Source organism: Henckelia pumila, chromosome 2 (genome assembly GCF_033568475.1).
Source record: "Henckelia pumila isolate YLH828 chromosome 2, ASM3356847v2, whole genome shotgun sequence".
NCBI classification, from domain to species: Eukaryota; Viridiplantae; Streptophyta; class Magnoliopsida; order Lamiales; family Gesneriaceae; genus Henckelia; species Henckelia pumila.
This window is the reverse complement of record NC_133121.1, coordinates 79957866-80029954: the sequence shown is the minus strand read 5'-3', so window position 1 is coordinate 80029954 and position 72089 is coordinate 79957866. Positions and strand designations below refer to the sequence as shown.

General features: G+C 40.4%; 1 protein-coding gene and 1 non-coding gene across 2 annotated transcripts; one reads left to right on the top strand and one right to left on the bottom strand.

Annotated features, from left to right (window-relative positions):
• Positions 1-13891: 13891 nt before the first annotated feature.
• On the bottom strand, positions 13892-13998 carry LOC140885819 (small nucleolar RNA R71). The gene has a single exon (XR_012151234.1). It is a non-coding gene; the product is annotated as a small nucleolar RNA R71 (small nucleolar RNA).
• A 43484-nt stretch (positions 13999-57482) lies between these two features.
• LOC140877781 (uncharacterized) lies at positions 57483-58076 on the top strand. The gene is made up of 2 exons (XM_073281359.1): positions 57483-57869; positions 57972-58076. The coding sequence occupies exons 1-2, from the start codon at positions 57483-57485 to the stop codon at positions 58074-58076; spliced, it is 492 nt and encodes a 163-aa protein (XP_073137460.1).
• The last annotated feature ends 14013 nt before the right edge of the window (positions 58077-72089 follow it).

Genomic DNA, 72089 nt, shown 5'->3' with positions numbered 1-72089 from the left:
TCCTCGCAAGCGTACGAGTGTCAAGTTTTAATATAGTGATAAAATCAAGTATCGATCCCTCAGGGAGTAAAATGAAAATAATAGTGCTTGTAATTAGAATAGTCCAAACTTTATCTAGAAAATCAATAATCAAGAATTTTGCAATTAAAATAAATAATTAAGAGATTTAAAAACACGCACACAACTTTTAGATTAAAAATAAATCAGAGAAAATGGTCTAGAGGTATAGATTTCACCTGGTTTCAACAACAATCAATCCTAATTAATTAATCTTCATAAATTTCAAAGAATTAATAGCCAAGAACACTTACGTGTATTATTCCCTCTCCCGAGTGCCGAATAAAATATATCAACTACAATTGAATTCCAATATCCCTATTAAGAATCTACTTGCAGTGATCAATTCAAAACTATGTTCTCTTTAAAAGCTCTGTTAAAGTTATAAGCTCTCCCGAGTCAGATAAACAATTAACAGTGTATTTTCCAATGGTCCTATTCAAATTCTCCTCTCCCGAGTGCCAGATTTCAAATAAATATTACAAATCAATTATTGATCAGATAATTGAAAAGACAATCAATTCTAGAAAAAACAATTAATCTAGAAGAAATCCAATTCAATAAAATCAAAAATTCAAGAAAGTGTCTACACCAGGTTCCATCCGACCTCTAGACTATAAAAATTAGTTCATAATAAAATTTTGAATAAAACAATAATCCATAAATTCAAACATATTCAGAATAAAATAAAATATAAAATAAACAAATCCGTCGTCGACGCCGTGTCCGGTCGATCAAACTCCGTCTTTGTTCTTCAATTAAGCTCCAGAAATTCCTTCCCAAAAGTTCTCGATCAAATCTCTGATTCCTCTTCTGTACGTGTGTGGCGGCTCTCTTCCCTTAGTCTGATGAAAAATTATGCCTTTTATATCGTCTCCCAAAGCCCACTCAAAAGCCCACAAAATATAGAAGTTTCCTTCCGATAAAATATTTCCAAGTTCAGAAATTGGCGACAAGCGCACACTCCATAATTCACGCGCCCGCGTATAACTCTCTGTTCTCAATTTTCTCGCCTCCCAAAAACTTGAGCGATAGCTCTTCTTTGAGCGCTAAAGGGAAGCGCTGATCTAAGGCCCAATAGAAGCCCATTACTATTCCTTTCTTTGTCTGTTCGTTTCTTTCTTTCTTTCTTCTTCTTTTCTTTCAAATCTCATTTTTCTCCTTTTCCACATAAATTCCATATTTTCCTACAAACACAAAACCAACAACATACCCACATAAATCTGCTCGAAATAAGCAATTAACAATTAAAAGCATATATAAATTAAGTGTATAAAATACACTTATCAATAATGTATACACCTAATTGAAGTTTATATTTTCAAGGGACATCGCAATCAAATTTAAATTTCAAAAATAAAATAAAATCGAAAGACTTCACATTCAATTATGTATGTGATGCCCCTAAAAATATATGGATCTGATCCGACCCGAACTCAATTATCCATGTTCTGGAAAGGGTACTTTGGAGCCCATCCAATCTTATTTTATGAGAAGCCCAGGCTGAAATAGCCCAGTTAGGGTAAAAGGCAATACAAATCCCATTCGATCATGTCCCGTGTACCAATACAAGCTAGATGGGCCTAGTTAAGGCAGAGGGAAGAGCCCTTGACCTAAGCCCTAATTTCAAAACTCATTGGGCCGAGCCCATCTGGGTTTGGTAGAGGCCTGACCCGGGCCCAATGTCTAGAAGGTTCGATTGGTGGAAATATATGAGGATCTTCAACAGATAAAGATAAAACCTGGTCGATCTATGATTTGATATGGTTTGTAAGTCGGTTCAATACTTTTGGTTGCTAGGGTAACTAAGTTCTACTTGATCAAGGCTCCTATCTTGAGTAGAGTTTCACCCTAACACCAATTCTACCTTAACAAGGTAACTTACCCCTCCAACCCCTATAAATACAAGTACCTCTTATATTTTTACACATTCACTTTTCTATTCACTTCTTGTTTACGCATTCACGCTCGCATATTCTCTTGTTCTTCTTTTTTGTCACGCTCTTTGTCATTCGAGCACTGACTTAGGCATCGGAGGGGTCACGCCGTAAACACCTTCGGCGTCCCTTAACGAGGTTTTTGTCTGTGCAGTGCACGTGAAACCCGACCCGACCTGCTTCGTGGGAGATTTGGAGATCCGCTCTACCAGACCAAACCCGAGGTAAATTTTTGTTATCATCAATTGGTGTCATCTGTGGGAATTTGAAGACAAAAGAGTTGAGATGGCTAACGCGAATGGAGTAGACACGCAGATGCAACAACTTATTGCCGCTGCTGTTGAAAGAGCTCTCGCTGCAAGGGGGTAAGGCCATCCTCCTCTCCCTGATCCGAATGCTCAGATAGAAGAAATCAAAAGATTGAAGGAGGAGATGGAACTCTTGAAGAAAAAGCAGTTCGAGTACCTAGTGACGCCGATTCGGAACGTTCCTTTCTCCGCCGAAATACTGGAGTCGGAACTACCCAAGAATTTCAAGTTCCCATGCGTTGGGGAATACGATGGAAAGGGAGATCCGGAAGAGCACCTGTACCGTTTTGAGAACGCACCCCTACTGCACAAATATTCCGACCCGATCAAATGTCGGGTCTTTCTCACCACTTTAGTAGGGCCAGCACAACAATGGTTCAACCTACTGCGGCACGAAGATATGAATGAGTCCAAAGATTTTAGCAAAGCCTTTTTGCACCATTTTGCTAGTATCAAAAGGCATCCCACAACTACTTTCAGTCTTTTTGCTATCAAACAACAAATCAAGAAGACTTGCGGACGTATATTCGCAGATTTAGTGCCTTGGCCCTCGAGGTACCTGCAGCTACAATGTAGTAGCCCGTAACCAAAATCAGTAATTAAGGAATTAATCATAATTACTTGGGTAGAGTTCGGAAGCTCCGAAGGTGAGATCGGAAGCTCCGATCAGGATCGGATGCTCCGATCGATATTACGTCAGGCATGACGTGTGGCAAGATCGGAAGCTCCGATCAGAACCGGAAGCTCCGATCACCCCTATCCGGAGTCAACAAGTGATATTTTGACACGTGGCAGATCAGGATCTTCGGAAGCTCCGATGGCAGGATCGGACGTTCCGATCGAGGTTCGGACGTTCCGATCAAGGATCGGAAGTTCCGATCGTTGTCTATAAATAGAAGGTCGAGGCTTCACTTTCATTTGCCAATTCCGAGTTCTCCTTTCCTTTCTAGTCCTTTTGGAGCTGTTCTAGTATTCTTAGGCTTGGTCCGGAGGTCGGCGAGGCATTCGGTAGTCGTAGCGGAGTTGTGCCCAAGTTCTGGAGGCATCGACATCAAAGGGCTAACGACAGACGAAGGTATAGCTTTTGCTTCCTATAAATATTTAGGAGTATGCAATAGCTTAGTTAAGGCTTTTAGAGCAATTTAATGATAGTAATATCATTTGGCAGTGTAGAGCAGACTATAGGCATGGACCTAGAGTTGGTAGAGCTTGCACTATTTTGAGGTACGAAAGTACTGTTCGAGATATCCTGACTGAGTATGCATGTATTATGTGACTGCATGATTTATATGCCATGATATTATGCTGCATTCATTTGCATCTTGCTGTATCTCTTTCGAGATGTCTGTTAGTAGGGTTGTACCCTATCCTGTTAGTGGATGGACTTCCATCGATTTGGGTCCGGCGTATCCACGGTTATCTCGGTATGGGAGCCACCTCCTGAAGCGACGGCACAGCGTGCTACATACCAGGGCCCGGTCTGTCTCTGTTATCTGATCCTTGACCTCGAGTCTATAGGGAGTTCACTTTGCATGCATGTATACTCATACTCTCGCACTGAGCGTTTTATGCTCACGTCTCGTACTCTGTATTTTCTGGACACCCTATTCCATGGGGCAAGTTTGCGATTGGACGAGGAGGGTGGATCCAGGAGGGGCTAGTCAGCGGTTGGCCGGCTGGAGCTTCGCTTAGGTTTTATTACTGTTGTTTTGGGTTTATATAGCTATTCGATTTGGTTGTATATTACTGGATAAATTACAGATTCCTTTACTTAGGATTGTATAATGTTTATGGTTTCCGCAGTTTTATTCTGATATCTGTTTTATTAAGTTAATTGCATGCCTAAGTTCTGTTTAGTAGGTGATCTGGGTAAGGGTCACTACATTTATGGTATCAGAGCATGCAAAAAAATTCTTGGGATTTAGTCTCATCTTGAGGTATTTTTGTAGATGTCAAATCGTGACGACCAGAGTTCTCATGGCAGTGTTGGTGGGCATTGGGGTGATGCCAACCGAGAGTCTCGTCGAGAACGGCGTCATCGTCACCATGACGATGAGCGTTTCACTGTGCGATGATTCTTAGCTATGGGTCCTAAGCCCTTAGTTTGAGGTGAGTCTCCGGCGGATGCGGAGAACTGGTTAGACCGCATGGAGATGACTTTTCAGACTTTCCAATGCACCGAGGAGCAGAAGGTGGAGACCCTTGGCTATCTTCTGGATGGGCGTGCACGCAGGTGGTGGAGGTTTACTTCTGCACCTTTTGTTACGGCGAGAGGAGTGGCCACCTGGGCCGAGTTCCGCACAGCTTTCCAAAAGCGGTATTTTCCTCCGGCACTCCGTCAGTCGAAGACAGGCGAGCTACTGAGTCTGCGACAGGGAGCCATGTCTATTGATGAGTATCAGCAGAGGTTCTTTGATCTACTATCCTATTGCCCCGAGATTGCTGATAGCTCAGAGATGAAGTATAATCTGTTTCTTCAGGGCCTTAACCCTGAGATCCATGACCGTGTGGCGGTTGGTGACGACATGTCCTACGAGGGTTTGGTGAGCCGTTGTCACCAGGCGGAGGACAACATTCGGCGGAACAGGTCTTTCTCTCAGTCGAGACCTGCTAGTTCTTTGGGTCCCCGTGCCCAAACTTTCAAGAAGTCTAGATCTTCTTCTTCCTCTGGTTCTGGAGGTGTCGTTCGTTACGGTAAGAAGGACAAGTGTGACCACTGTGGGAAGAACCATCCATCCGACAAGTGCCGCAGAGCTTCTGGAGCTTGTTTCCATTGTGGAGAGACTGGTCATATCCGGAGAGATTGTCCACTGTCTGGGGGAGGTGGTTCTGGATCTGGTTCTGGTCCTGGATCGGGTTCTCAGGCCACCGTACAGCAGAGGTCGCAGGGACAGTCTGCTGGGAGTTCTCATTTGAGGCCACGAGCTTCTGGCCAGGTGTTTGCCCTGAGACATGATCAGGCTGTGGAGGAGAATGAGAAAGTCATCGCAGGTACATTTTTGATTTATGGTATACCTGCTCTTGTACTTATTGACACTGGTGCATCTCATTCCTTCATTTCTGCACGTTTTGTTAAGAGGCATAAGTTACCATGCATTGCACTAGACGTAGTGATGTCTATTTCTACTCCGACGGGCCAATATGCTTTGGCTAAGCGTCTAGTGATGGGTTGCCCTTTAGAGTTCGAAGGGAACATTCTGTTAGCGAATCTCATGGTCCTGGCGATGGACGACTTTGATTGCATTCTGGGAATAGATATGTTGACTACCTATCGAGCTTCAGTGGACTGCTATCAGAGATTAGTACGCTTTCATCCGGAGGGGAGTGAGAGCTGGTTTTTCTATGGTGAGGGAGCGCAACCCCCGATGCCTTTGGTATCAGCTTTGAGAGCCTGTCGAGCTCTAGAGTCTGGCGGGGAAGGCTACCTTATCTATGCAGTTGATTTGTCCGCTGAGAGTATTGGGATAGAGAGCATTCCTGTTGTGGATGAATTTCCAGATGTGTTTCCTGATGAGATTCTGGGTTTTCCTCCTGCTAGGGAAGTCGAGTTTGGCATAGAGTTGATGCCGGGTACTTCGCCTATTTCTAGAGCACCGTATCATCTGGCTCCGTCAGAGATGCGTGAGTTGAAGAATCAACTACAGGATCTTTTGGACAAGGGGTACATTCATCCTAGTGTATCTCCTTGGGGAGCTCCTGTTCTCTTCGTGAAGAAGAAGGATGGGTCGATGCGGCTGTGCATTGACTATCGGCAGCTGAATCGAGTCACTGTGAAGAACAGGTATCCGTTGCCTCGTATTGATGACTTGTTTGATCAGCTGCAGGGCACGTCAGTTTACTCCAAGATTGACTTGAAATCTGGGTATCATCAGTTGAGAGTCCGTGATCAGGACGTAGCCAAAACTGCATTCCGTACTCGCTATGGGCATTACGAGTTTCTAGTGATGCCATTTGGTTTGACTAATGCGCCGGCTATATTCATGGATTTGATGAACCGTGTCTTCAGGGAGTTTTTGGACAAGTTTGTCGTGGTCTTCATTGACGACATCTTGGTGTATTCGCATAATACGGAAGAGCATGTTTCTCACTTGCGGTTGGTACTACAGACTCTTCGAGATGAGCAGTTGTACGCCAAGCTGAGCAAGTGTGAGTTCTGGATGGATAGAGTGGTCTTTCTTGGCCATATCATATCCAGGGAAGGGATTTCTGTTGATCCAAGCAAGATTGAAGCGGTACTTAATTGGTCGCGTCCGACGACGGTTGCTGAGATCCGTAGTTTTCTGGGTATAGCAGGGTATTATCGTCGCTTCATTCTGAACTTCTCTCAGTTAGCTCGACCGTTGACGCAGCTTACCCGCAAGGGTGTGGATTTTGAGTGGTCCTCCGAGTGTGAGGAGAATTTCCGTGAGCTTCGACGGCGGTTGACTTCTGCGCCGGTGTTGGCATTACCGTCAGGATCTGGAGGGTATGTAGTTTACACGGATGCTTCTCTTCAGGGGTTAGGTTGTGTCCTGACTCAGAATGGGAATGTGATCGCATACGCTTCTAGACAGCTGAAGCTTCACGAGGACAACTACCCAGTCCATGATTTGGAGTTAGCAGCCATTGTGTTCGTTTTGAAGATTTGGCGTCATTATCTGTATGGCGAGAAATTTGAGATCTTCACCGACCATAAGAGTCTCAAGTATTTGTTCACTCAGGCGGAGTTGAACATGAGGCAGAGACGTTGGATGGACTTGCTTAAGGACTATGATTGCGAGATTAAGTACCATCCGGGGGCTGCTAATCTCACCGCTGATGCTTTGAGTCGCAAGGTGCGACTATCCGCACTTCAGACTTGTTTGATGTCTAGTGCGATCAGTGACTGTTGTACTTCAGGTTATACCTTCAAGCATAAGAAAGGTATGCAGAGTATCCAGATGTTTGCGATATTATCTGAGCCAGCCTTGTATTCGCAGATCCGAGATGCTCAGATGTCTGATTCGAAGACCCAGCATTTAGCTCGTCTAGCTAACGAGGGTAGCTCGTCTGGATTTCATTATCAGTCAGATGGCTTTCTGTGTTTGTCTGGTAGGCTTGTGATTCCTCAGGATGAAGAGTTGCGAGAGGAGATTTTGGCTCAGGCGCATCGCACTAAGTTGAGTATTCATCCTGGGAGAAACAAGATGTACAAGGATCTACATACTCGTTTCTGGTGGAAGGGAATGAAACACAGTGTTTATCAGTTTGTTTCGAGATGTTTGGTGTGTCAACAGGTCAAGGCAGAGCACCGACGACCTGGAGGATTGCTTCACAATCTGCCTATTCCGGAATGGAAATGGGAGTTTATCACAATGGACTTTGTGACCCATTTGCCGGTATCCCCGAAGAACTGTGATGCTATCTGGGTTGTGGTGGACCGACTCACCAAGTCAGCGCATTTCATTGCCTATAGCCGAGAGTACTCTGTGGATCGCATGGCACGGATGTACATTCAGGAGATCGTCCGACTTCATGGAGTGCCTGTGAGCATTGTCAGCGATCGGGACCCCAGGTTTACTTCTAGATTCTGGGGGAGTGTTCAGCGTGCGATGGGTACTACTCTCAGTCTGAGTATAGCCTATCATCCGGAGACTGATGGCCAGTCAGAGCGCACTATCCGTACGTCAGAGGATATGCTTAGAGCGTGCGTCATGGATTTTGGTTCAGCCTGGCAGGATCATTTGCCGTTGATCGAGTTCTCTTACAACAACAGCTATCATACTAGTATTGGGATGGCACCTTTTGAGGCGTTGTACGGGCGACGTTGTCGTACTCCACTCTTCTGGGAAGAAGTGGGGGAGAGACAGGCTGAGGGACCGGAGTTTATCCAGCAGGCGATAGATATTGTTGATTAGATCAAGAAACGGATTAAGACTGCACAGGATCGTCAGGCCAGCTATGCTAATATCAAGCGTAGACCCTTGCAGTTCGAGGTCGGGGAGAAAGTGTTTCTGAGAGTGTCACCTTTCCGCAAGATTCTCAGATTTGGCCTTAAAGGCAAGTTGTCTCCCAGATTTATCGGTCCGTTTGAGATCTTGGAGAGCATTGGCGATTTGGCTTATCGACTAGCTTTGCCACCGCATCTATCCAGTATTCACGACGTTTTCCACGTATCTCTATTGCGGCGGTATGTGGCGGATGAATCTCATATTCTGCAGCGGTCTGAGGTTCGGGTAGACAAGGATTTGACTTATGTTGAGAAAACTCTTTGTATCCTGGATTATAAGGATAAGGTTTTACGGAACAAAGTCATTCCTTTGGTTTTAGTTCAGTGGCAGCGCCGAGGCACTGAGGAAGCTACTTGGGAGCTTGAGGACAGGATGCGTAAAGACCATCCTGAGTTGTTTTGATTTCATTCTTAAGTTGTATTCAGTTGCAAACTCTGTAAACGTTTGATTTGAATAAAGAATGTTCTGATTTCTGTATTTGCATTCGGTACTTAAGATCTGATTTCGAGGACGAAATATCTTAAGTGGGGGAGAATGTAGTAGCCCGTAACCAAAATCAGTAATTAAGGAATTAATCATAATTACTTGGGTAGAGTTCGAAAGCTCCGAAGGTGAGATCGGAAGCTCCGATCAGGATCGGAAGCTCCGAACAGGATCGGAAGCTCCGATCGATATTACGTCAGGCATGACGTGTGGCAAGATCGGAAGCTCCAATCAGAACCGGAAGCTCCGATCACCCCTATCCGGAGTTAACAAGTGATATTTTGACACGTGGCAGATCAGGATCTTCGGAAGCTCCGATGGCAGGATCGAACGTTCCGATCGAGGTTCGGACGTTCCGATCAAGGATCGGAAGTTCCGATCGTTGTCTATAAATAGAAGGCCAAGGCTTCACTTTCATTTGCCAATTCCGAGTTCTCCTTTCCTTTCTAGTCCTTTTGGAGCTGTTCTAGTCTTCTTAGGCTTGGTTCGGAGGTCGGCGAGGCGTTCGGTAGTCGTAGCGGAGTTGTGCCCAAGTTCTGGAGGCATCGACATTAAAGGGCTAACGACGGACGAAGGTATAGCTTTTGCTTCCTATAAATATTTAGGAGTATGCAATAGCATAGTTAAGGCTTTTAGAGCACTTTAATGATAGTAATATCATTTGGCAGTGTAGAACAGACTATAGGCGTGGACCTAGAGTTGGTAGAGCTTGCACTGTTTTGAGGTACGAAAGTACTGTTCGAGATATCCTGACTGAGTATGCATGTATTATGTGACTGCATGATTTATATGCCATGATATTATGCTGCATTCATTTGCATCTTGCTGTATCTCTTTCGAGATGTCTGTTAGTAGGGTTGTACCCTATCCTGTTAGTGGATGGACTTCCATCGATTTGGGTCCGGCGTATCCACGGTTATCTCGGTATGGGAGCCACCTCCTGAAGCGACGGCACAGCGTGCTACATACCAGGGCCCGGTCTGTCTCTGTTATCTGATCCTTGACCTCGAGTCTATAGGGAGTTCACTTTGCATGCATGTATACTCATACTCTCGCACTGAGCGTTTTATGCTCACGTCTCGTACTCTGTATTTTCTGGACACCCTATTCCATGGGGCAGGTTTGCGATTGGACGAGGAGGGTGGATCCAGGAGGGGCTAGTCAGCGGTTGGCCGGCTGGAGCTTCGCTTAGGTTTTATTACTGTTGTTTTGGGTTTATACAGCTATTCGATTTGGTTGTATATTACTGGATAAATTACAGATTCCTTTACTTGGGATTGTATAATGTTTATGGTTTCCGCAGTTTTATTCTGATATCTGTTTTATTAAGTTAATTGCATGCCTAAGTTCTGTTTAGTAGGTGATCTGGGTAAGGGTCACTACATACAACTGATTTGCTTATCAGTGCTTTCATCCAAGGGCTTGCCACCGGAGATTTTCTCAAATCATTGATCAAAAAACCACCTTCCACGTACGATGAATTACTAGCTCGATGATAAGAGTCATTTTTCGGTGTTTTATTGTTTGTTTTATTGGTATTTTGCATTCGTTCTTTGTCGTCTTGTTAGTTTTTATCAAATATTGTTTGCATTTAGTGTAATGTTGTGTGTTTTGTTTACTCCAATTTATTTATGGTTAAATTGGCAGGAAAACGAGAAAAAAATAATTTCAGGCTTCATCAGGGGGTGCACTGGGTCTGCAGAAAAGAGCAGACCGAGCACTGGCATTATTTAGGCAGGCAGAGAGTTGAAGGATTTTGAGCGCTCGGTCGGAGAAAAAGAGTAGACCGAGCGCTTTCTGAATAAAAACGAGCAGAAGGTTGGCCAATTTCCAGTGCTCGGTCGGTAAAAATCAGCAGATCAAGCGCAAGCGCGAGATTTTGGAAAACTTTATTTCGGGAGTTTTATATGGAAAGGACTCTGAGGGTAATATATATATAATCTTTTCAGACGTTTTGAGGGTTTAAAAAACATAGCAAATCAAGGGGGAGGCGGCTCTGAGGATCGAAGTTTCTTCTTCTCGTTGGGAGTTCTTCTTCTTCACGATTTCTGAATTCTTATGTTAAAAACTTGATTAGATTGAATTTTATTATGAGTTGTAGTAGCTAAACTTTATTATGTTGGAATTTAGGGGATCCTAACCCCGAAACATGTTTTTGTGATTGAATCTTTGGACGAATTGATTTAAGTTTTATACAAGTATTTTATTTTATCATGGTTCATTATTCTATTGTAGCGACCCAACCCGGATCCACTACCTAATCAGAGTTAAGAGCATAGTTAAGCATGCATTAAAATAAATTGATGCGGAAGACTTAAATAAAATCAGACCGGCAGAATACAACCGGTTAAACAAATTCGATTATACAACCCAATCGAATGAATGATCCAAATGGCAAAACCTACAGCTAATCCTGCTGTCTTCACTGGTCACTGTCTACTCCAAGCTCCTGGTGCTCAATCCTACACCTACACCTGCCCCGTCGAATAGGGTGTCCAGATACACAAAAAAGAATGGACGTGAGCTCTAAGCTCAATACGAAAGTAATGATATATAAAATATATGCAGCACATAAGTGTATTTAAAACGAGAGTAAAATAGTACTCAGAGGCTCCATGAATATACTGGGCAATCTCGGGTAGCAAATCCGTGGTGCCGCTCCTATATTCACCTATCAACTATAGCGTCTCCTCCACCGTCGTGGTCGCTCCTAGTGATAGCAAAACCAAGGGCTGCGTGTCCCCAAACATGAATCCACAGGAAGTAACGCCTCACTGATGGAAACTGCCAATGACTCACATCATACCAGATGCAGTCAACCGTAAAAACATGCATGTGCTAAAGCCGAAAAACATGGTAAAACAAGTAGCACATACTCATGTAACATATATAATATATATCATGCTGGCCATCTCAGTCAGTACTTACGTACCTTATTACAGGCAGTCCTAGCAGTCCCACTCTAGGTTCCAAGCATATCATCAACTCTACAATGCAATTACCCATGCATCATTAATTAAGCTCTAAAAGCCTTAACTAAGCTATTGCATACTCCTAAATATTTTAAGGAGACCATAGCTATACCTACGTCTGTCGTCAGCCCTCTGATGGAGACTATCCTGCAACTAGGGGCACACCTCTGCTGCAGCTCCACAGCCTTGAGCACGGCTCCACTACACGAGCACTGCTCCGCTACTATGTCAGACACTGTCTGACTATGCTAGAATATTTTCCCTACTCCAACTCTAAAATAAGAGTACCCAAAGCCCTAAAATAGAGCCACGTGGGCGAAGGAGAGGATTTCAGAATTTGCACGAATGAGGAGCTCGGACCTCATATTTATAGAACACGTTCGGATCATCCGAACTATCCTTTGGAGTGTTCGAACTGCTTCGGGCCATCCGATCGTCTCATAGGATTGTCCGATCTCTGCCACGTGTCAATCCAATCGCATGAAACCATGCACCTGTCCCGAACACTGTTCGGATGGTCCGAACTGCCTCTTCGGATCGTCCGAAGTCACCCCAATGACATCACCGATGACATAATATTTCAGGACAGCTGGCTGGGCTATAGTTCGGGTCGTCCAAACCCACTTCGGATCGTCCAAAGTCTTCAGAGCCTCCGAAGCCTGGCTCCGTCCATGTTCGGATCCTCCGAACTCAGGTTCGGAGCATCCGAACCCTTCGAACCTTACCCACCATTTCCGAGTGTCCTGAATCCATTTCTGGACTCCATTAATCCATTTGGAATTTCTTTAATCATTTTTTACTTAACCTAAACATGATTACACGATTAATTATGCATTAATCATTAATTTTAGATACGTGTTACTACATATATGTTGAGGAGTAGCTAACTTTAACATAGATTCGTAAGTTGTGAATTAATGTCGAGAGATAGATTCATGATTAGGACGAGTATTAATAAAATCCATGGACTTAAAATATACATAGAGATATGATATTTAGTACATGTGGATAACCATAGACCACCAGGTTGAAAGTTGTAGGAATTCAATGAACGCAAATCAGTCAGTAATGATAAACACTTAAAGAGATTTAATTGTTTCATTAACTAAATTAGATTGGCATAAACTCTAGAGAGAGTGTCGATATATCAGGAATTCTTGTCAAATTTATGAGTGTAAAATTAGATTTCAATTGTCCAAATTCAATTAGGGAAAAGGTGAACCGAGATTCCAACAAAATTTCCTCATATTATATTTTTTTGTGCTAAGCATTGATGTGGTTTATTTTATTTTCATTCAAGTATTTTCAAATTGAATTTTTTACTTTATAATTTTAGAATAATCAAAAATCAAATTTTTGTTACTTTGGGGTATAGAAATTAAATAATTGAATTATTGTGACGTAGTTCTTGAGGATGATACTCGTACTCAGTACACTTTTCTATAACTTGAGTCATGCACTTGCGATAATTTTGAGCAGAAAAGAGAGATAATTATATTGAATTTAAGTGTTAGTATTTGCTCGATCAAGTTTTTGGCGCCGTTGCCGGGGACTATTGATTAATTTGATTTTTCTTATTTAATTTTCTCTACTTCAATTTTAATCACTATTTTCATCTGTGAACTGCAGGATTTTCTTGCAGTGCATGCAACATTCACCCGAAGCAGAATTCTTGCCTTTTGATCCAGAAATTGAAAGAACTTTTCGCAGAAGGTGAAGGCAACAAAAAGAAGCAATGGCAGAAACAAGAACGACTATGTGGAGATGGAGAAGCAGAGAATAATGCACCACCTATCTACAGATCCATGATGGATAGCGCTTTGCCATCCATTGAAAATGCCAGACCAAGCATCATCAGGCCAACCATAGCAGCAAATCAGTTTGAAATAAATCCTGCGATCATTCAGATGGTGCAAAACACAATCCAGTTTGGTGGGATGACAATCGATGATCCATATGCTCACCTGACAAATTTTCTAGAAATCTGTGACACTTTTAAGAAGCAGGGAGTTTCTGATGACGCTATTCGTTTGCGTTTATTCCCTTTTTCTGTAAGAGATAAAGCCAAAGCATGGCTAACAAATCTACCTTCAGGTTCCATCACTACTTGGGATGATCTCGCTAAGGCTTTCCTGACTAAATACTTTCCACCGTCCAAATAAATGAAACTCAAATATGACATCACAACATTTGTTCAAGGCGAACAGGAAACACTCTATGAAGCATGGGAGCGCTACAAAGATCTATTGAGGAGATGTCCACATCACCAACTACCAGATGGTCTTGTCGTACAAACTTTTTATTATGGTCTTCCTCACTCTAATCGCACCATGTTAGATGCAGCTGCAGGTGGAAATCTGTTACGAAAATCACCAGAGGACAGATATGAGTTAATTGAGGAGATGGCATCCAGTAGCTATCACCCTCAATCTGACAGGAATGCAGCCAGGAGACCCGCAGGAATGCATCAAGTTGATGCATTCACCTTAGTAGCTGCTCAGCTTGAAGTCATGAATAAGATGATTGAAGAACTAACTCTAGGGCAGTCTGCGATGCGTATTCAAGAAGTGTGGTGTGAGAAATGTGGTGCTGAAAACTTCACAAAATATTGTCAGACAGGCAATCCATCACATCAGCCAGAGGGAGGAATGGTGAACCATGTAGGGAATCAAAACCACCCTAGGAATGATCCATTCTCAAATACATATAATCCAGGGTGGAAACAACATCCGAACTTTTCGTGGGGAGGACAGAACAATTGGCCATATGGGAATCAGAATTATGGAAAACAACATCAGGAGGAGAAGTCAAGCATGGAACAGATGATGCATAAGTTCATATCATCCATTGAGACCCGTTGCAGAATTAGGATGCATCGATTAAGAACTTCGAAAATCAAATAGGTCAGTTAGCTAAAGCGATGTCCAGCAGAGAGCTGGGCACTTTGCCAAGTGACACGGAAAAAAATCCAAAAGAGCAGGTCAAAGCAGTTGAATTGCGAAGTGGGAAGATAATTGAGGGTGAGAAACGAGGCGAGAAAGAATCAGAACCAGCTATACCTAGGAAACCTGCAGGTAAGTCTTCTGATTTTACACAACCACCCACATCACAGTCAAATATTGTTATTCCACCACCTTTTCCTGCAGCTCTCAAGAAGGCCAAACTAGATTCTCAATTTGCGAAATTCCTAGAAGTATTCAAAAAATTGAATATAAACATCCCCTTCGCTGATGCATTGATGCAAATGCCCAGTTACGCTAAATTTTTGAAGGAGATTCTCTCCAACAATAGAAAATTGGAGGACCATGCAATGATCAGCCTAACAGAAAATTGCTTTGCGCTAGTTCAGAACAAGATTCCACCAAAGAAAAAAGATCCAGGGAGTTTTCTATTCCTTGTATTATTAATGATGTGCAATTTCATAAAGCTTTGTGTGATTTGGGAGCTAGCATAAACTTAATGTCATATTCTGTTTTCAGGAAACTGAACTTGGGAGAGCCGAAATCCACCCGGATGTCGTTGCAACTGGCGGACAGGTCTATCAAATATCCCAGGGGGATAATAGAGGATGTGCTGGTGAAAGTTGATAAGTTCATATTTTCGGTGGATTTTGTGGTGCTTGATATGGAAGAGGACTTGGACATGCCACTTATTTTGGGAAGACCTTTCCTGGAAACAGGAAAAGCATTAATCAATTTCCAAAAGGGGGAGCTACATCTGAGAGTAGGAGGGAGAAAATTTCCTTTGATGTGTTTAATGCACTGAAATTTTCACAAAGTAATGAAGAGTGTTTTCAAATTGATAATGTGGACTCACTTTTATATGATTATGTGCAGGATACATTTTAGGAACCATTAGAAGCTGCACTCATATCTCCTCCTGTGATGATCTAGTCAATGTAGAGATAGAAGAGATGACGACTTACTTGAATGATAACCAGTCATAAAGGTGGCAAGCTCAGACTCGAGGATCTTGGTGACCAAAAGGATTTAGTCCTCCAGAAACCAAGTCTTGAAGAACCACCAACTGTGGAATTGAAACCATTACCTACCCATCTCAAATATGTATTTTTAGGCGAGAATGAAAATTTACCTGTCATAATTTCTTCTTCTTTGACAGGTGAGATGGAGACCAGACTGCTGGATGTTCTCAAAACTCATAAGAGTGTGTTTGCCTGGAAGGTCGCATATATCAAAGACATTAATCCATCTATCTGCATGCACAATATATTAATGAAAGAGAACATCAACCCCTTGGTCTAACAACAGAGGAGATTGAATCCCAAGATGCAAGAAGTAGAAAAGGCTGAAACGATAAGACTTCTGGATGCAGGTATCATTTATCCTATTTCTGATAGTGCATGGGTGAGTCCGGTTCAATGTGTACCGAAAAAAGGGGGGATAACTATCATTAAGAATGAGCAGAATTAGTTGGTACCTACTAGGACAGTTACAGGGTGGCGTGTGTGTATAGACTATAGAAAATTGAATGACGCAACCCGTAAAGACCATTTTCCCCTCCCCTTCATTGACCAAATGCTAGAAAGGCTTGCTGGGTATGAATTTTATTGCTTTTTAGATGGGTATTCTGAAAGAGTGGGTGCCCGGTGAGCCAACTTGTGGCTAAGGGCTTTTATGACTCTATGTATAAACAATCTTTTGTTTAATATAATTTACACTTTTATAATGGCGTTACTTTATCTTTTATCATATTATTATGTTGTGACATACTATAAGATGTTTATATGAAGACCTTGAATATACTATAGTGTATGTAATATGTGGTAGCACATGGGGATGGCTATCATGAAACACATCTTATAGTCACTGTATATTCTAAATAGTTCCTAGTCGATTGAGCCGTCCGTTAATAAGGAAAAGGATCGCTCGAGATTGAGACTAGCATTTGCGATGCCGAGTACCACGTTTCATTGGTATGGAACATAGAGATGTTCAAAGCATGCAAATGGATATTCATATGATGAATGATCGAACAACCCTATCCGGACTTTCCAAGTGGTTATCACTTATCGAGTGGATAAAGTCCGCGGTTTTGGTTGTACACCATTAGTCCTTACTACTTGAAACATCATTGAGACTCTATATGCTAGTACTGTACTTTGACTCATTTACCGACTCTATTGGGGTCATCAGGTGTCGGGATTGGGTACAGTTACGACACATATAGGAGTCGATGCTTTGTTGTCAAGGATTCACCACATACTTGTGAATGTGGATATCCTATGTGATATGAGGAGATATTAGTGTGACGAATCTCTGGCCAGAGTACATGATGTGTTTTAGGTTACTCGGTGTTCCTACTAACACATGCGATGTCACTATTTGATCTTCAAGATGCATTGCATAGTTATCGAATCTCGAACGACTCTCGATTTACCAATGGTTGTTGATTCGATCGGGATATATGGATGAAGGGACCGTACTGTATGCTAACCAAAATCTATTGGTTCTTGCAGGCACTATCAGTGATACCTAGGGAATCATGGGGCGATGTTGCTAGGCGCTCTTACCATGATTCGATGGGCAAGTCGGAAATTGTTGTTCCGAGTCACAAGGAGTTGTGAGCCCACGGCTAGCTGTATCCCTGAACCATTGAGGGTCACACAAGTAATGGATTTCTAATCTCCGTTGAGATAATTAAATTTAAAGAGTTAAATTTAGTGAATAAAGAAGTGGGACTTCTTATTTAATAGTAGAGGGAGTAAGATTTCCTAAAATAACATAGTGATGGACATTTTTGGAAATCACTGAATTCGGATTCAGAAAATTTATCTTGACTTTAAAAGATGCAGAAATGGTTTCTGTGCACATTGGTGAAATTGGTTTATCAATCTGAGTCACGATGAATTTTATATTAATTTCTGAACATGCGGGCTTTGCTTGTCATGCTTGAACTTATGACTAATGGGTCCTAAGCTGTTAGCAGCCCACATTATAAATAAGTTATTGCAGTGCAGAAATTAAAGAACATAGGTCACAAAATTTTCGAAAACCCTAGTTTTTCTCTCTAGGTGTGGCCGCCCCCTCTCCTCTCTCTGTTCGAAAAATCCAGCCTGTGAATTTCGAATTTGCCGTCTGGTTTAACGGATCAAATCTGTTATTTCTCTTCGTAGAAACTTCTGATAGACTTTCTAGTGCAGTCTATCAGAGGGATTAAATTTCCGTTCGTGGACCTGATTGAAGAAACGTTCGTTCATCAGTTCCTGTGATATACAACAAGAGCAGATTAATCTGTTGGTGTCCATAATCTCGCTTCGAGATTTTAAGGTAAATTTTATATTGTTTAAATTTTATGTTATTAATTTTAATCGTAGGAATTTGATACCCATATGGAATCGTTCCATATAAAATTTTAAAACTTCCGCTGCACCGGGTATCACCTTCTTTTTCGATCCGGAGAACGACCGTGTTCCAACAGTGGTATCAGAGCTAGGTTGTTCTCGGATTTTACGATTAAAATTTTATCGATTATACAAAGCCTCGATTTTTCAGAAAAATAAAACGGAAAGGAAAAGAAAAAAAAATTATTTTCGGGGCTGCCCGCTGCCCGAAGGCAGCGAGCAGCGCCGCGCGCAGCCCTGCGCCCAGATGGGCTGCACGCAGCAGCCCTGCGCGAGCTAGGGCAAGCTTTGCCCTAGCCCGCGCAGCTGGGCTGGACGAGTCCAGCACAGCGACGGGCGGGCAGCCCGGGATTGTCTCGGGCTGCCCAGAAATTTTTTTATTAAAAATAAATTTTTCCTTGAATTATGAATTCTAGCCCAAAATGGTTTTGGGCCCAGTTTTTGGCCCGATTGAAAATTGTTTCAGTTGGTCTACGAGGCAATGGGTCAAAATTGTTTGAGCCCAAAATTTTTTAAGAAAAATTAATTTTTGGATAAATTTGGAATTTTGGAAATTTATAAATTTAATCCAATAAATTAAATCTTTAATTATTAATTTTGGTACAATTGATAATAAAATATGATTTTATGTATAAAATTGGATTTTATATGTAAAATATGATTTTATGGATAAACTAGATAAAATATGATTTTATATATAAAATAAGATTTTATGTATGAAATATGATTTTATCTATTTATATTTATTGTCATTGCATGATATCCAATAAATTAATTTTTGAATTAAAATTATTGGATAAGGATGATCGATTGCCATGACCAATATTATAGGTGTATGTTAGGTTGTTTACATTTGGTTTTAATTATTGTTGTTGGATTTATTAATGGGCCTGGTTTATGGCCCAATATGAATTGTCATATGTAATAAAAGTGGGTCTGGTTTATGGCCCGTTCACACCCCTATAATGTATCCCTTTATTTGTCATAGTAATTTATTGTAAATTCACTAGAAATAGTGGGAGATTTTGAAGATGGATGTGGGCCCAGCAAGCAATGATAAAGACTGAAGAAATGTAAATTGGAAGCACAATGTAATAGGATTGCATTGCATAATTGCATATTACCTAGGATTGGACTTAGACTCGTGATTGGCAACCACGGGTCGATTAGTAATGGAATCGATCATCCTAAAATAATATATGATATTATTGTTGTATGCATGTTTAGACTAAATTGTATGAATCCCGCAAGCATACAAATTTTAAATAATGAGACAAATTTTCGAAATTAAAATCCCTTATTTTAAATATGATTTAAAATTTATATCAAGATAAACAAAAGGGCATTTAAATATTGTTTAAATGTTCCTACCTTCCATCAACGATCAATGTATGAGATGCTACCCGCGAATACGGTCCGGCTCATATTATTGGGGGGGGCCCGTTCGTCGAAAAGTTGTACATTGGATCGACACATGTTGTAAGTTGGATGGAACTCCCATGGGATTGGCTCATATTATTGGGGATCCACATGGCGACCGTCCATCACAACTTAATATTGATGGGTCATCTTGACGTGTCACAATAAACGGCGTCATATTATTGGGCCCTTATTGGACATGAGGTAAAAAAACATGGAGGTTGCTTTGGAAGCAATTGGGCTCTACCATTTGAAAATTATGGTTGGCTGATATTATTCGGGACTATAGTTTGTCAATTGGACTCTATGTTCCCACTAAAGAAAATGTTTCTCGTTTTCACTAGAGGGTAGTGAAATCGTTAAAATAGTGGGAGAGAGATTCATAAAATAAATTTTGCCTTATTTTATGTCTTAGTAAATTAATTAAACAATCACTGATTATTGTCTGTTTCTTTTCAGTATTTCTTTAAGATGAATTCGCGCAATCCACTATTCTCTATTCTCGAACAAAACAAACTGAGTGGCGCAAACTATACGGAATGGTTCCGTAAGTTGAAGATTGTCTTGACCTCAGAGAAGATGTTCTACGTGTTAGAAAAATCTCCTCCGAAGGAAGCACCAGCTGATATAACTCCGAAAGAGTTGGCCAAACTTGATAAATGGTGGGACCATGATATCAAGGCCAAATGCTATATGCAAGCTTCGATGTCTGATGAACTCCAGAGGCAATTTGAGGATACCGTGAATGCTGCTGACATTCACGCACAACTCAAGGAACTTTTTGGGGCTCAATCGAGAGCTAAAGGTTCGCTACTGTAAAAGAGTTAATGACATGTCGCATGCGTGAAGGGACTTCGGTCCGTGATCATGGGGTACGCGTGATTTGGCTCATTCAGAAGTTGGTAATGCTTGAATTGGTATTGGAGCATGAACTCAATGTGGACTTATTACTTCTCTCTCTTCCTTCATCGTTTGACGGTTTTGTGGTGAATTTCAATATGAACAAGATAGAGGCCTCCCTTGAAGAGATGGCCAATATGCTTGTAACTTATGAAGCCACTTTAAAGAAGGATAAACCGGTTCTCTTGGTGGGCTCCTCTTCTTCTGCTAAGACGGGGCCAAGTACAAAGGGTAAGAAACGTTCTGCCCCATCCAAGAAAACCGGACCCGAGAAGAAGAACAAGACAAAGGCTTCAAACATGGAAAAATCCAAGGATGTTTGCCATCACTGCAAGAAACCCGGTCATTGGAAACATAACTGCAAGGAATATCTCGAGCAGTTGCGAACTGCAAAGGGTATGTTTTATATTGAAATAAATGTTTCACTTAATACTACTTCTTGGGTATTGGATACCGGATGTGGATCTCACATTTGCAATGATTTGCAGGTGATGACAAGAAGTCGCAAGCTTAGGATGGGTGAGACCCAGCTGAGGCTCGGAAATGGTTCTCGAGTTGAAGCCAAAGCTGTGGGAGACATTTGTTTAATTTTGCAGAATGATTTTAAGTTATTTTTGAGAGATGTTTTATATGTGCCAGATTTGGTTAAAAACATTATTTCTATTTCTATGCTTGATAGAGATGGTTTTTCTTACAATTTTGTGAATGAGATTTGCAATATTTACAAGAATGAATGTTTAATTGGATGTGGACAACTTGAAAACGATCTATATAACTTAAAATTAAAAGACGTTCCAATTAATTATGTTGATAAACCGGTAACAACAAATAAAAGGAAAATTGATAATCAAAACCCGGCAAACCTTTGGCATGCTAGGCTAGGTCATATTTCTTCAAGGAGGATGAACAAGCTAGTGGGAGAGGGCATGTTTGATATGTCTGATATTAACTCTCTACCTACTTGTGAGTCCTGCCTCAAAGGAAAAATGACTAAATCTCCTTTCAAAGGGAAGCCAAAGCGTAGTCAAAATCTATTGGATTTGATCCATACAGATGTTTGCGGACCATTTAGTATTGGTACAAAATTTGGTCACACCTACTTTATTACCTTTACTGATGATTATTCTAGGTATGGGTACTTATATTTGATGAAATATAAGTCTTAATCATTTGAAAAGTTCAAAGAATTCAAGGCTGAAGTAGAAAACAAACTAGGTAAGAGTATTAAAGCACTTCGATCAGATCGAGGTGGAGAATACTTAAGTACCGAGTTCTTGGATTATCTAAAAGAGAATGTGATTCTCTCTCAGTGGACTCCTCCTATGACACCTCAGCTGAATGGTGTTTCGGAGCGTCCCAATCGAACCTTGTTGGACATGGTTCGATCTATGATGAGCTTCACTGAGCTCCCACCTTCGTTTTGGGGCTATGCTCTTGAAACGGCGGTATTGTTGTTGAACAACGTCCACAATAAAGCAGTGGACAAAACACCGTACGAGTTATGGAATGGCAAAGCTCCTAAGTATTCGTACTTGAGGATTTGGGGATGTCCTGCTTACGTGAAGCAGACAGTGAGAGATAAGTTGGATAGTCGATCCACCTTATGTTATTTTGTAGGGTATCCGAAGAATTCAATCGGATATTATTTCGATCATCCTACTGAAGCAAAAGTGTTTGTTTCAAGTAATGCCACCTTCTTGGAGAAGGAGTTCTTATTGGATAAGAAAGGCAAGATGATGGAACTCGAAGAAATTCGAGAAGAACCCGAGATACAAAATAACGATCCTATACCTCAAGAATCATCACAAGACACGCCTATTACTAGAAGATCCGAGAGGACTTCTTGAAGGGGATCAAAGTGAACCCGACATTGGATGTGATCCAAGAAAATTCAAGGAAGCAATTTCTGATGCGGATTTGAATTTATGGCTTGAAGCTATGCAGTCGGAAATAGATTCGATGCATACAAACCAAGTTTGGTCTTTAGTAGATCCTCCCGATGGAATTGTTCCAATAGGGTGTAAATGGATCTACAAGAGAAAACTTGGGCCTGATGGAAAGGTACTGACCTACAAGGCACGATTGGTGGCAAAAGGTTATACTCAAAGACAAGGTGTTGACTATGATGAAACTTTTTCACCAGTCGCAATGTTCAAGTCCATAAGAATCCTTATTGCCATAGCAGCATGGTATGACTATGAGATATGGCAAATGGATGTGAAGACTGCATTTCTTAATGGAAACATTAAGGAAGAAATCTATATGATGCAGCCCGAGGGATTCACATCCATGGGAAGCGAGCATAAGCTATGCAAGCTTCAGAGATCGATCTATGGTCTCAAACAAGCATCAAGAAGTTGGAACCAGAAATTTGATGAAACAATAAAGGATTTTGGTTTCATCAAGAACCCGGAGGAACAGTGCGTGTACAAGAAAGTAGTTAAGGATGCTGTGACATTCTTAGTACTTTATGTTGATGACATCTTACTCATTGGGAATGATGTAGGGATGTTGCAGTCAACAAAGATATGGTTATCAGGTAGATTCTCGATGAAGGATTTGGGTGAGGCGTCCTATATTCTAGGGATACAGATCTATAGAGATAGATCTAAGAAAATGATAGGACTTACTCAAGCTACCTACATCGACACTATATTGAAAAGGTTTTCAATGGATGAGTCCAAGAGAGGACATCTACCTATGTGTCATGGAGTCTCTCTATCCAAGTCTATGTGTCCCAAGACTGACGAAGAGATAGAGAAAATGACACACATACCATATGCGTCAGCCATAGGGAGTATCATGTATGGGATGATATCTACCAGACCGGATGTGGCATTTGCTCTGAGTGTCACGAGCAGATATCAAGCCAATCCCGGTCAAATGCATTGGAAAGCCGTGAAGGATATTCTTAAGTACTTGAGAAGAACTAAGAATGTATTCATTGTTTATGGAGGAAGAGAACTGAAATTAGAAGGCTATACCGACTCTATCTTCCAAAGTGACGTGGATGACTCGAAGTCAACCTCGGTATTTGTGTTCATGCTCAATGGCGGTGCTGTCTCTTGGAAGAGTTCCAAGCTGGACACCACAGCGGATTCCACCACTGAGGCAGAATACATTGCGGCATCAGCTGCTGCTAAAGAGGCCGTTTGGATGAGGAACTTCGTCCAAGAGTTGGGCGTTAATCCCGAAGCTGTTGGTCCAATCCCGATGTACTGTGACAACACGGGTGCCGTTGCTCAGGCAAAGGAACCAAGGTCTCATCAAAGATCCAAACACGTACTGAGGAAATACCATATCATCCGGGAGATCGTGGAAAGAGGAGACATCACTGTCGAGAGAGTGGCCTCTGCAGACAATATCGCTGATCCACTTACTAAGCCCTTGCCAGGACCATTATTTGACAAACATCGCGAAACAATGGGACTACGTAATATGACTAGTTGGCTTTAGGGCAAGTGGGAGATTGAAAGAGTGGGTGTCCGGTGAGCCAACTTGTGGCTAAGGGCTTTTATGACTCTATGTATAAGCAATCTTTTGTTTAATATAATTTACATTTTTATAATGGCGTTTACTTTATCTTTTATCATATTATTATGTTGTGACATACTATAAGATGTTTAGATGAAGACCTTGAATATACTATAGTGTATGTAAGATGTGGTAGCACATGGGGATGGCTATCATGAAACACATCTTATAGTCACTGTATATTCTAAACAGTTCCTAGTCGATTGAGCCGTCCGTTAATAAGGAAAAGTATCGCTCGAGATTGAGACTAGCATTTGCAATGCCGAGTACCACGTTTCATTGGTATGAAACATAGAGATGTTCAAAGCATGCAAATGGATATTCATATGATGAATGATCGAACAACCCTATCCGGACTTTCCAAGTGGTTATCACTTATCGAGTGGATAAAGTCCGAGGTTTTGGTTGTACACCATTAGTCCTTACTACTTGAAACATCATTGAGACTCTATATGCTAGTACTGTACTTTGACTCGTTTACCGACTCTATTGGGGTCATCAGGTGTTGGGATTGGGTACAGTTATGACACATATAGGAGTCGATGCTTTGTTGTCAAGGATTCACCACATACTTGCAAGTATGGATATCCTACGCGATATGAGGAGATATTAGTGTGACGAATCTCTGGCCAAAGTACATGATGTGTTTTAGGTTACTCGGTGTTCCTAGTAACACATGCGATGTCACTATTTGATCTTCAAGATGCATTGCATAGTTATCGAATCTCGAACGACTCTTGATTTACCAATGGTTGTTGATTCGATCGGGATATATGGATGAAGGGACCGTACTGTACGCTAACCAAAATCTATTTGTTCTTGCAGGCACTATCAGTGATACCTAGGGAATCATGGGGCGATGTTGCTAGGCGCTCTTACATGATTCGATGGGCAAGTCGGAAATTGTTGTTCCGAGTCACAAGGAGTTGTGAGTCCATGGCTAGCTGTATCCCTGAACAATTGAGGGTCACACAAGTAATGGATTTCTAATCCTCGTTGAGATAATTAAATTTAAAGAGTTAAATTTAGTGAATAAAGAAGTGGGACTTCTTATTTAAGAGTAGAGGGAGTAAGATTTCCCAAAATGACATAGTGATGGACATTTTTGGAAATCACTGAATTCGGATTCAAAAAATTTATCTTGACTTTAAAAGATACAGAAATGGTTTCTGTGCACATTGGTGAAATTGGTTTATCAATCTGAGTCACGATGAATTTTATATTAATTTCTGAACATGCGGGCTTTGCTTGTCAGGCTTGAACTTATGACTAATGGGTCCTAAGCTGTTAGCAGTCCACATTATAAATAAGTTATTGCAGTGCAAAAATTAAAGAACATAGGTCACAAAATTTTCAAAAACCCTAGTTTTTCTCTCTAGGTGTGGCCGCCCCCTCTCCTCTCTCTGTTCGAAAAATCCAGCCTGTGAATTTCGAATTTGCAGTCTGGTTTAACGGATCAAATCTGTTATTTCTCTTCGTAGAAACTTTTGATAGACTTTCTAGTGCAGTCTATCAGAGGGATTAAATTTCCGTTCGTGGACCTGATTGAAGAAACGTTCGTTCATCAGTTCCTGTGATATACAACAAGAGCAGATTAATCTGTTGGTGTCCATAATCTCGCTTCGAGATTTTAAGGTAAAATTTATATTGTTTAAATTTTATGTTATTAATTTTAATCGTAGGAATTTGATACCCATATGGAATCGTTCCATATAAAATTTTAAAACTTCCGCTGCACCGGGTATCACTTTCTTTTTCGATCCGGAGAACGACCGTGTTCCAACATATTCAGGATACAATCAAATTGCGATTGCACCTGAAGATCAGGATAAAAAAACTTTCACTTGCCCATATGGTACGTTTGCTTATAGACGCATGCATTTTGGTCTATGTAATGCTCCTGCGACTTTTCAGAGATGCATGACTGCTATATTTCATGATATGGTTGAAAATTTTCTAGAAATGTTCATGGATGATTTTTCCATTTTTGGTCAGTCTTTTGATGCATGTCTGAATAATCTGAATTATGTGTTGATGAGATGTGAGGAAACGAACTTGGTACTCAACTGGAAGAAGTGTCACTTCATGGTGACATAAGGTATTGTATTAGGCCACTGCATATCTAAGCAGGGAATCGAGGTGGACAGGGCCAAGGTGCAAGTCATTAAAAATATACCTACACCGACGACGATCAAGGGAGTCAGAAGTTTTCTATGCCACGCCGGTTTTTATCGGCGGTTCATTAAAGATTTTTCAAAAATTGCAAAACCTCTGTCTTTGTTATTGATGAAAGATACACCTTTTAATTTTGATTCCACTTGTTTGCAGGAGTTTGAATTTCTGAGAGAAAGATTGGTGACTGCACCAGTGCTGACTTCACCGGATTGGGACCTTCCATTTGAGGTGATGTGTGACGCCAGCGACACAGCTATTGGAGCTGTGCTTGGCCAGAGGATAGACAAGGTATTTGGCACTATTTACTATGCTAGCAAAACCTTGAATGAGGCTCAATTGAATTATGCTACCACTGAAAAGGAGTTGCTAGCTGTAGTTTTTGCACTGGACAAGTTTCATTCATACCTTGTACTTTTGAAAATCACTATATACACTGATCATTCTGCAATTAAACACCTTTTGGCTAAGAAAGATACAAAACCTAGGTTGATTAGGTGGATTCTTCTCTTACAAGAATTTTACTTAGAGATAAAGGATAAAAAAAGGAGTAGAAAATGTTGTCGCTGATCACATATCTAGACTAGAATGCATTCCTTATTGTGCACAGAATGATAATGAGGACATAGATGATTGGTTTCCTGATGAAAAGTTGTTTTCCATAGAACACTCGCCGTGTTATGCTAATTTTGCAAATTACTTGGTCACGGGCACACTCCCACATAACTTGTATTTTCATCAAAAGAAAAAGTTTCTGTCAGAAGCAAAGCATTATTTTTGGGAAGAACCTTTCTTGTTTAAAATTTGTGCTGACTCTATGATCCGAAGATGTGTGGCGGAAGGAGAGATGAAAAGCATCCTCAGTCATTGTCATGACCGTAAGGTAGGTGGCCATGCTGGGCCCATAAAGACGACAGCTAAGGTACTTCAATGTGGGTTTTATTGGCCCAATATTTTTAAAGATGCACGTGCTTATGTCATTGAGTGTGATAGATGTCAGTGAACAGGTAATATCTCAAACCGTCATGAAACGCCTTTGAATAATATTATTGAGTGTGAGATATTTGATGTGTGGGAAAACGACTGTATGGGACCATTTCCAAACTTTTTTACAAAAAAATACATTTTGGTCGCCGTCAATTATGTTTCTAAATGGGTAGAGGCTGAAGCTTTGGCAACTAATGATGCACAGGTGGTCCTAAAATTTTTGAAAAAAAACATTTTTAACCAGTTTGGTACACCTAGTGATGGTGGCACCCAATTTTGTAATAAGCTCTTTGAAAAACTTTTGAAGAAATATGGTGTCAAGCACAAATTTTCTACTCCTTATCATCCCCAAACAAGTGTCCAAGTAGAAGTGTCCAATCGAGAAATTAAGCAAATTTTGGAAAAGAGTGTGAGTACAAATAGAAAGGATTGGGCACTTAGACTTGACGATTCATTATGGGCCTATAGGACTGCTTTCAAAACGCCTATAGGCACCTCCCCTTATAGACTGTTGTTTGCAAAGGCATGTCATTTGCAAGTTGAGTTAGAGCATAGAGCATATTGGGCTATCAAAGCATTAAATTTTGAATTTGCCGCTGCAGGTGAGAAGAGATTGCTTGAGCTAAACCAATTGGAGGAATTTCGAGATCAAGCATACGATATGGCGGTGTAGTATAAAGAAAGGACCAAGAGAATACATGACCGACGCATTCGCCATAGAGAATTTAATAAATGGGAAGCAGTTCTTCTGTTTAACTCCAGGTTGAGGCTCTTTCCTGGAAAGTTGAAGTCTAGGTGGTCCGGTCCTTACAAAATCACTAAGATGTATCCATCGGGGGCTATTGAAATAAAGGATGCAAGAAACGAGTCTTTCACGGTCAATGCTCAGAGGCTGAAACACTATGTAGGGGGTGATGTCGACTCAACGCCAGTCATCACCACACTGACTGACCAAGACTAGTTTGGGGAGGAGAACAGTCGAGCTCTAGACTCTAAATTGAGAACTACTCTCTTAACTCTCTTTTGTTTTAATTTAAATTATTTTGCTTTAAACTTTTTAATTTTCTGTTCTTTTAAGTTTTAGAAATTTCTATTTTCGTTTGATTTTCGTTTACTTTTTAATTGAAAAAAAAAAGATTCAAAAAGGGGTGCGCTCGGTCTGCAAAATTCATCAGACCGAGCGCCCAAAAACACCCGAACTCACTGTTTTGCTCAATAGGGGATGTGCTCGGTCTGCAAAATTCAGCAGACCGAGCGCCCACAAAATCCCCAACTTACTGTTTTGTGTAAAAAGGGGTGCGCTCGGTCTGCTGAATTTAGCAGACCGAGCACGAGACGAAGAATCAATAATATAATAGCCTGATCCCCTTTCTCCTTTCTTATTTCTTTCTTTCCTTCTCTCAATCTAAACCCTAGGTGCCTCCTCTTCCTCCTATTTCTCACTTTTTCCCATCAAATTCGCAGGTACTCTCTCTGATTTCTCTGATTTCGATCAAGATGGGTCCTAAGAGAGCAAATATTGCCACCTCTCGTGCCTCTTCTTCATCCTCCACCATTATTGATGGCAAGTTTATCTCCGTGGAGGCAAAAGCACGATATGAAGCCACCAAGATCAACCGGACTCCGATTCCCGAGAGAGGCATAGATCTATCCACGAACCTCACTCACACCCTCGGCATCACTGAACGTGGATGGAACGAGTTCTGCCGCCAACCTCAAGCGGCCATCATACCGTTGGTACGGTAATTCCATTCCAACGCCCCTGAATGCACAAATAACAAAGCTTTTGTGCGGGGTAAGTTCGTCTCTTTTGACCCTGACACTATTAATGCTTTATTGCAAACACCGGAAGTCGATGATAGACAATTCCAAGCATTTAAGGCTAACCCGGATTATAATCTCGTATCTGCTGAACTGTGTTATGATGGGCATGTTTGGAAGGACTCGGTCAAGTTTGTATCGTTTAAAGAAAAATTTTTGAAAATGGAACCGGCATTGTGGTATGCATTTTTGACCCATAGGATGATGCCGGTAACCCACACGCACGTCGTGGTGATGAGTAGAGCATTGTTGTTGTTTGCCCTACATAAAAAATGGCTAATCAATGTCGAAAAACTCATCACCAAGGAGTTGTACATGTCTATCCGTTCACCGAATATTGGCATTTTCTTTCCGTCTATTGTTTCCGCACTGTGTGTGCAAGCTAGAGTTGTTGTGCGAGACGACGAGAAATGGCACTATCCAATGCAGGATGTGGACAGTTCACTTGTGAAGACAAAGCAAAATTTCAGATTACAAGAGTTCACATCGCAGGGGCAATCAAGTTTCGGGGCTGGCACATCTTCGACCCGTGTACCAAAACCAATGCCAAGTCGTCGCCCTGCTACTGAGACGACAAATGAATTTTATGCCTGGGCTCAATACCAGAATGAGTTTCAGAAAGTCGATGTTGCCCACTCGGAGTCCCAGACTGCTATGCTCCGAGAATTAATCTCTAATGCCGGGATGGATCCTGCAGCATTTCCTACTCCACCACCATATCCACCTCCATTCCATTTCAAGTACTCTACTCTCCGCCAATATTTTCCTGATGATTCAGATGACGAAGCCGATGGCGACGATGAGAACCAATAATCAGGGGAGTTTTTGTTTTCGTTTTTTTTTTATTGTTTTTTGTGTGTTTTGCATTATCCGTTTTGTTTGTTTTGTTTCGTTTGTCTAGCATTGGGGACACTGCTAGATGTTAGTTTGGGGAGGGTGTCTTTTATTTTTTCATGCATTTTGTCTTTGTCTTTTGTTTTCATGTATTTTGTCTTTGTCTTTTGTTTTGTGTTGAGTTATGCATGCATTTGTGGATGAAATCATAAAAGCCAGTGATGAAAAAAAAATTGTGTTTGGTAGCTGAAATCCATGAGTATCTTCTTCTTCTGACAAAATTTTTTTTTACTGGTAGAACCAAGTAGATAAATAGATCTTTATATACTCTATGATATATGCTCGAGTCTGAATTTGAAACGTACAAACTTGGATAGGATTGAGGCATTGTTTGAATTTTTTGGCCTAGTTTATCTTGAATTAACTTCATCCTTAATTGCCCTGCTGAGCCTTCACAATGTTTATGAGTACATGAGGTACAAAAATCTGTAATCTATTGAAAATCATCGTTTACTGCTGATGATTGTTCATTTCTGCACTGGTTGAAATTTTTATGATTTAATTGTGAATTGAAACTTGTCTAAAACTAGTTCGAACACTCTTCGAGGCACAATACGGTCATAACTGTGATTAGGAATGATTTAGGCAATCTTTTTGTGAATCGTTTGAGCCTTTCAAGCTACCCATCGATAAATTCTATCTCTAGTACCTTCTTTGAGCTTTATTGAAATCAAATGGCATGCATGAAAACGTGTGATAAACCCCCATTCGTCATTTTTTCATAGTCCTACACTCACTACCGAAGAACAGCCTAAACATTATTTCCCACCCTAAAGGGAGTAAGTTGAATGTGAGAATTGTATATGCTCCGGAATTGTAACTGCAAAGTGAAATGATGTGTTTGGAAAAGTTGAAAATATATATATATATATATATATATATATATATATATATATTATATATATATATATATATATATATATATATATATATATATATATATATATATATATATAATATATATATATATATAAAGTTGAAATAAGAAGACAAATTTGTAAAAGTATTGAAGTCAATGGATTGATAAAGTGAATTAGAAGGAGAAAGAAGAAGGAAATGAAAATAAATAGTTGGTTGTAACTTATTCCCTTATTTGAATCGATATCCTTCGTTTGTAGGCATGAACCAGGCCTAACATTATAAGCTTATTAAGACCTATTGACCGAGTCACAGTTGCCCAATATACTAGTGGAGAATAGTTGTGAGAATTTATCCTATGGATAGTTGATAGACACTTTTAATGAGTATAGATTTTTTATCAAAACACGCAAACACTATAATTCTTTGAGTTAAACCAATGTGGAGTGTGTGTCATTGAATTTCTCTCATCTTTGAGCCTGTAATACCTGAAAAAGTCCTCATGATCCTTGAATGTGTGAATTGAATTTGGAGGAAGGTATGTTGAAACGTGAGTTTCGGGATTTAGGGGTTTACAAGGTTTTCCAGTTTGTATTTTATTTTCAAAATCTTAGTAGATTGATATGATTGGATTTGTAATATTTTGGAAGAAGTTCTGAGGCTTGAAAAGTTTGAGTTCATCCACATTTGTCGTTGTGTCATGTTGTTGTGTTTGCATTTTCATTTTATTTTGTCACCTATTTTTCTTGAGGGCAAGCAAAAGGTTAGTTTGGGGAGGTTGATAAGAGTCGTTTTTCGGTGTTTTATTGTTTGTTTTATTGGTGTTTTGCATTCGTTCTTTGTCGTATTGTTAGTTTTTATCAAATTTTGTTTGCATTTAGTGTAATGTTGTGTTTTGTTTACTCCTACTGATTTATGGTTAAACAGGCAGGAAAACGAGAAAAAAATAATTTCAGGCTTCATCAGGGGGTGCGCTCGGTCTGTAGAAAAGAGCAGACCGAGCGCTGGCATTATTTAGGCAGGCAGAGAGTTGAAGGATTTTGAAAAAGAGCAGACCAAGCGCTTGCTGAATAAAAAAGGGCAGAAGGTTGGCCAATTTCCAGCGCTCGGTCGATAAAAAGAAGCAGACCGAGAACCCGCGCGAGATTTTGGAAAACTCTGTTTCGGGAGTTTTATATGGAAAGGACTCAGAGGGTAATATATATAGAATCCTTTCAGACGTTTTGAGGGTTGAAAAAAACATAGCAAATCAAGGCAGAGGCGGCTCTGAGGATCGAAGTTTCTTCTTCTTGTTGGGAGTTCTTCTTCTTCACGATTTCTGAATTCTTATGTTAAAAACTTGATTAGATTGAATTTTATTATGAGTTGTAGTAGCTAAACTTTATTTTGTTGGAATTTAGGGGATCCTAACCCCGAAACATGTTTTTGTGATTGAATCTTTGGACGAATTGATTTAAGTTTTATACAAGTATTTGATTTTATCATGGTTTATTATTCTATGTTGAGGAGTAGCTAAATTTAACATAGATTCGTAAGTTGTGAATTGCTGTCGAGAGATAGATTCATGATTAGGACGAGTGATAAAATCCATGGACTTAAAATATACATAGAGATATGATATTTAGTACATGTTGATAACCATAGACCACCAGGTTGAAAGTTGTAGGAATTCAATGAACGCAAAGCAGTCAGTAATGATAAACACTTAAAGAGATTTAATTTTTTCATTAACTAAATTATATTGGCATAAACTCGAGAGAGAGTGTCGATATATCAGAAATTCTTGTCAAATTTATGAGTGTAAAAGTAGATTTCAATTGTCCAAATTCAATTAGGGGAAAGGTGAACCGAGATTCCAACAAAATTTCCTCATATTATATTTTTCTGTGCTAAGCATTGCTGTGGTTTATTTTATTTTCATTCAAGTATTATCAAATTAAATTTTTTTACTTTATAAATTTAGAATAATCAAAAATCAAATTTTCGTTACTTTGGGGTATAGAAATTAAATAATTGAATTATTGTGGCGTTGTCCCTGAGGACGATACTCGTACTCAGTACAATTTTCTATAACTTGAGTCGAACACTTGCGATAATTTTGAGCAGAAAAGAGAGATAATTATATTGAATTTAAGTGTTAGTATTTGCTTGATCACTCGGGCCGAGAAATACGTGAATCTGGAAGAGATACAAGTTTCTCGGTTGAACAAAAAGATAAACAGTCCTAAAAGCCTGAAGAATGCTAGGTCTTTCAACACGCCTCAAAAGGGTGGACCATCACCCCGACATGAACTGCTTGCACAATTCACTTCTTTAACTCCTTTAAAGATGAGAAGAACACAAGACCTCTAGATATGTAAAGAAAAATGACTTTTTTAAAGGCCCCCGTGGAGTGAGCATGGGCTTCGCAGGCCAAAATCAGATCAGTATTGTGACTTTCACAATGAGTATGGACATAACACCAACGATTGTCGACAATTGGAACAAGAGATTGAGAGGATAATTCAACAAAATTCGGGGATGAAGGATATATTATCACGGCAAAAGGGAGGATATCAGTCGAATAAAAGGGGTCGAGATGGTCCCAAACATCAAGGACAGAGAGCAAGACCCAAGCCACCACGAGATAACATTCAATGCCCAAATCAAAACAAAGCCGGTAACAATCAAGGGCCATCCCTCCCCCGAGGAGAGTTATTAACATGATCTCCGAATGGCCAACGGATGGAGATTCCAATAGAGAAAGGAAGACAAGTAGTCGGAAGTTGAGCAACATGGAAATCGCCGATCAGGTGGTTTGGACAGGCCCGACCCTTTCCTTTGGTTTGGGCGATCTGAAATTCATATCAAATACTACTCATAATGATGCTCTAGTTATCCGAGCTATGGTTGCTAACTATGATGTGGCCCGAATTTTTGTGGATTCTGGAAGCTCGGTCAATGTATTGTTCCAAGAAACAATAAATCAGATGGATTTGGGAGAGTATAAAATGGAACCAGTAGTGACCTCGTTGTTTGGCTTTACCGGGAATGCCATCCGTCCATAGGGTTAATTAACTTGCCTCTCACTTTAGGCAAGGACCACATGAGCAAGACCAGGATTGTCATCATTGTGGATGCACCCTCAGCATATAATGCTATTCTAGGAAGACCAGTCACGACTACTTTCATGGATGTGGCTTCAGCACTGCATCAGAAAATTAAATTCCCAGTAGGCAACGAAGTTGGCGAAGTTCAATGAGATCAGAAAACCTCCCAAAAGTGTTACGTGGAAGATGTGCGGATTGAACAAAAAGTGGTCAAAATAAATCATCATGACCGACCCGGACCACGAGGCCGGGAACAGGATCACTTGCTGGAGGAAAACGCACCAATCACCACGGAAGAAGAAAGCGAGGAGGTCTTGATATGCCCTCCGAATAGGTCGGTGAAGGCGGCTCGGACACTAGAAGCCTCTCTCAAGGAACAATTGATAAAATGTCTGATGGAAAATAAAGATATTTTTGCATGGGCCGTAGCCGATCTCTTGGGGGTATGGAGAGAGGTAATGGAACATAAGTTGAATGTTATCAGGGAATACCTCCCCATTATTCAGAAGAAACGACACTTCAAGCCAGAAAAAGATGTTGTGATCCAAGAACAGGTGGAAGAAATCTTAAAGTTCGGACACATCCAGGAAGTCTATTTCCTGACCTGGTTATCAAACGTAGTGTTGGTTCCCAAATCTTCGGGAAAATGGCGCATGTGTGTGGATTTTCGAGATTTGAACAAGGCATTCCCAAAAGATTGCTACCCTTAGCCCCGTATAAACCAGCTGGTTGACTCTACATCCGGGCATGAGCTGCTATGTTTCTTGGATGCCTACCAGGGGTGATGTGAATCTTATGTATGAAATGCAACACGAGTACAACGAATCGCACCTCAATTCTATAACAAAAGAATTCAAAGATTTTGTCCCGACTTTGAAACAAGTAACAGATTTTGGAATCTCCGCCTCTAGTTGAACCTTTGATTGTTTTCTATCGTGAATTCTCTGTTGCTAGTTACAGGTTCAACTAGAGGTGGAGATTCCAAAATCTGTTACTTGTTTCAAAGTCGGGACAAAATCTTTGAATTCTTTTGTTATAGAATTGAGGTGCGATTCTTTGTAGTCGTGTTGCCTTTCATACATAAGATTCACATCAGTCGGTATCAAAGCAAAGGTTTGAAACAAGTAAGTTTTCACATCTTTGTGACTATCTGTTCTTCGTGTTCTTCGCGTTCTTCGTCCTTCTTCAAGTTATCTCAAAAAATTCAAAAAAAATAAAAAAATAAAAAAAAATAGAGAGTTGAAATCGGTCAAAAAAAAAAAGTAGAGACCGAAAAAAGCTTCAAAAAAAAATAGAAGAAGCAAGATAACTTGTGGATAATTTTTGTTATTGTTCATCCTTGGGTGCAAGTCAAAATTCGAGCATCCCTAAATTTCTTCTTCTTGTTTTGTCAACCTTCGAGAGTCGATCTTCAAGCGTCTAAACGTTGTGAACTTGAGAGTTTGATTCACTTTTACACAAAGCAAAAACCTACATAAATTTTGAGTGGAAAGAAAACGAGTGTTAGAGTGATTCGTTTGGAGTAATCTGTGAGAACTTGTGTGAGGAATTTTACTACTATTTTTTTTTCTTGCAGGTACCATGAATCCTTATAAAGATGCTAGTGAAAGTGTGAATCAAGGAATTTCCAAGGTTCAAATGGAGGCGTTGATGGGGCATTTTACTAGGATGATGAGGTCGGAGTTGGAACCTCTTCATGAGCGAATGAGTAGATTGGAGGAGAGTAGTGGTAGTGGAAAAAAAAATAAAGATAGGAAGGGAAATAATTTTGAAGGAGATGAGGAGAGTTTTGATGAGAATTGGGATGGAGAGAGAAGAGTACATAGGGGTAGACATAGGAGAGAAGCAGTACGAGGAAAACATACGGAGTGCAATAAGGAGGATGGAAATATTAGTAGTATTAAGATGAAAATTCCACCATTTCATGGGAAGTCTGACCCAGAGGCGTATTTGGAATGGGAGAAGTGTGTGGAGTTTGTGTTTGATTGCCATCACTATTCTGACCTTAAGAAAGTGAGGTTGGCAGTGGTTGAGTTTGTAGACTATGCGTTAATCTGGTGGGATCAATTAGTGACCACTAGAAGGAGGTGTGGAGAGCCGTCTATTGAGATGTGGGAGGAGATGAAGCATGTCATGAAGAAGCGGTTTGTGCCTAACTATTATTATCGTGACATGTACAGGCGATTACAAACTCTGAAGCAAGGTCCAAGAAGCGTGGAGGATTACTACAAGGAGTTGGAAACCACGATGATCCGGGCCAACATTGAGGAGGATAATGAAGCTACAATGGCCAGATTTTTGTGCGGTTTGAATAGAGAAATCCAAGATCAAGTGGAGATTCGCCACTGTTTTGATTTGGATGAGATGGTGCAGACGGACATAAAGGTGGAGCAGCAGCTCAAGAGGAGAGGAGCTGGTCGACTTCCTACCGGTGGAGGATCGTCGACTCCTTGGCATCCATACGTTGCAAAACGGGAGGACAACAAGTCGGTGTCCAAGCCAAAATTTGACACCAAATTGGAGGCACCAAAACAAGTAGGTAAAGGTACACCTGAAACTACTAATACTTGCTCTAGAGATATTAAATGTTTTAGATGTCAAGGACTTGGTCATATTGCTAGTCAGTGTCCTAATAAAAAAATTATGATTATGAATGCTGGTGGTGATATTGAGTCTGAGAGTGAGGAGGAAAATTATGATGTTATGCCTGCGTTGGAGGATCCCGATGAAAAGGAATATGATGCGGTGGTTGGAGAATTGTTAGTGACTAGGAGAGTGTTGAATGTACAACAAAAGGAGGAGGAAGAAACTCAAAGGGAAAATTTATTCCATACTAGATGCTTTGTGAATAACAAAGTATGTAGTGTTATTATTGATAGTGAGAGTTGCACTAATGTAGCGAGTTATGAGTTGGTGGAAAATTTGAGTTTGCCTGTTATAAAGCATCCTCAACCCTATAAATTGCAGTGGTTTAATCATAGTTCGGAGGTGAGAGTGCATAAGCAGGTGGTGGTACCATTTTCCATTGGTAAGTATGTAGATGAAGTTTTGTGTGATGTGGTGCCTATGCAAGCTTGTCATATTCTGTTGGGTAGGCCGTGGCAATTTGATAGAAAGGTGATACATGACGGTTTTAAAAATCGTTATTCTTTTACCTTGAAAAAGGAGCCTATTGTATTATTACCTATGACTCCAAAGCAAGTGTTGGAGGACCATCTGAAAAAAAAAAGAAAGAAGAGGCCGAAAAAAAGAGTGAACAAAAAAGTGAGATGGCCTTAGAAAAAAAGATTGAGAGAAAAAAAGATGAAAAAGAAATTGAGAGGAAAGAGGCCGATAAAAAAATATTTATGGCCCAAAAAAGTGAGTTGCGAGAGATTTTACATATGCATACTCCACTTGTGTTGATTTTCTATAAGGAGTTTCTCCTTAACACAAGTGATATAGCCGAAAATCTTCCGAGCACTGTTGTTTCTCTTTTGCAGGAATTTGAAGATTTATTTCCGGAGGATTTGCCTCAAGGATTACCACCTTTGAGGGGGATTGAACATCAAATTGATTTTGTGCCCGGAAGTGCGTTGCCAAACCGTCCAGCGTATAGGAGCAACCCGGAGGAAACAAAAGAGATGCAAAGACAGGTAAGTGGACTTTTAGATAAAGGTTTTGTGCGTGAGTCCATGTCACCGCGTGCTGTGCCTGTTTTGTTAGTTCCTAAGAAAGACGGTTCATGAAAAATGTGTGTGAATTGTAGAGCCATTAATAACATTACCATCAAGTATAGGCATCCTATTCCTAGACTAGATGATATGTTGGATGAGTTGCATGGTTCTAGCATCTTTAGTAAAATTGATTTAAAAAGTGGTTACCATCAAATTAGGATGAGAGAAGATGATGAGGGGAAAACTGCTTTTAAAACCAAATACGGCTTGTATGATTGGTTGGTTATGCCCTTTGGATTAACTAATGCACCTAGCACTTTTATGAGATTGATGAATCATGTGTTGCGTGCTTATATTGGAAAATTTGTTGTGGTATATTTTGATGATATCTTGGTATATAGCAAAAATTTGGATGAACATGTCGAACATTTGAGAATTGTTCTAATCACACTAAAAGCTGAACAATTGTATGCTAACTTGTAGAAATGTGTGTTTTGTACAAAAGAACTTGTGTTTCTTGGTTTTGTTGTGAGTTCCCAAGGTGTCAGAGTTGATGAGGACAAGGTAAGTGCAATTCGAGATTGGCCAACGCCTACTTCTATTGGTCAAGTTCGAAGTTTTCATGGTCTTGAAAGTTTCTCTAGGAGATTTGTGAAAGATTTCAGTACTTTGGCGGAACCTATGACTACAGTGATCAAGAAGAATGTTCCATTCCATTGGGGCGAGGAGCAAGAGAAGTCTTTTAATATTATCAAGCATAAATTAATAAATGATCCTTTACTTGTATTACTTGATTTTACTAACACTTTTGAAATTGAATGTGATGCGTCAGGTATAGGAATTGGAGGTGTCTTGATGCAAGGTGGGCGATCGATTGCATACTTCAGTGAGAAGCTTAATGGGGCGTCCTTGAATTATCCTACCTACGGCAAGGAGTTTTATGCGTTGGTAAGGGTACTTGAGACATGGAAACACTATTTGAGGCCAAAGGAATTTGTGATTCATACGGATCATGAATCATTGAAGCATCTCAAAGGACAACAAAAGCTAAACAAGAGGCATGCTAAGCGGGTGGCGTTTGTGGAAACTATTTCCTACGTTATCAAATACAAGCAAGGGAAGGAAAATGTGGTAGCGGATGCTCTATCACGAAGGTATGTACTTTTATCTACTCTAGATTCTAAATTCTTAGGATTTGAGTATGTGAAAGAGTTATATACTAGTGATCTTGATTTTGGTGAGATATATGCGTCATGTTTGCATGTTCCAAAAGATAAATTCTTCATGCATGATGGGTATTTGTTTAAGGAGGATAAGTTATGTATTCCTAAGTCGTCTATTCGTGAATTACTTGTTTGGGAATCACATGGGGGTGGCTTAATGGGACATTTTGGTGTGGCTAAAACTTATGAAATTTTGCATGAACATTTTTATTGGCCACATATGAAGCACGATGTTGAGAAAATTTGTGAAAGATGTGTGACTTGTAAGAAAGCAAAGTCTAGACAACATCCACATGGTTTGTATACTCCACTTCCTGTTCCTAGTGAACCGTGGGTAGATATTTCTATGGATTTTGTTTTAGGACTACCGAAGTCTAAGAAGGGGAGGGATTCCATTTTTGTGGTGGTTGATAGATTTTCTAAGATGGCTCATTTTATTGCGTGTCATAAATCTGATGATGCATCTCATGTTGCAGACTTGTTCTTTAATAAAATTGTTAGATTGCATGGCATGCCTAGGAGTATTGTGTCTGATAGAGATACTCGTTTCTTGAGCTATTTTTGGAAAACATTATGGTGCAAACTTGGTACTAAGTTGCTGTTTTCGACTACATTTCATCCTCAAACGGATGGTCAAACTCAAGTTGTTAATAGAATGTTAGGAACTTTGTTGCGTGCTATAATTAAAAATAATTTGAAGAGTTGGGAAAAATGTTTGCCATTTGTTGAGTTTGCATATAATCGTAGTGTGCATTCTACTACAAATTTTTCACCATTTGAAATTGTGTATGGTTTTAATCCTTTAACCCCGTTGGATTTGATGTATTTGCCTATGAGTGAGAGGGTTAACATGGATGGTAAGAAAAAGGCGGAATTTGTGAGAAATTTGCATGAAAGGGTAAAGGAGAACATTGAGAAAAATAATTTGCAATATACAAAGCAAGCAAATAAGGAAAAGAAGAGAGTTGTGTTTGAACCAGGTGATTGGGTGTGGTTGCATTTAAGGAAAGAGCGGTTTCCTTAAAAACGGCACTCAAAGCTTTTACCTAGAGGTGATGGACCGTTTCAAGTATTGGAACGCATCAACGACAATGCCTACAAATTAGATTTGCCAGGTGAGTATAATGTCAGTGCTACTTTTAATATTTCTGATTTATCTCCGTTTGATGTAGGTGATGATCAAAATTTGAGGACAAATCCTTTTCAAGAATGGGAGGATGATGCGAACATGGATGGCTCACATGTTGTTCAAGTGGCCAAGGATCCGTTGGAGTTACCAAGAGGATCAGTTACAAGAGGCCGAGCTCAGAAGTTCAAGGAAGCACTTCAATCGTTGATGGTGAATTATCAAGAAGGTATTGGAATTCTTGAAGATTACTTTGAAGGATGCTACAATGTTATTGAAGTCCAAAGAAGTCAAGAGAGTGGAGAAAATATCAAAGAAAACACAAAAATACGTGTCATGGACAGTGATGCATGCGCGCCCGCGCCTGATCCGGTGTTTTCAAGATTTTTGGACAAAATGCTATGCGCGCCCACGCCACTTCCCACGCATGCCCGTGCGTCGATTCAGAGAGCCATGCGCGCCCGCGCCATTCCACGCGCGCCCGCGCCTCGTGTTTTTACACATAGTTCGGCATGTTTGTGTGTGTACGAGACTTTTGATATTTTTGGCATTATTTTCTTATTTTGAGTCTTTTATTCCTACTAGAAAACTTTTAGGAAGATATTATCATATCTTTAGAGATATTTTTTTTAAATTATTTCACGATATCTTTTATTATTTGTAGTTGTATTATAAATACAACAAAAACATTCATTATTGATATAAAATTCAGATTTTGATATTTATCAATTAAAATTCTCTCTAGAATTTTATCAAAGCTTTTTCTTTACCCAAAATCAAACTTATCAAAGTTTCATAGCTTTGTGGCGTTTGTCAATCGATTTTCAATTGGGTTGTCAAAGACAGGTTCCTTTGAAGGTCTAATTGAATCTTTGATTGTTTTCTATCGTGAATTCTCTGTTGCTAGTTAGAGGTTCAACTAGAGGTGGAGATTCCAAAATCTGTTACTTGTTTCAAAGTCGGGACAAAATCTTTGAATTCTTTTGTTATAGAATTGAGGTGCGATTCGTTGTAGTCGTGTTGCCTTTCATACATAAGATTCACATCAAGGGGTACCACCAAATTCCCCTGGCCAAGGAAGATCAGGATAAGGTAAGCTTTGTCACTTCCACAGGAACTTACTGCTATGTGGTTATGCCCTTTGGACTCAAAAATGCGGGGCCTAATTATCAAAGGTTAATGGACAAAGTGTTCAAACAACAGATAGGTAAAAACATTGAAGTGTATGCGGATGACATACTGGTCAAGACCCGAACATCGGCGCAGTTCATTGCCGACCTGACTCAAACATTCCAGACGCTGCGTGATTATCGACTAAAGTTAAATCCAAGCAAGTGTACCTTTGGGGTACAGAGCGGGAAGTTCTTGGGATACATGGTCACAAGTAGAGGAATTGAAGCTAATCCAGAGAAAGTCCAGGCCATTATCTCTATGGCATCACCTAGAAATATTCAAGAAGTACAAAGGATGTCTGGAAGGATTGCCGAACTAGCCCGGTTCATATCAAGATCAGCAGATAAAAGTCTCCTTTTCTTCAAAGCACTCAGGAAAACAAAAAATTTTGAGTGGGATGAACAGAGTGAGCAATCTTTTCAAGAATTAAAGGCATACTTTAAGGGACTACCAGTATTGAACAAACCAGTTCAAGGGGAAGAGATTTTTGTGTACCTAGCTGTGACAACCCGAGCTGCCAGCTCGGTCCTAGTCAGGAAGGAGGGAATGAATCATCTACCCGTCTACTTCGTCAGTCATGCCTTAAATGGACCAGAGCTTAACTACATGACTCAAGAAACGTTAGCTCTGGCTCTTGTCATCACAGCTAGAAAATTGAGGCCGTACTTCCTGTCACACCCGATCACTTTTCTCACTAATAGTGTCTTGGGTAAGATCGCAGCCAACCCGGATGCGTCTGGAAGATTGATCAAGTGGATTACTGAGTTAAGCAAGAATGACATAAGGTTTGAGCACCGAACTGCTATCAAGGCTCAAGCCCTAGCAGACTTTCTAACGGAGACCGTCCAGTTAGAACAAGAAGAGGAGTGGAAGAAATTTGTTGATGGGTCTTCTTGCCAGACAGGAAGTAGAGTCGGAATTGTGATAATTTCACCTTGGGGGTGAGGAAACCAACATCTCCATAAGATTGGATTTCCGAGCATCCAATAATGAAGCAGAATATGAAGGACTCTTGCTCGGACTAAAGGCTGCTCGGAATCTTAGTGTCTCCCGAGCCATTTTGTACTCAGACTCACAATTGGCCATAAAACAAAGCAATGGAAAGTTTGATATCAAGAATGAAAAAATGATAAGATATGCCCAAGCACTGGATAAAGCCAAAGACGAATTCGCTGAATTCATCATGGAGTTAATCCCGCGTACTGAGAAGGTAAAGGCTGATCACTTAGCTCGCCTGGCCAGTTCTATGGGAGAACCTCCCAAGCCCGCACTAAAAGGACAAGAACTCATATCCCAATTGGAGAGCCAAGATGACATCATAGCAGAAGTACCTGAGGGGGATTGGAGATATGGCATACATAAATGTCTGATAAAGGGTGAACTCCCGAGCGATAATAAGAGGGCTAGGGAAATTAAAAGAAGGTCCTTGCATTTTGTGGTGATTGATAGAATTCTCTACAAGAAGTCATTATCCCAACCTTTTCTAAAATGTCTAGGCTCGGACGAAGCAAATTATGTGTTACGAGAAATCCATGAAGGATGTTGTGGCAATCACTTGGGCCGCATAGCTTTAGCCCAAAAAGCGCTCCTGGCCGGTTTCTTCTGGACTACCATGAGAAAGGACGCATCCGTGCTAGTTAATTCATGCTACAATTGCCAAAGCCATGCTAATTTACAATGTAAGTCTGCCAAATTTATGAAAGCAGTAGTGGCCGCATGCCCTTTCGATCAATGGGGAATGGATATTGTCGGACCATTCCCTGTTAGCACGGGTCAGAGGAAGTTCTTGTTGGTGGCAGTTGATTATTTTTCAAAGTGGGTCGAGGCTGAACCCTTAGCTAAAATTACAGAGAAAGAAGTATTGACTTTTTTATGGAAGAATATTGTTTGTTGGTTTGGGATACCGCGCAGGCTTATATCAGATTGATAAGTGTATTTTATACACTTAATTTATTTATAATTTTAATTGTTAATTTTTTGTTCGAGCAGATTTATGTGGGTGTTTTGTTGTTTTTATGATTGTAGGGAATTTTGGAAAATTTGTGGAAAAGAAGAATTATGGTGGAGAAAAGAAAAGAATAAAAGAAAGAAAAGAAAATTTAAAGGGAAAAGAAACGATTAGAAAAAAAAAGAAGAGAAGAGAGTTATTGGGCTTTTCTTTATTGGGCCTCTTGTTAGCGCTTCTCTTTTGTGCTAAAGAAAGAGCTATCGCGCTGTGTCACAAGAAATCTGTGAAAGAGTGGGTGCCCGGTGAGCCAACTTGTGGCTAAGGGCTTTGATGACTCTTTGTATAAACAATCTTTTGTTTAATATGATTTACACTTTTATTAATGGCAATGACTTTATCTTTCTTCATATTGTTATATTGTGATATACTATTGTTGTTTTGATAAAGACCTTGAATATACTATAGTGTATGTAAGATGTGGTAGAACATGAAGATGTCTATCATGAAACACATCTTATAGTCACTGTATATTCTAAACTGTTCCTAGTCGATTGAGCCGTCCGATAATAAGGATAAGGATCGCTCGAGTTTGAGACTAGCATTTGCGATGCAGAGTACCACGTTTCATTGGTAAGGAACATAGAGATGTTCGAAGCATGCAAATGGATATTCATATGATGAATGATCGAACTACCCTATCCGGACTTTCCAAGTGGTTATCACTTATCGAGTGGATAAAGTCCGCGGTTTTGGTTGTACACCATTAGTCCTTATTACTTGAAACATCATTGAGACTCTATATGCTAGTACTGTGCTTTGACTCGTTTACCGACTCTATTGGGGTCATCAGGTGTCGGGATTGGGTACAGTTACAACACATATAGGAGTCGATGCTTTGTTGTCAAGGATTCACCACATACTTGCGAGTGTGGATATCCTATGCGATCTGAGGAGATATTAGTGTGACGAATCTCTGGCCAGAGTACATGATGTGTTTTAAGAAATGGTTTCTTAGTAACACATGCGATGTCACTATTTGATCTTCAAGATGTATTGCATAATTATCGAATCTCGAACGACTCTCGATATACCAATGGTTGTTGATTCGATCGGGATATATGGATGAAGGGACCGTACTGTACGCTAACCAAAATCTATTGGTTCTTGCAGGCACTATCAGTGATACCTAGGGAATCATGGGGTGATGTTGCTAGGCGCTCTTACCATGATTCGATGGGCAAGTCGGAAATTGTTGTTCCGAGTCACAAGGATTTGTGAGCCCACGGCTAGCTGTATCCCTGAACCATTGAGGGTCACACAGAGTAATGGATTTTTAATCCCCGTTGAGATAGTTAAATTTAAAGAGTTAAATTTAATGAACAAAGAAGTTGGACTTCTTAATTATGAGTAGAGGAGTAAGATTTCCTAAAATGACATAGGGATGGGCATTTTTGGAAACCACTGAATTCGGATTCAGAAAAATTTATCTTGACTTTAAAAGGTGCAGAAATGGTTTCTGTGCACATTGGTGAAATCGGTTTATCAATCGGAGTCACGATGAATTTTATATTAATTTCTGAACATGCGGGCTTTGCTTGTCGGGCTTGAACTTATGACTAATGGGCCCTAAGCTGTTAGCGGCCTACATTATAAATAAGTTATTGCAGTACAGAAATTACACACAACAGGTCACAAAATTTTCGAAAACCCTAGTAATTTTCCTCTGAAGTGGCCGCCCCCTTTTCCCCTCTGCTCGGTAAAATCCAGTCTGTGAATTTTGAATTACAGTCTGGTTTAACGGATCAAATTCGTTAATCTCTTCGTAGAAACTTCTGATAGATTTTCTAGTGCAATCTATCAGAGGGATTAAATATCCGTTCGTGGACCTGATTGAAGAACAGTTCGTCCATCAGTTCCAGGGATATACAACAAGAGCAGAGCAATCTGTTGGTGTCCAAAATCTCGATTCGAGATTGAAGGTCAAAATTTATAATTGTTATTTAATTTTTACACACACAATTTAATCGTAAGGTTTTGATACCCACTATGGAATCGTTCCATATAAAATTTTTAAACTTCCGCTGCACCGGGTATCAATCCTGATTGATCTGATCGCCACGTTCTCCAACAGTGGTATCAGAGACAGGTTGCTCAGATCAAGCGATTAAATTAATCGATTGTACAAAAATTTTTAAGCCTCGGTGTTTGAAACAAAATAAATATTTTAAAAATAAATTTTTTTTTTTTTCGGGCAAAACCCGGGCAGCGTTTGGATCGCTGCCCGGGGGGCAGCGATGGTCGCTGCCCAGCGCAGCGCTAGGCGCTGCGCAGGGCAGCACCATGGGCAGCGATGTGATCGCTGCCCAGGGCAGTGCTCGGCGCTGCCCGGCCCGAGCCCCTTCGGGGCGCGGGCAGCCCGGGAGTGTCCCGGGCGGCCCGCGAAAAATTATTTTTAATTTTTAAATTAAATTTTAATTTGTTAAAATTCTATTTTTGGTCCGATCGAAAATCGTTTTTGATTGGTCCACGAGGCATCGGATCGAATTGTTCGAGTCCGAAATTTTTAAAATTGATTTTTGGATAAATTTGAATTTTTGGAAAATTTAAATATTTTATCCGTTAAATTGAATTTTGAAATTAATTATTTTTTGTACAATTGATGATAAGATATGATCTTATGGATATATTGAGTAAAATATGATTTTATATATAAAATTGGATTTTATAGATAAAATATGATTTTATTTGATAAAAAGATAAAATATGATTTTGTATGTAAAATAAGATTTTATATATGAAATATGATTTTATCCTTTTAAATTTAAATTGTCATTGCATGTTATCCAATAAATTAATTTTGAATTAAATGTTATTGGATAAGGATGATCGATTGCCATGACCAATTTTATAGGTGTATGTTAGGAATTTACATTTGTTTTTATTGTTGTTGGATTTATTAATGGGCCTGGTTTATGGCCCAATATGAATTGTCATATTTAACAAAAGTGGGCCTGGTTTATGGCCCGTTCCCACCCCTTAAAAATGTATCCCCTACTTGTCATTGTTATTTATTGTAAATACATTAGATTTAGTGGGAGATGAAGATTTGAAGACGGTGGTGGGCCCAGCAGACAATAAAGACTGAAGAAATGTAAATTGGAAGCACAATGTAATAGGATTGTATTGCATACTGCATATTACCTAGGATTGGACTAAGACTCGTGATTGGCAACCACGGGTCGATTAGAAATGGAATCGATCATCCTATATAATATATGATATTATTGTTGTATGCATGTTTTAGACAAAATTGTGTGAATCCGGCAAGCATACAAATTTTAAAATGATGAGACAAATTTTCAAAATTAAAATCCCTCATTTTAAATATGATTTAAAATTGATATCAAGATAAATAAAGAAAATTTAAAATTGTTTAAATGTTCCTACCTTCCATCAACGATCAATGTATGAGATGCTACCCGCGGATACGGTCCGGCTCATATTATTGGGGGGGCCCGTTCGTCGAAAAGCTGTACATTGGATCGACACATGTTGTAAGTTGGGTGGAACTCCCATGGGATCGGCTCATATTATTGGGGGATCCACGTGGCGACCGTCCATCACAACTTAATATTGATGGGTCATCTTGACATGTCACAATAAACGGCGTCATATTATTGGGCCCTTATTGGACATGAGGTAAAAACGTGGAGGTTGCTTTGGAAGCAATTGGGCTCTACCTTTTGAAAATTATGGTCGGCTGATATTATTCGTGACCATAGTTTGTCAATTGGACTCCATGTTCTCACTAAGGAAAACAGTTTCCCGTTTTCACTAGAGGGTAGTGAAATCGTTAAAATAGTGGGAGTGAGATTCATAAAATAAATTTTGCCATATTTTATGTCTTAGTAAATTAATTAAACAATCATCGATAATTGTCTGTTTCATCTCAGTATATCATTATGATGAATCTTCGTAATCCACATGTTTCAATTCTCCAACAAAACAAACTTACTGGCGCAAACAATACAGAATGATTCCATAAGTTAAGATTGTCCTAAGTTCGGAAAAGATTTTCTAAGTGTTAGAAAAGGCTTCTCCGAAAATAGCCCCGGCTGATGTAACTGCCGAAAGGTTGACCGAACTAGAGAAATGGTTGGACCATGATCTCAAGGCCAAATGTTACATGAAAATTTGGACAAGTCTAAACAAGTTTGCCATCACTGCAAGAAACCCGGTCATTGGAAACGTAACTGCAAGGAATACCTCGAGCAGTTGCGAACTGCAAAGGGTATGTTTTACATTGAAATAAATGTTTTTCTTAATACTACTTCTTGGGTATTGGATACCAGATGTAGATCTCATATTTGCAATGAGTTGCAAATGATGACAAGAAGTAACAGGCTTAGAATGGGTGAGACCCAGCTGAGGCTCGGAAATGGTTCCAGAGTTGAAGCTAAAGCTGTGGGAGATATTTATTTAATTTTGCAGAACGGTTTTAAGTTACTTTTGAGAGATGTTTTATTTGTTCCGGATTTGATTAAAAATATTATTTCTGTTTCTATGCTTGATAGAGATGGTTATTCTTGCAATTTTGTGAATGGGATTTGCAATATTTACAAGAATGAATATTTGATTGGAAATGGACAACTTGAAAATGATCTATATAACTTAAAACTAAAAGACGTTCCAATAAATTATGTTGATAAACCGGCAACAACAAACAAAAGGAAAATAGATAGCCAAAACCGGGCAAACCTTTGGCACGCTAGGCTAGGTCATATTTCCTCAAGGAGGATGAACAAGCTAGTGGGAGAGGGCATGTTTGATATGTCTGATATTAACTCTCTACCTACTTGTGAATCCTGCCTAAAAGGAAAAATGACTAAATCTCTTTTTAAGAGGAAACCTGAGCGTAGTCAAAATCTGTTGGATTTGATCCATACAGATGTTTGTGGTCCATTTAGAATTGATACTAAATTTGGCCACACCTACTTCATTACCTTTACTGATGATTATTCAAGGTATGGGTATTTATATTTAATGAAATATAAGTCTGAAGCATTTGAAAAGTTCAAAGAATTCAAGGCTGAAGTAGAAAACAAGCTAGGTAAAAGTATTAAAGCACTTCGATCGGATCGAGGTGTAGAATATTTAAGTACCGAGTTTTTGGACTATCTAAAAGAGAATGGGATTCTCTCTCAGTGGACTCCTCCTATGACACCACAGTTGAATGGTGTATCGGAGCGTCGTAATCGAACTTTGTTGGACATGGTTCGATCCATGATGAGCTTCACTGAGCTTTCACCTTCGTTTTGGGGCTATGCGCTTGAAACGGCGGTGTTGTTGTTGAACAACGTCCACACCAAAGCAGTGGACAAAACACCATACGAGTTATGGAATGGCAAAGCTCCTAAGTATTCGTACTTGAGGATTTGGGGATGTCCTGCTTACGTGAAGCAGATAGTGGGAGATAAGTTGGATAGTCGATCCACCTTATGTTATTTTGTAGGGTATCCGAAGAATTCAATCGGATATTATTTCTATCATCCTGCTGAAACAAAGGTGTTTGTTTCGAGGAATGCCACCTTCTTGGAGAAGGAGTTCTTATCGGATAAGAAAGGCGAGATGATGGAACTCGAAGAAATTCGAGAAGAACCCGAAATACAAAATAAAGATCCTACACCTTAGGAACCATTGCTGGACACGCCTATACCTAGAAGATCCGAGAGGACTTCTAGACCTCCTATTCGATATGGTCTTCTTCTTGAAGGGGATCAAGATGAACCCGATGTTGGATGTGATCCAAGAAACTTCAAGGAAGCAATTTCTGATGCGGATTCAAATTTATGGCTTGAAGCTATGCAGTCGGAAATAGATTCGATGCATACAAACCAAGTTTGTTCTTTAGTAGATCCTCCCGATGGAATTGTTCCAATAGGGTGTAAATGGATCTACAAGAGAAAACTTGGGCCTGATGGTAAGGTATTGACCTACAAGGCGCGATTGGTGGCGAAAGGTTATACTCAAAGACAAGGAGTTGACTATGATGAAACCTTTTCACCAGTTGCAATGTTCAAGTCCATAAGAATCCTTATTGCCATAGCTGCTTGGTATGACTATGAGATATGGCAAATGGATGTGAAGACTGTTTTTCTTAATGGAGACATTAAGGAAAAAATCTATATGAAGCAGCCTGAGGGGTACACATCCATGGGAAGCGAGCATAAGGTATGCAAGCTTCAGAGATCAATTTATGGTCTAAAACAAGCATCAAGAAGTTGGAACCAGAAATTTGATGAAACAATAAAGGATTTTGGTTTCATCAAGAACCCGGAGGAACCATGCGTGTACAAGAAAGTAGTTAAGGATGCTGTGACATTCTTAGTACTTTATGTTGATGACATCCTACTCATTGGGAATGACATAGGGATGCTGCAGTCAACTAAGATATGGTTATCAGGTAGATTCTCGATGAAGGATTTGGGTGAGGCATCCTATATTCTAGGGATACAGATCTATAGAGATAGATCTAAGAGAATGATAGGACTCACTCAATCAACCTACATTGACACCATATTGAAACGGTTTTCAATGGATGGGTCCAAGAGAGGACATCTACCCATGTGTCATGGAGTTTCTCTATCCAAGTCTATGTGTCCCAAGACTGATGAAGAGATAGAGAAAATGACACATGTACCATATGCGTCAGCCATAGGTAGTATCATGTATGGGATGATATCTACAGAACCGGATGTAGCATTTGCTCTGAGTGTCACGAGCAGATATCAAGCTAATCCCGGTCAAATGCATTGGAAAGCCATGAAGGACATTCTTAAGTACTTACGAAGGACTAAGAATATGTTCATGGTATATGGAGGAAGAGAACTAAAATTGGAAGGCTATACCGACTCTAGCTTCCAAAGTTACGTGGATGACTCGAAGTCAACCTCTGGATTTGTGTTCATGCTCAATGGCGGTGTTGTCTCTTGGAAGAGTTCCAAGCAGGACACCACAGCGGATTCCACCACTGAGGCAGAATACATTGCAGCATCAGCTGCTGCTAAAGAGGCTGTTTGGATGAGGAATTTCGTCCAAGAGTTTGGCGTCATTCCTGAAGTTGTTGGTCCAGTCCCGGTGTACTGTGACAACACGGGTGCCATTGCTCAGGCAAAGGAACCAAGGTCTCATCAAAGATCCAAACACGTACTGAGGAAATACCACATCATCCGGGAGATTGTGGAAAGAGGAGACATCATTGTCGAAAGAGTTGCCTCTACAGACAATATCGTTGATCCACTTACTAAGCCCTTGCCAGGACCATTATTTGACAAACATCGCGAAGCAATGGGTCTACGTAGTATGACTAGTTGGCTTTAGGGCAAGTGGGAGATTGAAAGAGTGGGTGCCCGGTGAGCCAACTTGTGGCTAAGGGCTTTGATGACTCTTTGTATAAGCAATCTTTTGTTTAATATGATTTACACTTTTATTAATGGCAATGACTTTATCTTTCTTCATATTGTTATATTGTGATATACTATTGTTGTTTTGATAAAGACCTTGAATATACTATAGTGTATGTAAGATGTGGTAGAACATGGAGATGTCTATCATGAAACACATCTTATAGTCACTGTATATTCTAAACTGTTCCTAGTCGATTGAGCCGTCCGATAATAAGGATAAGGATCGCTCGAGTTTGAGACTAGCATTTGCAATGCAGAGTACCACGTTTCATTGGTAAGGAACATAGAGATGTTCGAAGCATGCAAATGGATATTCATATGATGAATGATCGAACTACCCTATCTGGACTTTCCAAGTGGTTATCACTTATCGAGTGGATAAAGTCCGCGGTTTTGGTTGTACACCATTAGTCCTTATTACTTGAAACATCATTGAGACTCTATATGCTAGTACTGTGCTTTGACTCGTTTACCGACTCTATTGGGGTCATCAGGTGTCGGGATTGGGTACAGTTACAACACTTATAGGAGTCGATGCTTTGTTGTCAAGGATTCACCACATACTTGCGAGTGTGGATATCCTATGCGATCTGAGGAGATATTAGTGTGACGAATCTCTGGCCAGAGTACATGATGTGTTTTAAGAAATGGTTTCTTAGTAACACATACGATGTCACTATTTGATCTTCAAGATGTATTGCATAGTTATCGAATCTCGAACGACTCTCGATATACCAATGGTTGTTGATTCGATCGGGATATATGGATGAAGGGACCGTACTGTACGCTAACCAAAATCTATTGGTTCTTGCAGACACTATCAGTGATACCTAGGGAATCATGGGGCGATGTTGCTAGGCGCTCTTACCATGATTCGATGGGCAAGTCGGAAATTGTTGTTCCGAGTCACAAGGAGTTGTGAGCCCACGGCTAGCTGTATCCCTGAACCATTGAGGGTCACACAGAGTAATGGATTTTTAATCCCCGTTGAGATAGTTAAATTTAAAGAGTTAAATTTAATTAACAAAGAAGTTGGACTTCTTAATTATGAGTAGAGGAGTAAGATTTCCTAAAATGACATAGGGATGGGCATTTTTGGAAACCACTGAATTCGGATTCAGAAAAATTTATCTTGACTTTAAAAGGTGCAGAAATGGTTTCTGTGCACATTGGTGAAATCGGTTTATCAATCGGAGTCACGATGAATTTTATATTAATTTCTGAACATGCGGGCTTTGCTTGTCGGGCTTGAACTTATGACTAATGGGCCCTAAGCTGTTAGCGGCCTACATTATAAATAAGTTATTGCAGTACAGAAATTACACACAACAGGTCACAAAATTTTCGAAAACCCTAGTAATTTTCCTCTGAAGTGGCAGCCCCCTTTTCCCCTCTGCTCGGTAAAATCCAGTCTGTGAATTTTGAATTACAGTCTGGTTTAACGGATCAAATTCGTTAATCTCTTCGTAAAAACTTCTGATAGATTTTCTAGTGCAATCTATCAGAGGGATTAAATATCCGTTCGTGGACCTGATTGAAGAACAGTTCGTCCATCAGTTCCAGGGATATACAACAAGAGCAGAGCAATCTGTTGGTGTCCAAAATCTCGATTCGAGATTGAAGGTCAAAATTTATAATTGTTATTTAATTTTTACACACACAATTTAATCGTAAGGTTTTGATACCCACTATGGAATCGTTCCATATAAAATTTTTAAACTTCCGCTGCACCGGATATCAATCCTGATTGATCTGATCGCCGCGTTCTCCAACAATCTGAGAATTGGAATTTCGAACTTAAGGCGCGCCCGTGCGGAATCACTGAGCGCCCGCCCCGTTGCTGGATTGGAAAGTTTTATTATTTCGGGCAATTAATTCTATGGGCTTTTTGACTGGGCTTTTGTGAGCAATATAAAAGGGAATTTAATTCCATCAGAAGAAGGGGGAGCCGCCACACACCACACGTACGGATCAGAGAAGAGATCGTGAGATTTTCTGGGAAGAATATTCTGGAGCTTAATTGAAGAACGAAAACGGAGATTGATAGACCGGACACGGCATCGACGATGGATTTTTTTTTATCTTTTATTTTAATTCTGAATTTATGTTTGGATTTATGAATTATTGTTTTATTCAGAATTTTATTATGAACTAAATTTTTGGAGTCTAGAGGTCGGATGGAACCTGGTGTAAACACTTTCATGAATTCTTGATTTTATTGAATTGAATTTTCTTCTAGATTAATTGTTTTTTCTAGAATTAATTGTTTTTCCAATTATCTGATCAATAATTGATTTGTTATATTTATTTGAAATCATTGCTCGGGAGAGGGGATTTTGAATAGGACCATTGAAAAATACACTGTTAATTATTTATACAGCTCGGGAGAGTGTATAATTTTAACAGAGCTTTTAAAAAAAACATTGTTTTGTGATAGATCACTGCGATAAATTCTTAATAGGGATATTGGAATTGAATTGTAGTTGATAAATATTATTTGTTGCGGAGAGGGAAATAATAAACTTAAGTGTTCTTGGCTATTAATTGACTGAAATTCATGAAGATTAATTAATTAGGATTGATTGTTATTGAAACCAGGTGAAATCTATACCTCTAGACCATTTTTCTCTGATTGATATTATCTGAAAGTTGTGTGCGTGCTTATCAAAAATATCTTGCTATTTTATTTTTCTGCAAAATTCTGAGATTTTGATTTTCTAGATAAAGTTTGGACTATTTTAATTACAAGCACTGATTATTTTCATTTTACTCCCTGTGGGGTCGATATCTGAATTATTCACTATATTAAAACTTGACACTCGTACGCTTGCGAGGAATTTTCACACCAAGTTTTTGGCGCCGTTGTCGGGGAGTAAATTTTGATTATTTTTTAGTCTTGTTACCAATTAGTCTAGATTTTAATTTAGAGTTTTTATTTTATTTTATTTTAAGTTACTAATTAATTTCTTCTAATTTTAATTGCAGTTTATGCGACGATCTCAAAACGCCAATTTTGATTGATGATTGGCGAGTAAAAGAGAAAAGGAAGATCTAACACCGGTGAAAGTCGGGCTGATGACTTTAAACCAAGCGCTACTTGGGAGGCAACCCAAGCATTTTCTTTTATTTTATTTTATTTGTTTTTATTTTCAGTTTAATTTATTTTTTTTATTTATTTAGACGTTTTTAAGTATTTTTTATTTTCAATTTTTGAGCTTAATTTTCAAAATTTTTCAGGCTCCAAAAAATATCAATGTCGAGCGAAGGGCACGCCCGCCCCATTTAATCGAGCACCCGCGTGATACCCTGTACGAAATTGGAGTTGTTTTGCGAATTAAAGGCGCGCCCGTGCCACTCCATTCGAGCGCCCACGCCTCTCCTTCGTTGCACTGATGCACGAACCGCGTTACAACATGCGCAATAGCGCTATTGAACGGCGCTAAACAAAGCGCTAACGCGCGTGCCACATGCTCTTCATCTTGCGCCAACAAGCTCATTCCCTAGCGCGATAGCGCCTCCCCATTTCTGCATCAAGCGCGATAGCGCTTCCAAAACCTTCATCCGCGCTAGATCATGCACAAACGCGCGTCCCAAACTTCCAACAACCAGCCGCGCTCTACACAGCGCTATCGCGCTCCAGTCTGCCCAACCGCGCAACCATCTAAGCAAACGAGCATCTCCATCTGCGCTTCACCTTATGCGCACCTAACCACCATCAGCACTTCAATCTTACGTGGTTGCACCTCTCCACCAGTCGTCTCCTTGAGCAAACAAATCTCAGCAGCACAGCCTTGAGATCACACGCCCCTCCTAGCTGCTCACATCCATGTACCATCGAGGTCCTTGAAATCCTAGCATCTCTATGCACAATCGCGTGTCCAAATCGTGCCATGCATTGCTCGGTCCTGCTTATTAGGAGCATAATCACTTATTCACTTGGGCAAATTTTATTTCATCCGATCAAATCCTGATGGTGTTGTTGTAGCTGCAACTTATTTCTATGGAGATGTTGGTGTACTTACTTCCTTGGAGATGATATGGATGCCGAGTACTGATGCTCGGTGTCGAAGGTACGTGTCCTGTATCCCTTATTCGTTTTCTTATTTTTAATCATTAGGGACAATGATTATATTAAGTTTGGGGAGATGAATCATTTTGTGCAATGATTTAGTTGATTAGTTTAGTTTTATTGTGTGCTTTATTAGATAAAATTTTTGTTTTAGTTTATGTGTAGTGAGTTGAGTTGAAAAGAAGTCAAGAAATAAATGGATGCATGGCTGATGAAAATTTTTTTTGCTATAACTGAAATCCATGATTGTCTACCTATCTGACAAATAATTTTGAAATAATGGAACCAATTAGATGAACAATTTTCTATATACTCTGTGATTAATACTTGAATCTGATTTTTGAGACATACAAACATAGATATGATTGAGGCATTGTTTGAAATTTTTGGGCCTGATTTTCATTGAATTAATTTATCTTTAGTTTCCCATTTGAGCTTACACGTATATTTGTACTATGAGGTACAAAAAATCTGAAATTTTTTTGAAAATCATCGTTTACTGCTGATGATTAGTTTTTCTGCACTGGTTGATATTTGTATGATTTAATTGTGGATTGAGACTTGCCTAGAACTAGTTCGGACACTCTTCGGGCGAAATACGGGCAATACTGTGATTAGGAATGATTTAGGCGATTTTTCTGAATTTGTTTGAGCCTTTCAAGCTACCTAATTATTTGTTATCCCTAGTACCTTGTTTGAGCTTTATTGAAAATCGAATGGCATGCGTGTAAACGTATGACTAAACCCCCATTCGTCATTTTTTCAAGGTCCTACATTGACTACCTAATTAGCCTAAACACTAATTTCTACCTTTAAGAGAGTAATTTGAGTGCTAAAATGTTATATGCTCCTAGTTAATATTTGTGAAAAAAGGAATGGTGTGGTGGATGAATTGAAAATGATGAAAAGAGGTAGTAAAAAAAGAGTTGAAAAATGTGGTTGAAAAAGTTGTGAAAGAAAGAAAAAGAGAAAAAATAAGTTGTGAAAATTTGAAAAATCATTGAAGTGAAGAAAAAATAAGTGTGAAATTATGAATGAAAGGAGTCGTAATTAGAGCATAAATATGATTTACTCTTTATTTGAATTCTTATCCTTTATTTGTAGTCATAAGCCAGGCCTTATATTATAAGATGATTAAGTCCTATTGACCGAGTCTCAGTTGCCCAATATACTAGTGGAGAAGAGTTGCGAGAATTTAGCATATGGACTGTTGATTGATACTTTTAATGATTATGAATTTTGATCGAAACACGCACACACTCTTATTTCTTGGCATTTACCTTATTGTGAGTGTTTTTGATTCAATATCCTATAATTTGATCATATTCTACCTTGAAAAGTCCTCATGATATATGAATGTTTGAATTGAACTTGGATAATGGTGTTTTGAACGTGAGTTGCGGAGATTGTAAGTTTATGCGGTTATTTTGTTATGACTGAAACTTTCAAGTATTAGTTGGGTGTGATATGATTGGATTTGAAATTTTTTTGAAATCATTGCTGAGGCCATTGCTCCATAATATTTCTTGGCTATTCGTATGGGTTTGATAGAATGAGTTTTTAGAATTTATTGGTTTTAATAGTTTTGCTCGGGACTAGAAAAAGCCTAAGTTTAGGGGTATTTGATAAGTGTATTTTATACACTTAATTTATTTATGATTTTAATTGTTAATTATTTGTTTCGAGTAGATTTATTTGGGTGTTTTGTTGTTTTTGTGATTGTAGGGAATTTTGAAAAATTTGTGGAAAAGAAGAATTATGGTGGAGAAAAGAAAAGAATAAAAGAAAGAAAAGAAAATTAAAGGGAAAAGAAACGATCAGAAAAAAAAAAAAAGAAGAGAAGAGAGTTATTGGGCTTTTCTTTACTGGGCCTCTTGTTAGTGCTTCTCTTTTGCGCTAAAGAAAGAGCTATCGCTCTGTGTCACAAGAAATCTGAGAATTGGAATTTCGAACTTAAGGCGTGCCCGCGCGGAATCACTGAACGCCCGCCCCGTTGCTGGATTGGAAAGTTTTATTATTTCGGGCAATTAATTCTATGGGCTTTTTGACTGGGCTTTTGTAAGCAATATAAAAGGGAATTTAATTCCATCAGAAGAAGGGGGAGCCGCCACACACCACACGTACGGATCAGAGAAGAGATCGTGAGATTTTCTGGGAAGAATATTCTGGAGCTTAATTGAAGAACGAAGACGGAGATCGATAGACCGGATACGACATCGATGACGGATTTGTTTTTTATCTTTTATTTTAATTCTGAATTTATGTTTGGATTTATGAATTATTTTTTTATTCAGAATTTTATTATGAACTAAATTTTTAGAGTCTAGAGGTCGGATGGAACCTGGTGTAGACACTTTCATGAATTCTTGATTTTATTGAATTGAATTTTCTTCTAGATTAATTGTTTTTTCTAAAATTGATTGTTTTTTCAATTATCTGATCAATAATTGATTTGTTATATTTATTTAAAATCATTGCTCGGGAGAGGGGATTTTGAATAGGACCATTGGAAAATACACTGTTAATTATTTATACAGCTCGGGAGAGTGTATAATTTTAACAGAGCTTTTAAAAAGAACATTGTTTTATGATAGATCACTGCGATAAATTCTTAATAGGGATATTGGAATTGAATTGTAGTTAATAAACATTATTTGTTGCTCGGGAGAGGAAAATAATAAACTTAAGTGTCTTGGCTATTAATTGACTGAAATTCATGAAGATTAATTAATTAGGATTGATTGTTGTTGAAACCAGGTGAAATCTATACCTCTAGACCATTTTTCTCTGATTGATATTATCTGAAAGTTGTGTGCGTGCTTATAAAAAATATCTTGCTATTTTATTTTTCTGCAAAATTCTGAGATTTTGATTTTCTAGATAAAGTTTGGACTATTTTAATTACAAGCATTGATTATTTTTATTTTACTCCCTGTGGGATCGATATCTGAATTATTCACTATATTAAAACTTGACACTCGTACGCTTGCGAGAAATTTTCACACCACAGATAATGGAAGACAATTCTGTGGGTCCAAATTCCGGGCCTGGTGCGACGAAATGAAGATTGAGCAAGTCTTTACCTCTGTAGCCTACCCACAGGGGAACGAGCAAGTGAAAGTTACTAATAAAACCATTGTTCAGGCACTCAAGACTCTATTTGATTCAGCCCGAGGAAAATTGATGGCTGAGCTCCTATCTGTATTATGGTCTTACCGAACTACTACAAGGTCCGAAACGGGTGAGACACCCTACAACATGGTGTACGGAACAGAAGCAGTCCTACCTGCTGAAATTGAACAAGAGAGTGCTCGGATAATAGCTTATGGCCCTACTAACAAAGAGTTGCGAGCAATGGACTTGGATTTAGTAGAAGAAAACAGAGAAAGAGCAGCTGTGACGTTGGCGGCCTATCGCAAAAGAATGACTCGAGCCTACAATAAGAAAGTATACCCCCGAACCTTTCAAGAGGGAGATTTAGTTATGAGGAAGATCCGGCATCATGGAGAAATAGGAAAATTGGATGCAAAATATGAATGACCTTTCAAGGTGATAGGAAAGGCAGGAGTGGCTGCTTACTACTTGGAAGATGCTGAAGGAAAGAAAGGGAAGAGGCCATGGAACGCCCAACACTTGAAGAAATATTACTCCTAGAGTCCCGACCAGACTTGCTGCACTATCAAGTCTCATAAGGGTAGTGGGTTGTGAGTTGTCTCATTATTTTATGTTTTTAATTTATGTAGTAGTAGTAGTAGTAGTAGTAGTAGTTAAATTCTTTTGTTATTTCTCAACTTTTGGAAACATCATACTTTTGAGTTATTAATTAAAAAAGACATGTTTTCCCACCACGCACTTCGTGGTCAAAATCAAAGTCCGACCAACTCGGCACTCACCACGCACTTTGTGGTCAAAATCAAAGCTCGACCAGCTCGGCACTCACCATGCACTTCGTGGTCAAAATCAAAGCCCAACCAGCTCGGCACCCACCCCGCAATTCGTGGTCAAAATCAAAGCCCGACCGGTTCGGCACCCACCACGCACTTCGTGGTTAAAAACAAAGCCCGACCAACTCGGCACCACTTCGTGGTCAAAATCAAATCCCGACCAGCTCGGCACCCACCACACACTTTGTGGTCAAAATCAAAGCCCGGCCAGCTCGGCACCCACCACGAACATCGTGGTCAAAATCAAAGCCCGACCAGCTCGAAACCCACCACGCACTTGGTGTTCAAAATCAAAGTCCGACCAGCTCGGCACTCACCATGCACTTCGTGGTCAAAATCAAGGCCCGACCAGCTTGGCACCCACCATGCACTTCATGGTCAAAATCAAAGCACGAACAACTCGGCATTCACCACGCACTTCGTGGTCAAAATCAAGGCCCGACCAGCTTGGAAACCACCACGCACTTCGTGGTCAAAATCAAAGCCCAACCAGCTCGGCACCCACCACGCACTTCATGGTCAAAATCTGTGAGACCTCGATTCTAAACCACTAATCTCGGATTAAACAACAAGTAAGCGAACAAGAATCCAAGAGTAAAACAATTCAAAGTTTTTTTTTTTTGTTTTTAAACGCCGCGCGCCCGCGCGAGGAACCAAGCTCGCGCGTGCGCGGGCTTCAACAACCGAGACCAACCAAAGGCTCGTGCCCGCGCGAGGTACCAAGCTCGCGCGCGCGCGGGCAAACAATTCAGAGGCCCAACAGAGGCCTCGCGCGCGCGCGAGGAACGCCTCGCCCGCGCGCGGAAGGCCTGGGCAGAAAATGCTCAGGCTGCAGAAAATAAAGAAAGGATTCCGCGCTTGGTCCGACATGCCTTCAAATACATATGCAATAACAGGGTGTAGGGAAACATGCCATAACAAGTCATGCTTTCAGAAGGCCTAAAAACAACCAGAAGTCTAAATCGATACGACAACAACATACTTCGATTTCAGATTACAATCCGAATACAAACTAATTCGAATAACAAAACATATCAAGTTCGAGTTCTAACATGCTTCAATCTTAAACTAGATAAACATGCTACTTCGACTTCTAAACCGAGTCTCACTCCTACTACTTGCCCTCGAAGCTAACCATGCCTCTTCTGACTTGTTCCTGCCCCACCTGTTGCCAAGTACACATACAAAACAAAGCAACAGCCGGATAACCGGTGAGAACGACATTCCCAGTAAAAGCAACATAACAAGTAATACAAGTAACAAACATGCTTTCAATACAATAACGAACTCAATAACATCGTAATGAAATGCATGTCTTTAAACAGGGATATCAAATCTGATAACGAGGGATTGCTGCTGTGCCTTTGGGATCCCGAGGATAAGATCACGTAACAACTCACCGACTCTTCCAATCGAGGTGGTGCCACGTATCTCACTCCTCTAGACTTTGAGCAACTATAATGAGTATGCTAGCACCAGACGAAACGACTACGACATGGGCCACTCAATCATAGTTCCCAAACGTCTAAACAAAAAGGATGGTTCTGCCCGCTGAAACAAGATTGGTTCAAGATGAATGCATAACAGAAACATAAAACATAATCCTTTTAACAAAACCAATACAATCAAACAATACACAAGTTCCTCATGCTAGAACAAGTGTAGATGCAAGTATGAGATTTCAAAAGGGAAACTCAAGAACCACAGTCCCGAGTATGCTATCCCGCTATGATGACTGCTTTTACCTTTCAATGCAGTAGCTCCAACTCTGGATAAGCTACAAAAGAGATTGTATAAACAACTACACAATCTAACAACAACAAGGCAACGGTTCAAGGAAAACTCTTTATACCGTTCTTCGTCCAATTCTCTGAAACGATCAAACAGCTGCTAGTTCTGGGCTTGACAACTCCAAACGAATCTGTTCAGATACAAGAGATGATTGATCAATAACCACGATCAACTTACAAGCCAAGTTCAAACTCAAAAACGGTTCAAAATCTCCAAAAACTCAAACCGACGGCATAACGGCTATAACTGAACAAACCGGCAACGCAGACAGCAGTTCAATACTGATAACAACTCAATTCAATGCTAATACAACAACAACAAGACAAACCCAACAAATCTCAAAACCAAGATTTTCGAAAATGGCTTCCAAAAATCATAACAAATCCGAACGTCGCTCTATTTCAAAACTGACGGATAATAAACGATCAGAACTCTGTAGAGAACAACATACTAGAATCTAGAACGATTCTAACAACATCCAAAAACTAGAATGTATCCGATCGTAGAAAAACTTACGATATAACAGAGCTCTCACTGCTGGGATCGATAATCTGCCTTCAGAAATAAATTCCAACGGCCGGATCGAGCTTGGAATGAAATCACAAAGCTTGGAAACTCATTTGGGCGCCTACAATGGAGGGAGATGGCTTGGAGGAAGATGGAGGAGACTTCTCAACTTAAATATAAGTGTAGATAATATATAAAACTCAAAATTTGCGTTTTAGTCCCTGAAATTCCAAAATTTGCAAAAAGGACCCTGATCAAAATCAAGTCGGCTCGTGAACTCTGCAATCTCCGATTAACTCAAATAAACTCATTTAAGATAAAAACGGGGCGTTACAATTCTCCCCCACTAAGAAGAGATTTCGTCCTCGAATCCACAAGAACCATAACTCATAAGATAGAATAAAGAACTAAAGACAGTAAGAAGAACTCACGTCATCCGAATAACTCCGAAAATCGCTGTCTCATGTCAGATTCTGTCTCCCAAGTCGCTTCCTCGACGCCGTGACGGCTCCACTGCACTTTCACCAATGGAATCAACTTGGTTCTGAGTTGCTTTTCTTTCCGATGAAGGATCTGAATCGGTCGCTCAAAATAGCTCAGGGTCTCGTCTAACTCGGCTTCGTCAGGCTGAAGGATATGAGAAATATCTGGTTGATACTTTCGCAGCATAGAGACGTGAAAAACGTCGTGAATACCAGATAAAGACGGAGGAAGTGCAAGTCTGTAGGCAAGATCGCCTATTTTCTCGAGAATTTCGTACGGACCGATGAATCTCGGAGATAACTTTCCTCTCTTACCGAATCTGACGTTGCCTCTGAACGGAGAAATCTTAAGGAATACACGGTCTCCCTGCTCAAAACTCAGAGGTCGACGTCTGACATTCGCATACTTCGCCTGTCTATCTTGAGCTGACTTCATTCTGGTCTGAATGATCTTAACCTGCTCTGCCATATCTCTAAGCATCTCCGGTCCCAAATCTGGTGACTCGGACAATTCATCCCAAAACAACGGAGATCGGAACATTCTACCATACAAAGCCTCAAAAGGCGCCATACCGATACTCGCTTGGAAGCTGTTGTTGTAAGAAAACTCGACAAGAGGCAAAGAATCCTGCCAACTAGTGCCAAAGTCTAGCACTACCGCTCGCAGCATATCCTCCAACGTCTGGATAGTCCGCTCTGACTGTCCATCTGTCTGAGGATGATAAGCTGTACTCAGATGCAATCGAGTACCAAGTGCCCCTTGAAGACTGTGCCAGAAGTGAGAAGTGAATCTAGGATCTCTGTCTGAAACGATCGACTTCGGCACACCATGCAATCTCACAACATTGCTAACATACAACTCAGCCATCTGATCATGACGATACGTCATCCTGTACGGAATAAAACACGCAGACTTCGTCAATCGGTCGATCACTACCCAAATAGCATCGCATCCTCGAACGGATCGTGGTAGCTTCGTGACAAAATCCATAGAAATGTGATCCCATTTCCATTCAGGAACAGATAGGCTGTGCAAAAGACCACCTGGTCGCTTCCGCTCTGCTTTCACTTGCTGACAATTCAAACACCGAGATACAAATCTCGCAACATCGTCCTTCATTCTCTTCCACCAGAACTGACTCTTCAGATCGTTGTACATCTTACGACCTCCAGGATGAACGCTAAACCGACTGCAATGAGCCTCTCGGAGAATACGCTGTCTCAACTCCGAAATATCAGGCACAACAATACGATTATTCACGAACAAAACATCATCTCTAACCTGGAATTCAGACTGATGGCCCGATCTGACTTTCTCTACTGAAATCTGGATGCTCGGCTCAGACTTCTGTGCTTCTCTGATTGCAACAAACATCTCTGGCTCGGCTTGAATAGCAAACACTCTGATAGTCTCCCTATCTGTTTCAAACTCTAAACCAGAAGTGCAACAATCATCGATCAACTGGGAAACACCCATAGTAGAAAGAGATAAAGAACAAAGCTTTCGGCTCAAGGCATCTGCAACTGCATTAGACTTCCCCGGATAGTACTTGATTTCACAGTCGAAATCCTTCAACAGATCTAACCATCTCCTCTGTCTCATATTCAGCTCTGCTTGAGAAAACAAGTACTTAAGACTCTTATGGTCAGAAAAGATCTCGAAAGACTCACCATAAAGATAGTGACGCCAGATCTTCAGAGCAAAGACGATCGCAGCTAGTTCAAGATCATGGACCGGATAACGAGTCTCATGCGGTTTCAGCTGCCTTGATGCATACGCCACGACATGCTTATGCTGCATAAGAACACAACCCAAGCCTCGGTTAGAAGCATCACAATAGACTGTGAACCCTCCAGTACCCTTCGGAATAGTAAGAATTGGAGCACTGGTCAGTCTCCTCTTTAGATCAACAAAGCTAGCCTCACAATCTGGAGTCCAGACAAAAGGCGCATTCTTCTGAGTCAGCTGGGTAATAGGCTTGGCAATAGAAGAGAAACCCTCGATGAAACGACGGTAATAACCAGCTAAACCCATGAAGCTTCGGATCTCAGGTACTGATGTCGGTCTAGGACAATTCATAACCGCTTCGATTTTGCTGGGATCGACAGAAATCCCATCTTCAGAAATAATATGACCGAGAAAGACAACTCGATCTAACCAGAATTCGCATTTCGATAGCTTGGCAAACAACTGCTCAACTCGCAAAATCTGCAAGACGATTCTCAAGTGCTCTGCATGGTCAGTACGGTTCTTCGAGTAGATAAGAATATCATCGATGAAAATAATGACGAACTCATCTAAATAACACTGAAAGATACGGTTCATCAAACCCATAAAAACAGCTGGAGCGTTAGTCAAACCGAATGGCATGACTATAAACTCAAAGTGACCATACCTCATTCTGAATGCGGTCTTAGGAACATCTTCCTCTCGCACTCTCAGCTGATGGTAGCCTGACCTCAGATCAATCTTAGAGTAGACAGAAGAACCCTGCAGTTGATCAAACAAGTCATCTATTCGGGGTAAAGGATATCTGTTCTTAACTGTAGCCTGATTCAATTGGCGGTAGTCGATACAGAGCCGCATAGAACCATCCTTCTTCCGAACGAATAGAACAGGAGCACCCCAAGGCGATACACTAGGTCTGATGTATCCCTTGGCAATCAAATCCTCAAGCTGCTCCTTCAACTCTCTCAATTCAACAAGTGCCATACGATAAGGAGCTTTTGAAATAGGTTGAGTACCTGGCACTAAGTCAATGCTGAATTCGACTTCTCGAATGGGTGGCAATCCAGGAACATCTTCCGGAAACACATCAGCAAAATCTCTAACCACTGGTAAGTCAACCAAAGCTGGGCTAGATTTCAGTACATCAACCGCATAAACCAAAAATCCTTCTGCACCTCTTTGTAACAAACGAGTCATAGATAACACTGAAATCAAAGGAATTCTAGATCGAGAACCCTTACCAAAGAATTTCCACTCGTCTGCCATTTCAGGTCTGAACCTGACAACTTTCAGAAAACAATCAACTGTTGCCCTGTACTTAGTCAAAGCATCTATACCGACAATACAATCAAAATCTGACAACCCAAGCACAATACAGTCGAATTCTAACAAATTCCCCTCGAAACAAAGTTCACAGTTCCTGACTAGTCGGACAGAAACAATTCCTCCACCCAAAGGTGAAGTAACAGCTACTACTGTAGGCAACAATTCAGTTGGCAAAGCATGCAATAACACATATTTCTCAGAGATAAAGGAATGGGAAGCACCTGTATCTATCAAGACATGAGCAGAATGACCGAAAATCGAACAGTTACCTGCTATGACATCGTCAGGTGCTGCCTGAGCCTGATCCTCTGTCAATGCAAAGACTCATGCTTGCTGTCTCGGAGGCTGATTTGCACTAGAGCTACCTCCCTGTCTGTTCTGCTGTTGCTGGGGTTGGAAAGAGTGAACTGCAGACGACTGCCTCTCCGGCTGAGCTGCAGGTCTAGACGAACTCCCACTCTGAGCTCTATCTCTATTACGTTGAGGGCACACTTTAGAGAAGTGTCCTGGTTGCTGACATGTGTTACAATTGCCGAAGACTCCCACACACTGATCCGGTGAGTGTCTTCCTCCACACTTGCTGCAGTACAAGGATGATGACCCAGATCTCGGTCCTGAACCGAATTGCTTCGAACCACTGGAACTGGACAAACTGTTCCCCTGTCTCTTGAACTGTTTACCTCTTGCCTTGTACTGATCCTTTCTGTTTCCCCCACTGTTTCCACCTTCATACCTCTGCTGCTGGTTCTGATGTTGAGGTGGCTGATTCTGGTACTGAGATGGTTGGTTCTGATACTGCCTCTGCTGCTGAGGTGCCCCCTGATTACCTCTTTGCCTCCACAAGCCTGCTTCTGCTCCCTTTGCGTAATTCATGGCATCCGCAAAGTTGCTAGGCCTGTTGGTGTTAACCAACGTGAAGACATCGGGGTTCAACCCGTTGATGAACTGATCTGCCTTAGCTTCTTCATCTCCGGCAATTAGCGGTGCAAAACGCAACAGACTATCGAACTTAGCCACGTACTCTTCAATGTTCAGATTCCCTTGCCTCAGATTTGCAAACTCTGCTCCCTTATCCTTACGATACGAGATAGGGAAAAACCGCTTATAAAACTCAGATTTAAAAAGAGTCCAAGTAACCTCTGTACCTCTACTCTCGATTGCTTTCTTTGTCATGATCCACCAGCTCTTAGCACCACCACGCAGCTGATGAATTACTAACCTGATTCGGCGGTCATCTGTGTAGTCAATGGAATCAAACAACTGATCCATATCATCCAACCAACTCTCACAGTCAACTGGATTTTCTGAACCCATCAACAATGGCGGATTGAACGACTGAAACCTCTTCAGCAAAGTTTCCATAGGAGTCGCTGAAGCATCCAACTGATCAACCTCAGTGCTAGCTTGCTCAGTCGCAGGGATAACTGGTGGTGTGTTTCTGTTTATCACTCGACGAGGACCCATCTGATTATCAAAGGTTAGCTCACGAGATATCTCAATCGCTACCATCAGTGCCCTTACAACCGCTTGGAATACCGAATACCAGTCGAGAACAGAAACAGTTATATCTCAAGTAGATCATGCTTTATTAATTTAAATCACACAACCATGTAATTCAAATAATGCTCAAACAATAAAGCATGCTCGCATGGAATTAAGTACACAATTAAATAATTCAAACACATGCGAGGAGTCATTGCACACAGACTCGATCTACCCCGCTCACTCTAGTTCGACCAAGAATCTTAACGCTCTGATACCACTTAATGTGAGACCTCGATTCTAAACCACTAATCTCGGATTAAACAACAAGTAAGCGAACAAGAATCCAAGAGTAAAACAATTCAAAGTTTTTTTTTTTTTTTTTTTAAACGCCGCGCGCCCGCGCGAGGAACCAAGCTCGCGCGTGCGCGGGCTTCAACAACCGAGACCAACCAAAGGCTCGCGCCCGCGCGAGGTACCAAGCTCGCGCGCGCGCGGGCAAACAATTCAGAGGCCCAACAGAGGCCTCGCGCGCGCGCGAGGAACGCCTCGCCCGCGCGCGGAAGGCCTGGGCAGAAAATGCTCAGGCTGCAGAAAATAAAGAAAGGATTCCGCGCTTGGTCCGACATGCCTTCAAATACATATGCAATAACAGGGTGTAGGGAAACATGCCATAACAAGTCATGCTTTCAGAAGGCCTAACAACAACCAAAAGTCTAAATCGATACGACAACAACATACTTCGATTTCAGATTACAATCCGAATACAAACTAATTCGAATAACAAAACATATCAAGTTCGAGTTCTAACATGCTTCAATCTTAAACTAGATAAACATGCTACTTCGACTTCTAAACCGAGTCTCACTCCTACTACTTGCCCTCAAAGCTAACCATGCCTCTTCTGACTTGTTCCTGCCCCACCTGTTGCCAAGTACACATACAAAACAAAGCAACAGCCGGATAACCGGTGAGAACGACATTCCCAGTAAAAGCAACATAACAAGTAATACAAGTAACAAACATGCTTTCAATACAATAACGAACTCAATAACATCGTAATGAAATGCATGTCTTTAAACAGGGATATCAAATCTGATAACGAGGAATTGCTGCTGTGCCTTTGGGATCCCGAGGATAAGATCACGTAACAACTCACCGACTCTCCCAATCGAGGTGGTGCCACGTATCTCACTCCTCTAGACTTTGAGCAACTATAATGAGTTTGCTAACACCAGACGAAACGACTACGACATGGGCCACTCAATCATAGTTCCCAAACGTCTAAACAAAAAGGATGGTTCTGCCCGCTGAAACAAGATTGGCTCAAGATGAATGCATAACAGAAACATAAAATATAATCCTTTTAACAAAACCAATACAATCAAACAATACACAAGTTCCTCATGCTAGAACAAGTGTAGATGCAAGTATGAGATTTCAAAAGGGAAAACTCGAGAACCACAGTCCCGAGTATGCTATCCCGCTATGATGACTGCTTTTACCTTTCAATGCAGTAGCTCCAACTCTGGATAAGCTACAAAAGAGATTGTATAAACAACTACACAATCTAACAACAACAAGGCAATGGTTCAAGGAAAACTCTTTATACCGTTCTTCGTCCAATTCTCTGAAACGATCAAACAGCTGCTAGTTCTGGGCTTGACAACTCCAAACGAATCTGTTCAGATACAAGAGATGATTGATCAATAACCACGATCAACTTACAAGCCAAGTTCAAACTCAAAAACGGTTCAAAATCTCCAAAAACTCAAACCGACGGCATAACGGCTATAACTGAACTAACCGGCAACGCAGACAGCAGTTCAATACTGATAACAACTCAATTCAATGCTAATACAACAACAACAAGACAAACCCAACAAATCTCAAAACCAAGATTTTCGAAAATGGCTTCCAAAAATCATAACAAATCCGAACGTCGCTCTATTTCAAAACTGACGGATAATAAACGATCAGAACTCTGTAGAGAACAACATACTAGAATCTAGAACGATTCTAACAAAATCCAAAAACTAGAATGTATCCGATCGTAGAAAAACTTACGATATAACAGAGCTCTAACTGTTGTGATCGATAATCTGCCTTCAGAAATAAATTCCAACGGCCGGATCGAGCTTGGAATGAAATCACAAAGCTTGGAAACTCATTTGGGCGCCTACAATGGAGGGAGACGGCTTGGAGGAAGATGGAGGAGACTTCTCAACTTAAATATAAGTGTAGATAATATATAAAACTCAAAATTTGCGTTTTAGTCCCTAAAATTCCAAAATTTGCAAAAAGGACCCTGATCAAAATCAAGTCGGCTCGTAAACTCTGCAATCTCCGATTAACTCAAATAAACTCATTTAAGATAAAAACGGGGCGTTACAATTCTCCCCCACTAAGAAGAGATTTCGTCCTCGAATCCACAAGAACCATAACTCATAAGATAGAATAAAGAAATAAAGACAGTAAGAAGAACTCACGTCATCCGAATAACTCCGGAAATCGCTGTCTCATGTCAGATTCTGTCTCCCAAGTCGCTTCCTCGACGCCGTGACGGCTCCACTGCACTTTCACCAATGGAATCAACTTGGTACTGAGTTGCTTTTCTTTCCGATGAAGGATCTGAATCGGTCGCTCAAAATAGCTCAAGGTCTCGTCTAACTCGGCTTCGTCAGGCTGAAGGATATGAGAAATATCTGGTTGATACTTTCGCAGCATAGAGACGTGAAAAACGTCGTGAATACCAGATAAAGACGGAGGAAGTGCAAGTCTGTAGGCAAGATCGCCTATTTTCTCGAGAATTTCGTACGGACCGATGAATCTCGGAGATAACTTTCCTCTCTTACCGAATCTGACGGTGCCTCTGAACGGAGAAATCTTAAGGAATACACGGTCTCCCTGCTCAAAACTCAGAGGTCGACGTCTGACATTCGCATACTTTGCCTGTCTATCTTGAGCTGACTTCATTCTGGTCTGAATGATCTTAACCTGCTCTGCCATATCTCTAAGCATCTCCGGTCCCAAATCTGGTGACTCGGACAATTCATCCCAAAACAACGGAGATCGGCACTTTCTACCAGACAAAGCCTCAAAAGGCGCCATACCGATACTCGCTTGGAAGCTGTTGTTGTAAGAAAACTCGACAAGAGGCAAAGAATCCTGCCAACTAGTGCCAAAGTCTAGCACTACCGCTCGCAGCATATCCTCCAACGTCTGGATAGTCCGCTCTGACTGTCCATCTGTCTGAGGATGATAAGTTGTACTCAGATGCAATCGAGTACCAAGTGCCCCCTGAAGACTGTGCCAGAAGTGAGAAGTGAATCTAGGATCTCTGTCTGAAACGATCGACTTCGGCACACCATGCAATCTCACAACATTGCTAACATACAACTCAGCCATCTGATCATGACGATACGTCATCCTGTACGGAATAAAACACGCAGACTTCGTCAATCGGTCGATCACTACCCAAATAGCATCGCATCCTCGAACGGATCGTGGTAGCTTCGTGACAAAATCCATAGAAATGTGATCCCATTTCCATTCAGGAACAGATAGGCTGTGCAAAAGACCACCTGGTCGCTTCCGCTCTGCTTTCACTTGCTGACAATTCAAACACCGAGATACAAATCTCGCAACATCGTCCTTCATTCTCTTCCACCAGAACTGACTCTTCAGATCGTTGTACATCTTACGACCTCCAGGATGAACGCTAAACCGACTGCAATGAGCCTCTCGGAGAATACGCTGTCTCAACTCCGAAATATCAGGCACAACAATACGATTATTCACGAACAAAACATCATCTCTAACCTGGAATTCAGACTGATGGCCCGATCTGACTTTCTCTACTGAAATCTGGATGCTCGGCTCAGACTTCTGTGCTTCTCTGATTGCAACAAACATCTCTGGCTCGGCTTGAATAGCAAACACTCTGATAGTCTCCCTATCTATTTCAAACTCTAAACCAGAAGTGCAACAATCATCGATCAACTGGGAAACACCCATAGTAGAAAGAGATAAAGAACAAAGCTTTCGGCTCAAGGCATCTGCAACTGCATTAGACTTCCCCGGATAGTACTTGATTTCACAGTCGAAATCCTTCAACAGATCTAACCATCTCCTCTGTCTCATATTCAGCTCTGCTTGAGAAAACAAGTACTTAAGACTCTTATGGTCAGAAAAGATCTCGAAAGACTCACCATAAAGATAGTGACGCCAGATCTTCAGAGCAAAGACGATCGCAGCTAGTTCAAGATCATGGACCGGATAACGAGTCTCATGCGGTTTCAGCTGCCTTGATGCATACGCCACGACATGCTTATGCTGCATAAGAACACAACCCAAGCCTCGGTTAGAAGCATCACAATAGACTGTGAACCCTCCAGTACCCTTCGGAATAGTAAGAATTGGAGCACTGGTCAGTCTCCTCTTTAGATCAACAAAGCTAGCCTCACAATCTGGAGTCCAGACAAAAGGCGCATTCTTCTGAGTCAGCTGGGTAATAGGCTTGGCAATAGATGAGAAACCCTCGATGAAACGACGGTAATAACCAGCTAAACCCATGAAGCTTCGGATCTCAGGTACTGATGTCGGTCTAGGACAATTCATAACCGCTTCGATTTTGCTGGGATCGACATAAATCCCATCTTCAGAAATAATATGACCGAGAAAGACAACTCGATCTAACCAGAATTCGCATTTCGTGTTGGAAAACTGGCGTTCAGATCAATCACGATTGATACCCGGTGCAGCGGAAGTTTAAAATTTTATTATGGAACAATTCCATAGTGTGGGTATCAACCGTTTAACGATTAAATTATAAGTGTGTGTAAAATTAAATAACTATTATTAAATTTTACCTTCAATCTCGAATCGAGATTATTGGACTCCAACAGATTTCTCTGCTCTTGTTGTCTCTCCCTGGAACCGATGAACTCCTTCAATCAGGTCCACGAATAGAGGTTTAATCCCTCTGATAGATTGCACTAAAAAATCTATCAGAAGTTTTCTACGAAGAGAATAAACGAATTTGATTCGCTATTCCAGACTGAAATTCAAAATCACAGACCGGAATTTCTCACGCAGAGAAGGGAGGGGCGGCCGAATTTGAGAGAGAGGAGGCTAGGGTTTTCGAAATTTTGCTCTCAAAATTATGACCAGTTGTGTCTAATTTCTGTACTGCAATAACTTATTTATAATGCAGGCCACTAACAGCTTAGGGCCCATTAGTCATAAGTTGAGGCCCGACAAGCAAAGCTCGCACGTTAAGAAATTAATATAAAATTCATCGTGACTCCGATTGATGAACCGATTTCACCAATGTGCACAGAAACCATTTCTGCACATTATAAAGTCAAGATAAATTTTCCTGAATCCGAATTCAGTGGTTTCCAAAAATGTCCATCCCTATGTCATTTTAGGAAATCCTACTCCCTTACTCTTATTTAAGAAGTCCAACTTCTTTATTCATTAAATTTAACTCTTTAAATTTAACTATCTCAACGGGGATTAAAACTCCATTACACTGTGTGACCCTCAATGGTTCAGGGATACAGCTAGCCGTGGGCTCACAACTCCTTGTGACTCGGAACAACACTTTCCGACTTGCCCAACGAATCATGGTGAAGCGCCTAGCAACATCGCCCCATGATTCCCTAGGTATCACTGATAGTGCCTACAAGAACCAGTAGATTTTGGTTAGCGTACAGTACGGTCCCTTCATCCATATATCCCGATCGAATCAACAACCATTGGTATATCGAGAGTCGCTCAAGATTCGATAACTATGCAATACATCTTGAAGATCAAATTAGTGACATCGCATGTGTTACTAAGAAACCATTTCTTAAATCACATCAAGTACTCTGGCCAGAGATTCGTCACACTAATATCTCCTCAGATCGCATAGGATATCCACACTCGCAAGTATGTGGTGAATCCTTGACAACAATGCATCGACTCCTATATGTGTTGTAACTGTACCCAATCCCGACACCTGATGACCCCCATAGAGTCGGTAAACGAGTCAAAGCACAGTACTAGCATATAGAGTCTCCATGATGTTTCAAGTAGTAAGGACTAATGGTGTACAACCAAAACCGCGGACTTTATCCACTCGATAAGTGATAACCACTTGGAAAGTCCGGATAGGGTAGTTCGATTATTCATCCTATGAATATCCATTTGCATGCTTCGAACATCTCCATGTTCCCTACCAATGAAACGTGGTACTCCGCATCGCAAATGCTAGTCTCAAACTCGAGCGATCCTTATCCTTATTCTCGGACGGCTCAATCGACTAGGAACAGTTTAGAATATACAGTGACTATAAGATGTATTTCATGATAGACATCCCCATGTTCTACCACATCTTACATACACTATAGTATATTCA

Excerpts from the sequence above, each read along its gene's own strand:
- LOC140877781 (XM_073281359.1), top strand. The coding sequence starts at position 57,483 with ATGAAGATTGAGCAAGTCTTTACCTCTGTAGCCTACCCACAGGGGAAC. Across the intron at positions 57,870-57,971 it reads CTCGAGCCTACAATAAGAAA|GTGATAGGAAAGGCAGGAGT; the intron begins GTATACCCCCGA and ends TGACCTTTCAAG.